Source organism: Bombyx mori, chromosome 1 (assembly GCF_030269925.1).
Source record: "Bombyx mori chromosome 1, ASM3026992v2".
NCBI lineage: Eukaryota > Metazoa > Arthropoda > Insecta > Lepidoptera > Bombycidae > Bombyx > Bombyx mori.
Genome location: NC_085107.1, coordinates 1,211,390 through 1,283,478, shown reverse-complemented (window position 1 = coordinate 1,283,478; position 72,089 = coordinate 1,211,390). Strand labels below are relative to the sequence as shown.

The window sequence follows — 72,089 nt, the reverse complement described above, 5'->3', positions numbered from 1 at the left end:
GATAAATAAGGGTAACCTTATTTATCTATTCCGTGCGCTACGGCTTGGGATAAATAATCTTTTTACCGAAGTGCAAATTAGGGCTCTTGTGATTAAAACTTTGATGTTTGATTAAACATCGCCCAAAACACGTCATTTCGGATATTCCTGATCCACTAACGGTTCTTTTAGGTACCCCAAGCACCTGTCATCGTTCTCGACGAACCCGTCGCTTGCACAGACACAGACCACTGAGTTTCTTGCCGAATCTTCTCAGTGGGCCGCGTTTCCGATCCAGTGGTTAATTTTGCGAAGCACTGGTCTTTGCTGGGTGACGCTGAAATGGCCTCTCAAGGCTATCAGCTTAGGCAGGAAAAAGAGATTAAGCTTACTTAATAATTATCACATCACCATTTATAATATCGGTCCTTGTTTCAGTAACGGATTATTTATTCATTATCTTTATGATACTTGTAGGCAGACTATCATACGGCCCATCTGATGCCGAGTGGTTACTGTTTGTCATGGACGTCAGAAATACTAGGGGAACAGACTATCCGTTGTCTATCGCAGAGTGGAAGAAAGTCTTTACAAGTCGGGATGCGAGTCTGTCAGACTAATCGAGAATATGCTATAGTCCTTAATACGAGTGCTGATAGTATCTTCCCCTCAAGTTGTTAAATACAATAAAATATATTTTACTGGGAGTAGGACCTCTTGTGAGTCCGCATGGGTAGGCACTACCACTCTGCTTATTTCTGCCGTGAAGCAGTAATGCGTTTCGATTTGAAGGACGGGACAGCCGTTGTAACTATCTCCTCCTCCTCGCGTCGTTTCCTCACTGCTGAGGGTCGTGACCATTATAATTCGACATGATTTTACTCCTTGTGATGTCCCGCCAGCGCCTCCGATGATTGGCCGCATGAAGGGCGTCGTGGAATGGGATCTCTAGTGTGGTGCGGATTTGGTCGAACCACCTTGTCAGACTGCGCCCGCGCGGTATCTTTCCCTCGATCTTCCCTGTCACGAATAGTCTTTCTAAGCTATCCGGTGTTTTCCGAGCAATATGACCGAAGTAGTCGAGTGCGCGGCGTAGGCAGAGTGTGGACAGTCTAGTCTGGTCTTGTAACTATACTGAGACCTTAAAACTCATATCTCAAGGTGGGTGGTGACATTTACGTTGTAGATGTCTATGGGCTCCAGTAACCGCTTTAATGACAGGTAGGCTGTGAGCTCGTCTACCCCCATCTATGTAATAAAATAAAATAAAAACTGCTGAAAAACGCCTTCTCAAAACAAATAAACGTAACAGTCTAAGGCATGATTTTGCTCCTTAATCTGTCTAGGCTAGCTTATTACAAAAAAACAATTAAGAAATAGAACATGAATACCAAACAGTTCTACTATTAAATGGCTACTCGACCTCTATCTCATAAAACCTGATTAAGTTTGAGTTCTTTGAACCAGAAACTTCCATTTAGCGATTGAAACTTTATTTCATTTTCACGAATTTCAGCTGTCACCACGCTCCATGAAACTATGCCGAAACGTCATTGCGTTTATATAAAATATATATGAATGTTTAAGTACCCTGGATTGTCTTGTAATATCTAAATTATAATAAATACATTAAGAACGAGTAATGTGTGTCCAGTACTTAATTACTTAAAAGGATTGAACGATATCAAAAATGCTTTTTCCTCCTTGACCCAAACAACTATAGCCGTATCCTGGTCGTACAAATTTTCTTAACTCAATGTTCAATTCATGACACAATAATTAAATTTTATTGTTTATTCGCATCATACAGTTTTTATGTACATTCATGTTAATTGCCGTCTTTATCGATTGCTACTATGTTGACTTTTTAGAGTCGAAGCCTACTAAAGAAGGAATGTTTCGGTTTGAAATACTTCTTCATTTTCTTCGTTGCCGCAGGTAAATATACTCGTCAGTAACTTCCGATCTTTAGTGGAATAGGCGCTACTTAATCATTCAACATAATTTTTGTTTTTTCCATGTTCATATTCAGAACAACTCGGATAGAAACTTTACTGAGGTAATTGAGCACTGTTGGAATTAATCTTGGACAATTTTATAGCTAAATTATTATGAATGAATAATCTGTAAATATGCTCGTCCAGATTAGTACAACGCATTATCTGAGCAGCGCCATCTAGAGGAGAATCAAGTATACCTTTCTATAGAAGTTCTAAGGTACCGAAGTTCAGCAAGTATTAAGAGCTGTCGATAAATACACCGCCGCTAATTTCTTTTTTGTAATTATTCTTGTCCACCCGATGGTTGTCTGGAAGAGATCGCTTTTAGCGATAAGACCACCCATTGTACTTTTGTGTTTAATGTTTGGAATTTATTTTTGTGTACAATAAAACATACTCTGCTATTATAACAACCAATTGATCAAGGGTTTACGTAGTAAAAAAAATATTTAAAAAAAAACGTGCATCATCATAGCTCTTCTGTGAACGTTTCACCTTACACTTACACAACGTAGTCATGATTTATAAAAATATCTTTTAGAACAGACTTTTTACTTGTCTATTTATTTGTTTTGTAAATCAACACATTGTTTTGTAATTACGGTTTCATTTTACAGCGAGGGCTTAGTATTGATGACCTATTGTGAATGACTTTGGTGATAATAAATACGAAAAATGGTTACCATATATTATCACATACATTAAAACATGATGCAGCAGTGAAATAATCTAACCCATGAATCAGCTCGCTGGGTTTCTCGCCGGATCTTTTCAGCGGGTCGCGATTCCGATCCGGTAGTAGATTCATTCGCGAAGCAGCTACTCTTGAGCTGTTAGGTCTCCTTCAGAGGCGCTCGGGTAGCTGTTAGCAAATCCCACCCTTCCTGGCTGAGCCTTTGCTCGCCCACCTGTCTTGTGAAACTGGAAAGGCCTCCGGGCCACCAGTAATCCTTCAATCATAAAAAAAAGTAGTGAAATGTTTTGAATTATGTAGTATAATGGCAGGACTTTATGTACCGACTGTGTACAAAGATGGTACATATAGTCATAAGATAAACGATTCTACCTTGAGCTTCTGCTAACATTACCTACCTCAGTATCTTTTCATACGAGAATTGTTATATTACTTATCTTATTCTTAGATAAGTCCTAATTCCTGAATTTGCTTCTCCACAATTTCCTATTTTAAAAACTGATTGTAGTAAAATTATGAATTATCAATTTTTATATTTAAAACCTTTTTTTTAAGTTTTTTTTTCGTACTTATGAAAATAACAAATTCTAGATAAAACTATAAAATTGATTTTAATTATTAATTTATTTTAATTGTTAATAGCGATTCTTACACACACACACACATAATGAAGTAGACTGACTCGGTGGTGTGATAGATAGCGGCCCTGACTGATGCGCCAAGGATCGCGGGTTCGATTCCCACGTCGGGCAAACATTCTGTCATGAATAGATTTGTTTGCTTTTTGTGTAGGCGTTTACTATCTATACATGTATATATTAAAACGTTTTGAAGTCGTCGTGGCCTAAAGGGTAAGACGTCCGGTGCATTCGTATCTAGCGATGTACCGGTGTTCGAATCCTAAGCGGTTGCCAATTTTTCTAATGAAATTCGTACTTAACAAATGCTCACGATTGACTTCCACGGTGAAGGAATAACATCGTGTAATAAAAATCAAACCCGCAAAATTATAATTTGCGTAATTACTGGTGGTAGAACCTCTTGTGAGTCCGCACGGGTTGGCACCACCGCCCTGCCTATTTCTGCTGTGAAGCAGTAATGAGTTTCGATTTGAAGGGTGGGGCATCTGTTGTAACTATACTTGAGACCTTAGTACTCATATCTCAAGGTGGGTGGCGGCATTTCCGTTGTAGATGTCTATGGGCTCCAGTAACCACTTAGCATCAGGTGGGCTGTGAGCTCGTCCACCCATCTAATAAAAAAAAATATAAGTATGTTTATCAGTCTCTGGTACCCATAAAACAGGGAATCCTAAATTGGGGCCAGATGACAGTGCGTGATTTGTTCCCGATTATAAAAGTTAAAAGTTATAAAACTATTAAATTTATATTTTAATAAACTCTACCTTTAAGATTATTTTACGATAGCAATGGCGTAGAAATATCAAGGAATATACGAGTATATGGGCGCAAACGCCACTATTGGCAATAATTAACATAATAATATATAGTTTAGTTTATTCTATGTTAATATTTATTTATTATTAGCAAGATGAAACTGTTATTCTACCATATTTAATAGTTAGCAGACACTGTTTTGATGTCAAAATGTTCAAAATATGTTTAATATTTATATTATTGTTTAAAAACACAAATGACTGTATAAATAATTAAATATGAATAAAGCATAAATATTGATAATATATTATAATTAACAGTAATAATTAAGTATTGTAATTGTTATGCAATGATGTTGTTCGCGCCATCTATTATTAGGCTGGATAATAACAATGTTAGTTAATATTACTTAAAAGTAATTCATGTAACATAAATTAAATGTCAGTCATGTAAAAATCACTAAAATATGTATTGTGAATATTTAAGCTATATATTTTTTGTGAATTGTTTCGCAGTAATTGCATTTGTTTGTATAAAAGAAGTTGTAGTTGCTATAACCATCAATCACAAAATGGCGAATTGTGTAAGAACCACTGAATAACTCAGGCGTGGTTTTTTGTTGTAAACAAGGAATGTTAAAGTTTTATAGAATTGTATTGTATTTTTATTGTAAAAGAACGTATGTGTGAAAACCCTGGCTTGACGCCGACAAGTACGATTCGGGGTGTTGTTAATCTTAGGGCGACAGTCAAGGTCGTAGCTATTTCGAAGGTTAAGCTAAGATGACTTTAAAAATATTGAGAGTTCTCAATAAGGCGGAGTAGTCACCGCTTAGTTCTGGTACGCCTGGATAAAAACCTTTGCTTTGTGAAGCACTGGTTTGGGTTCGAGTAAAATTTACTCCGACCTCTAGATTGAGCCTTCCAAGTGAGGGAGTCTGTATAGAGTCCCTTCTTTATTTCGCGGGAAAATCGTGTTTTTGGATCACTCGTAATTAACACCACAGTTGAAACAATAGGAGTTTTATTGTTGCAGCGGCTTACACAGTTCTATAAGTTATACACATATATTTTTTTCGTCTTATGTATTTTCGGCGGTAAAAAGTTCCCATGTCACAGACTATCTTCTTTTTTTCACCTTTCGTGCGTTCCGGCTTACGCATCATAAAAAGGTGCATTCTTAAACGCCACAACAGCTGATTCTATTTTATTCCATACAGGAGAGGACTTTTCGTATTGTCCGGAATTTAGTTCTCTCAATTTACAATCCACGAAGCATAGTTCATTTAAGCTACCAGGAGCTACGGTGCCTATCTATAGCTCATTATTTCCTGTTTTTGCATACCATCCGTCTGTGGAACTAATCTGCACGGTGTTTTAATCTTGTGCATTGTGTCCTGACTGTTACTACTTGTACTTGTTCAAGAAAAATTCTAAAAGGATTCCTCATCTCATGTTGATTAGGTTTCGAAGATTATTGGAAGGTTTATTCCTTTTCCATCACAACGGATATACATAAGGATTTTTTCGTTCTCTTTTGAAAATTTCTTAGTGTCTGATAACAATACAAGCTAAGGCTTCCTGTCACAGCTATTCACAGTAAAGAAGATTCTTGTCTATTGAAAGAAATAATTGTATACTTACTGTAGAAATCTGAGTTAATCTAAATACTCCGTATTTTCACTTCCCGATTTGTAATTCTCACTATTATCTTACCTCGTCAATGATTATTAAGAACAGATGTGTTTCTTGCTTCCATCCACTTCCATCCGTGAAAGTGTTTTCACTCTGGCCACCCCAGTCCATTTTTATACCTAGTCATAGCTTGTCATGTTTTTCCATCATCAAATAAAACATTTTTACTAATATATAAATCTACAGTGGTTTTTACGGGTGTTCCGTTATAACTACTGAACCATGCATCCGATAGACTTGAAACCTGGTATCCATGTATGAAATACATGTACTTAATGGATAGGCTAATATTTATATGAGCGTTGGACTCTCTGCACCAGTTGCGGGGGCGTTGATGATGGGAATCTTTGTGGGGGTGAGAAATAATAATGTTAATTTTAAATGCCCAGCGGACGGGTACAGCTAGTCAAAAATATAGTTACAATTAGTTGTCAACAATTAATTAGAGGGATTGTTTGTGTAGCATTGATTAATTATTACCATAGCTAAGTCAGGGTTTATTCTTAAATCACTATCAACACTTTTCATAGAGCTGAAAATCAATTTTATGAATGAAAATTTGTTAGGAGCCTGATAACAATTGAAAAAACAATATTGTTGACTTTTTCATCACATCTGCGTTAATATACTTACTCTATGCGTTATCGTGTGAATCTCACGTACTTGAACTTACGCGTTTGTTACGTAGCCTTGTGAAAGCATGGTTGGCTTAATGCAATGCTTCTTTTAAATCATTGCAGGTACGAATGCTCTTGACGCCCGTGAGTCCTAGTCGTCCTAGGGGTGGCACGGCGAGTCTGGTTGTAGTGTTGATTGCGGGAACCCCCCTTCTTTGACCGGGTTCTAATCCCGGCCGAAGATCGGATGTCGGTGGAGAGGGTGCAAGAAGAGTCTTTTGTGGGTAAGACGAATGCTCTCGCTGCTCGTCGGCCGGGCGTCCTAGGGGTGGCACGGCGTGTCTGGTTGTAGTGTTGATTGCGGGAACTTCCCTTCTTTGACCGGGTTCTGACCCCGGCCGAAGATCGGACGTCGGGTGAGAGAGTACAAGGAGAGTCGTTTGTGGGTAGAGCCTTAAAACATCCTTGGGCCGCGATCTGCTCCCAACATCTGCATACTGTCAATTCCGCATACCGTGCATGCTCCCTAGGCGCAGACATCTCGTATGAGGCTCGGTCATCAACAGTCTACATGTAATTTATCGTAATATATGAGTTTTCATTTAGAATCTTAAGAACTTCGTCATCTAGTTTTGTTAAGGAAATTTCTCCCAAAAAAATATTTCATTTCCACGGGAAATTTTTAGAAAAATTAAGTGACACTATAAAAATAAATTATCATTTTGTCGGAACACGTGAGTGAAGCCGTGAGTAATGCCTAGTAGGTTATAAAGATTATAACTGCATTCTCTTTATAGCTTTATGGTTTCACTCCGCGCTGTGTTTCAAGTGCATTGAATTAATTATTCGACTCAAGTTTTATGTGCAATTTGCTTCTAGAACAATTGAAAATAATTTTACGGCTTAATGTCAGGTTTATTATATTCATTATCACATCATTTCTGACCATTTTAACACTTTACAGTTTTCGTGGTCACGGACGACTAAAGTGTTATTCTTCAACATTTGAATGTTGTGAGACTGTTAACTGTAAATTAATTTTTATTTAGAAATTGCTTTTATAATATGAGATTTTATCGGAGAGATTCACCCTCAGACAGAGCCCATTGAGTTTCTCGCCGCCTCTTCTCAGTGTACAGTAACAATAAATCAATTAACATTAAGCAATTACACTACCTAATCTAATATTAACACGAGGGTTACTTATCTAGGGTACTTATCTATACTAAATACTACTAACTACACTAATACTAAAATAGACTGGTTTATTTTAAGAATAAGTGACTGTAATATTGGTTACGGCTCTTGGCGATTTAGGTCCATAAATATGCACGCAAATTTCGCACGGACGCGCGTACGCTTAGGAGAGCTCACGGGTTCGACCCGAGAGATATTGCGAACATTAGCCCTGGCATAGACAGTGCTTCGCAGAATCTACAACAAGATCGAAATCGCGACTTAGTGAGAAGACCCGGTGAGAAACTCAATGGGCTGTGTCTATGGGTTAGTTCGCTTGACTCGAACTCATCGACGAGTTCGGTGACGGGTGTTTGAAGATCCTGGTGATCCCCCAAGAGTGGAGCCGGGGATCTGACAAAACGTTTCGGGCGACGGCGGTTTTGCGTTAACCCGTCGCCTGGATCGGATATGAGTGGATTGGATTCACGTTCCAATATTTTTAGGATCCAGTGACGACCTTTAATAACAGGTGGGTCCGTCTATCTATAAGCACTAGTGGTCTCGCAGTAGTTGAAATTGGACTATAATTAATTGAAATTATAAGTTTGAACATTATTATACTTCTATAACCACAGATTTTGCCAAGACTACACTATAGACAAATTATATTACAGATAAACAATATTAGCATTCTCTATATTCTCTATAAGTGTGGGAAATTTCATATTCCTCCATCCGGGCAATTTTCGTAAAAAGGGCTACAAAGTTTTTGCTTCACGTATTAGTCTTTAATAAACATAATGTCTATTTTTGATCATTCGTAAACACGATCTTATTTCTGTTGATATTATCAGTACACTTCCTCCCTACCGGTTTTACACAACATTCATTGACAACGAACAGTAATAACAATAACTTGAATCGGATGCTGCGTAACGATAGATCAATTTGATTCAGTTCTGCTTATTAGAAAACCAGTGAGCCGGGGGCGAGTTGGCATTTGATCGGGTATCTGTTAGCGTGTGTCGTTGTGTAACCACTTTCGAGCGAAAGGTCGCCGGCTCGACGTTAGGACTTGCGTTTGTTTATTATTATTGAATTAGCTCTGGGTTTGAGAATCTTTTACGGCGCTGTTTTAACTACGTTCGTTTTTTTTCTGGAACGAAGTTCCTTATGAGACGATGCTGAGGGGTACACTAACCGGGAAAAAACGTCCGTAACGTAAGATTTTTATTATTTATGCACACAGTGTACGACTTAACGTTGTAATAACGTACAAATTAGTGATGCACACAGTGTACGACTTAACTTTGTAATAATAACGTACAAAAAATAACAATTTTTTATATTATTCATTGACCACGATCTCAGAGCGTTCGTTTGCGCAATACACTAACTCTTATGCAAACAACCGTGAATGAAGTGTACCACAATAAGTTCGCACATTACCGAATGATTGTTGCGAAACCTCCAGTTTTATTTTCTTTATACCTCAAATAGAACTTAAAATTAATATTTTTATAATAAGGACAGCCCACCGCACGAACATCTCGGTCCTACAACAGCTTATAATGGAGAACGCTCAACGCCTGTCTGCCACCTGTCTGCAACGCATAATGCGCTACTTTGGCCACGTTGCCTGCACGGCATAGACAACTTGGAACGTCTGATGGTCACTGGAAAAGTAGAAGGAAAACGTCCTAGAGGCCGGAGCCCCAAACTGGTCCAACCAGATCTACGAGCAAACCAGCGGACTACTTAGCGCTGCACTACACCAGGCAACTGACCGGAACCGATGGAGGCTGGCAGTCGACAAGCTGAAATGGAGTCACGATCTTCAGGAATGAGGGAGCGATGGAGAAAAAGAAGAATAAGGAACTTCGTTCCTATCCGGTGTCCCACGACACCGCACATATTTTTTTTATTGTTTAGGTGGATGGACGAGCTCACAGCCCACCTGGTGTTAAGTGGTTGCTGGAACCCATAGATATTTACAGCGTAAATGTGCCACCCACCTTGAGATATAAGTTCGAAACGCATTTCTGCTTCATGGTAGAAATACGCAGGGTGGTGGTACCTACCTACCCGTGCGGAGTCTCAACTTTTGCTAGATTATTCTAGAAAGGATGTTGTTTAAACGAAGTTTTGTTAACATGGACGGCACTTATTGGTCTTTTTAAAGAAAACGATTTACCTGGTGTCTAAAGTTATCGAAGCCCATAGAACCATTGGATAGCAGCCAATTAATTAATACAACGACTGTGGCATATCTAAAGTATTAACTTTCCGCCCTCAGCCTCGTTTCCGTAACCTATATCGCGTTCAGTAACGAGATGAAAGTTAACATAATATATTTACATACATCACAGGGTTCAAATTATTTTGTTCCGATCTACCTAGCAATCGGTTCAATGGCTTAGGCACAGAATAAAAAAACAGAGCTGCTTTCGGATTTATAATACATAAAGATTATCCGTATAACTCCTAAAAACAATAAAAGCACAAAAACCAATAAATAAATAAAACTTTAAATGAATGAAACAAAATCTACGTATCTTCTGTTTCAAATTAATTTTAGTCTAACCGAAAATATTTATTTTTATGCATTTATAATATGCTATGGTATATATTTTGACACTTGGTTAAGGATCAGGTGAATTACATCCTGATGAGAAAGCTTATATAAATACTACAGCGTTCAAAGCAGTCTATAAACCAAAATAAGCAAATCAAGGGGTGAAAGGTTATTTGGCTTTAGCGACATTTTTCAACTTTACAGGAAGGCCTTTTAAAGTTTAAATTTTGGAAAAAATGTCATACAAAAAAGATCCTTCTATGGAGTAAACCTAAAACATCGAACTGTTGATGCTAATACCAAATAAAACGCACCTTTGATTACATCGATAAATGTCGCGTATTAAGCTCAATGTCGCTTAAACTAAATAGTCTTTCACCCCTCGATTTAGTATTCTTTCTTTTTGCAGAGGTGTCTTGCCTTAGGTCTTGCGTACTAGGAATACTAGGATAGTAATTTATGGATGGCTTAAATTCGATATAGCTGTGACGACACATTTGGATGATGATTGATCCAGAGGCGTGTTTTGTAAGGGGTACTACCCAAAGCTCCCACCAAAAAGTCCCCCGCCATGACAAACTCAACTCCATGCGGCGTTACCCGACCTTAATTAAAATTACCATTTAGAAGAATACCAAACGTTCAATTGTTATCAAAATAACATAACAATTTACCAAATAATAGAAACATATCAAAGTATATTATGTGTCCCAAAATTTACATATTTTTATTATCTAAAACCTCAGGCCCCGGTATATATTTTATTTTGATGTCGACTCTTTGCCGATTTCTGCATGTTTTTATCGAGTTTTATAAAGTTGCATAACATGGACAACGATAATAACACATTTTGTGCCTACCTTGGACACATTTCTAAATGTTTCGTAATCTGAATGGAATATAATGCCAATTTCGCCTAAGGAGTCGACTGTAGTGGAATCGACCCAAACGTTTCTTATTTCGTTTTGGCATCTAAGTGACAGCGCTATATGTCAAGTTGACAGATAAATAACGAGATCTTATGACGTTTCATACCTATTATTTGTTTTTTAAATATTCGCAATGCTATGCACGGAACGTTTAAAATTGACATGACAGAATGACTGACAATTGACCTACATCAATGTATATTACGTAATCTCTCAACGTAATTTTTATCAATTTCAAGATGTCCAAGCTAACTTCGAAATCTGCAAACGTATCAAGCCACAATGAAATTACAAGAAACTTTTTTAGTAGGGGCTGATCTCATAATCCGAATACCGTATTTTTTATTTGTTTTAGTATTCAGTAACAACTTCGTGTCTAATCATAAAAAAAAAACTAGAAAGGAAAAAATCTTTCTCACCTCACCAGAAAAAAATATATAAAGAAGAGTAAATCTAATACATGAACTGTATTCAATTCTTGAGTTATTTGCGGTCCATTCTAGTTATTATAAGCTTCAATTAAATTAACATCACAGTCAACGCACTCTTCAAACTAAATAAACAAATACTTGTTTGATAATCACTGATCGTTAAATGGGACTCACGCGAAGCCGGCTTTTGGAATGGATTTTTCTCACTGTGGTGTTACGTGTGAGCCGAAGCACAGAGAACGATCTACATATCTATACTAATATTATAAAGAGGAAAGATTTGTTTGTTTGTTTGTATTAAATAGGCTCCGAAACTACTGAACCGATTTGAAAAATTCTTTCACTGTTGGAAAGCTACGCTATCCCTGGGTGAAATAGGCTATATTTATTATCTTTTAAAAAAAATTACGGATCCTTACTGAAACTCCAATAATGTAACCCAACGTGTACATAATTTTTTTTACATCGCGTGCGCTACTACCCACCCATGCGAAGCTGGGGCGGGCCGCTAGTTTTGTATATACCGACAATGCCCCTCACTAGTGCGTCAACTAGTCACCTCTAGTGGGCAGATATCTACCTAGTTATCAGCGACGAAAGCACGCGGGTCAGTGCAGGAATGTTACATAACCGTTGCGTTATATCCGCGCCGGTGCGGTGAACCACAAACCCGCCGTAATTACGTCTTACGCACGGTATTGTTTTCGTAAATACACTATGGTAGAGGTCTGCTCTGCGTATCCACTCGGGCCGCTTTTATTTTTTAAGTGAAACTTCTTTGGTATCTTTGTGATTTCAAAGTCGATGAAACGAAAAAATAGGTCCATAGAGATACAAACACATGTATAGGATTCAGCTGGCGACAGAATGAGATAGAACACATTAGACGTTCTCGGTCTCCTCTTTGTGCGACTCTTCGTAGCATTCCCACTATCGTCTACTAAACATTGTCCATATGTATGCTCCTGTGTAGTAGGATAGTCAGTATATCTATATCTTATTTATATATTTCACTTCTACCATGTGTGATTTGCACACACACACACTTTTTTGTTTTCGCCTTTGTTGATATACGAACCTCCCTAATGATGAGTGGTCACCGTCGCTCATGGCTCATATCATAACGTAATCTGATGTAATGTACGAGTTATCGCGGTTACGGTGTAAGTTTCTTTATGTATTTTACTTTTTGCTCGCTATGGCTTCTAAATTAAGCATTTACTGACTAAAACTAGATATTGAAAAGGTATTCAATGGTTTTTATTAGGGTTCGTTGGTTATTTTTAAACGGTTCTTTAGCCTACAAGGCAGACGAACCACAGACGAGCACAGCCAAGTCCTATGTCCTATCTAAGGCTGAGAGCATCCTTTAAAACTGTTTAAAAGAAGGACAGTGCCTAAAAATGTTGTGGGAAGAAGTGTATTGCAAAAAATATCTCTGGAAATGTTTGTGTATTAAGCACAGTGGTCCAGCGTAATAAAGGTATCCTATGTATGCTCTGCTGATTCATCTTGTACAAAATTTAAATGAACTAGTTTTTAAAAAGGACCTCTTATTTTCTAATTTTCACAAAAACGGCTTAAAAATTCATGCAACCTCTGATTGATCATTAAATTTCAAATTCAATGATCAGCTTTTCTTTTATTTATTCTTACTGCCAGCAGTCTATGGCTAGCGGCCGATCATATGATGATTGGATGTCGCCGCCCGTTGTCGCTGACAATGCCAGGTCCACAGATGGACGGTCACGTGTATGTCTTCTTATATTCGTTTGAAGCAGGATGAAAGAGCGCGAGATTAAACTATAAAGGTGTTTCTAATCAGTTCCAATCTCTGATGTCGATTGTCGGTTCGAAGTGTGTCGGAAACCTCTGAAGGTTGCCCGTCGGGTGGAACTCGGTAATTTCATACAATTTGCACTCGCGAACAATAGCTATAGTTAAACGCGACAGTGAGCATACGAGAAACTTGTAGGAGTTTTTTGTTTGTTTCACTAAGACAATGTTTAATATATATAGGCCTATGTGAAAGCAAAACAATCTTTGTCGATGTCAAATGTTTAGAAAAATTACATTAATAGTATGTACTTAAATATTAATTAAGATTGTTAGTAAATTCTTTCTTCTTTATATATATATTTATATGTACAGAAAAACCTTTATTATTTAAAGCTCTTTAGTTTTTAAAAAGGGTTTTTCTTCGGTGTCGTGGTATGAAGTCTGTCATTCAGTAAAAAGAGAGTTCAGTTTTGTATAGTTTATTAATACTGTTGAATTTTTAATGTTAATTTTAAAAGAGATTAAGGGCTTAAATGTTGTTTTCTTACGAGTATAACAGAAAACGCAATTAAGTCTTTTTTTGTTTATTCATTCTGAAATATTCCATATCATTATAAATATATAGGTATCGCTTTTGTAATATACCGGACGGCTCTGAATGAACCTGCCTACTCGGTGCTTTCTGACCGCTACGACATGTCCTTAGAGGTAAACATCTCTGCTACATCCATAGTATTTCCAAATGTAATTTAAGATCGTCTGGATCGTAAGCTTGCTACCCAACCATAGTTTTTCTTTTATCTATAATAAGTATATGTAGTTTTCGTCAATTCTAAAACATAACACGCATGTTTAAACGAGATTGATGGATAAATACAGTCGTTAGTAAAATTAATATGTTAAATTTAGAAAGATATTGACCAATTTCTGACCGACTCGGTGGCACAGTAGTCAGTATCCTGTACGGCTGAGCCTAGGATCGCGGGTTCGATTCCCACATCGGATAATCATTCCTATGATATACAAGTTTCTTTATTTGTTTATATAGTATCTATATATTAAGGAGTGAAAGAGTATTAAGCGACATTTGAGCAACTTTACACGAGAAATTAAAAAATTGGAAAAAATATCATAACAAAAAACTTTTTTGGCTATTTCAATGGAGTAAGCTTAATTGAAGTTTAATTAAAAACGTAAAACTGTTTGATGATGCTTAGACCAAATAAGATGAACCTAAGTTACAAAGATAAAAGTCGCATATTAAGCGAAATGCCGCTTGAACCAAAAATAGCCTTTCACCACTTGATATGCATTTGATTAAAGGTATATAAGTATGTATATAACATATTTTTTTTATGATTGAAAGACTACTGGTGGCCCGGAGGCCTTTCCAGTTTCACCAGGACAGGTGGGCGAGCAAAGGCTCAGCCAGGAGGGGTGGGATTTGCTAAGAACTGCCCGAGCGCCTCCGAAGGAGACCTAACAAGTCAAGAGCAATTGCTTCGCGAATGAATCTACTATCGGATCGGAATCGCGACCAACTGAGAGCTCTGGTTCCTACAAGTAATCCTAGTCTGGGGCTAAATGATCGTGTGTGATTTATTCCCGATTACTTGTTTATTATTAACTATTTTCCTCGATTATTTTTGCAATCCTTTATTATTTAAAAAAAAGGCTTTCAACGTTACTTTTTTTTGTAATAAATAGTAAAGAATTCGCCAGCCACGTCTAGCCGGTTTTGTTGTCTGTGTTATAAACAACACACATAATTATGTTAATTCGTGTAAATATGTACGTGTATCTACCTATAAGCACCTTATATTACGTGACGTTTTTGTTGATAAATTTAAATAAAACAAAATCCTGTTTCGATTATGAAAGACTGTTTCTTTTAAACTTTAGATAGTTGTAAAGGTTGGTAGCATTTACGTAATATTTGAGTTAAGAAAGAAATGCCACAGAAATGCCATAGGTAGCATCGAAGAGGGCTATTGATTCCAGTAGGTACTGGATGATGCATGGCAGAAATGATCTCTGAATACAATGGTCGCCGACAAAAAGCTCCATAGGACACTCTTTATAATACAAACGTAATAAAGACAGTTAGTACATCTATACCAATTATATGTATTATTATAAAAAATGAAAGTTTGTATGTCTGTTTGTTTGTTACTCGATCACAAAAAGAATTAATAAACGAATTTGAATAACATTTCGCGTATAGTTTATAAGAACATAGACTAACGCGTCGTGGCCTAAAGGATAAGATGTAGATGTCTAAGATTGTAGATGTCTATGGGCTCCAGTAACCACTTAACACCAGGCGTGCTGTGAAACCCATATAAGCAATAAAAAAAATACTTATTTATTTATTACACTGCATGTAAAATTTACATTGGCAGACTTTATGCCTAAGGCGGTCTCTACTAGCCAACCAAAGTTGTGCAAAGTAAATAATGGTAGGTGCAGTTTTATCATAGTTAAAGACATGACGGCCGGGTATATGTATGTATTTTATTTATCTGTTATCAATACATATAAATAAAATTGGAGTGTCTGTTTGTAATATTGAATTAACCGAATGTATATACGGTACAATACCAAAATAACCTTTTTTACAATTGTTGTCTGTCTGTCTGTTTGTTCCGGTTAAACTCTTTCTGGAACGGCTTGACCAATTTTGACGAGACACACTAATAGGTAGCTGATGACATAAGGAGTAACTTAGGCTACTTTTTTAGACTAACTTCGACCCGCGGCGTCACCCGCGGTACGACAATAACCGCGGGTAACATCGCGGGACTCAGCTATCAATAATATATTACAGTTTCCGAAGCGAAGCGAGGGCGGGTCGCTAGTAATAAATATGTATGATGGTGAGTGCGTTGATTCGCGATTTAACGTACAAACGGATTTAAAATAAATTGGTAGTTTATAGATCAGAACGTGACGACAGCAACTTTCTATACGGAGAAAATGAAATGATTCTTTTTGTCATTCATTCTTTTTGGGTTACAAGTTTAACGCCGATGCAATCGCGATGCATATCTAATGCATACACAAGTTTATCCACAAAAGAAAACATCTATACTCATTAAAATTTAATCTAATTATTTTTTTGTTATCAGGGTTTCACAGCTCCTTTTTGATATATCCGATCGACCTTTATAGCTTTGTAACTTTGTCAGCCATCAGCTAGAGACAACAATGTAAAAATTATAATATAATATAAAAATAAAAATAACTTCATTTAACTTGAAACACGATAAAAAACTTATCTACCTACTCATACATAAATTAACAATGCAACATAACAATTAACATATTTATATAATTAAATATACGGAAATCATAATATTTTTAATTTAAATAATAAACAAGACAATATGTAAAACAGAATTGTAGCCATTAACCTCAAAAAAGTTTCGTTTATCTGGCTATCTCGAAGAAATATTTCAAATTATTTGTAAACTATGGAAGCCCGCTCACATTTCGTTGCGACTGTCGCTAATTGTGTGAAAATATCGATTTCATGAAACTACTCGCACGCCATCTACCGTTCGTTGACGGAAACCTCCGGAATGCCAACAACAACAGTCGATGCCCGGGACACCAGTGCTACGAGGCCCCTATTGTTTGTGCTGTGCAATTGTGTGTGCCCAAGTGTGAGAGTGTTTCATCTGGAGTTGCTGTTTCGGAGTGGAAACGCCCCGAACAGTGAGACGAAGGACCCGGGAACAGGTAAGTGGATCGACACTTCTTTCCTTAAACGATTAGTTTAATACGGGTAGGTGTCGACCAGCCTGTGTAAGCTGCGTTACCGTTTTATTTGAATATAAAACCGGCGAACGTTAGCGCCACCGAGTCTGGCCTCCCTGTGTCATTCCCAGTCCTCTCCTACCCTTCGTGGCTAGGCGGGGCGGTCGTAAAACCCGATAAACTGGTCTACGTAGAAGGTTGTTGGCGTTTGAACCCCCTACCGTTAGTTAATTAAGTCTCGACAGTAAGATTATTTAATCCCTTATTTTTATAAATTAATTTCTTAGTACCATTTAATATAATAGCAGTAATTTTATTTTGTTATTTCATTAGTTTACCAATTAATTTAATCTACCCGCTTTTAACAAAAACAAGTGGCGCTGCCATAGAATATTAAAATTACGTTTGTCTTTTCTTTTGCATCTACCTACTTTTAATATCACATTTTGTTTAACATAGTTTAGTTTAAAATTTTTAATACATTGATTCTGGTGCACCGGCCGGCATTCATAAGTGGTCTATGCTCTATCCATCCATTGTTTATTTAGAGTTATCCTGATTTGTTTTATTAAGTTAGTGTTAGTATTTAGTGGGGTTCCCGTCTAATTATTCCTTCATTTGATTGAATTTAATTTAATTTATTATCTTGTTATTTTGTTGTTTTATTTCAGTTTCTTTATTGTTATTTTTACTTTATTTTAGTATAGGTTTTCAATAGTTGGGTGTTCAGTGACCCTTTTACTAGTGAAATTCGCTGGTAAAAGAGAGTTACTCAACAATCCGGTAAGTTTATTGTTTGTTAAGTACATTTGTATAATAGGTAGTCAAGTTGCGGGCCACGCGGAGTACGTTTTAAAAAATAGAAATTATATTTTATGAACGTTTATTCCGTACCAAATCTGACTTAAGACTAACTTATTACTAATCTTAATCTAACGGGAAGGGCATCGGACCACCGGTCCAGCGGATGCCGTCGTCTGCGAATTCCACAATTCAGCAGTTGAGTTCGCCGAAGATCTGCCTTTGCAGACATGCGTCAGCAGAGGTGCCCGACTTAACTCCTCCCTCCTTAAGAACGGAGTTCTCTGTTTCAGGAGAACTACGTACTGAAATTTTACAGAATTTCAGACGGTACTTATATACTAAGGCACATAACATGAAAGTTATTAAAATTACATAAATGCAAAGAGTCCAAACGCTAACACTTTTCACATGGATAATTGCCTTTTCACTGTTTTCACAACCACTAACACTTTTCTTCAGGGCGAATGAGAGCATCTTCAGGTCTGTAAGATCGACGTCTTCCAGGTGCACTGGTTCTGCAGTTTTTATTTTACTCGTTGAATCGAGTAGGGGTAAATTGAGCATCGGTGATTTTGTGTATTCTATATTTTCCACATTGGTTTGGCGTATTTTCAGAGTTATATTTCGGATCTTAATTTCACAGGGGTCATCAAGGGTAAGTATATAGGTGCCTTGGATTTTCTGTCGGGATATTTCTTCAGGACAGGTTTTGGTAAGTAATGTCTCATCTCTAGCGTATAAAATCCATTGGTTTTGTTGTAGAATCTGAATTTTGATGTCTTCTATAATTACTGGAATTTGAATGCATGATTTCACGTTTTCTACGTACATCATTAGATCAGTTATGCAGGGGTCTTGTATGAATTGCAGCATCTCATCGTTGATGCAGATGAAGCTGGCCTCGTCGATTTCCTGGCATGGCTGGGCAAGCAGTCTGATCTTCAACCCTTTCGCTAAGAGGTAGGGATATTTTGGAAGGATAATTACTGTGGGATTTTGAGATACGGGCAATGGTATTAGCTTATAATAGATATAGTTTTCCTTCTCGATCAAAGGTATTTCCAAAAGGTAGGTAATTAGGCTCTTCTTAAAATAAGCCTTAAGTGTTATCGTTTGCTCTATCTTAACTAAATTTTCTAAACTAGGGGTATAAACTAATTTATCTTTCTTATGAATATTTTCAAGTAAACTTAATAATTTGTTTGAATCAATAATGGATTGATGTAATATTCCTAATCTACTAAGTGCAAAACTAGTTTCTATTTCACTTAGCTTAACATGAATCGTCTGAAGGTTATGGTATATTTTATTGTATGCGGATATGATTTGAACTTCAAAGTGTTCAATACGTAAATTTTCAGTATAATTTTGCCACAATGTTGCAATTTCTTTATTCATTCTAATGAGGTTTCTATTTAAGGTAATGGTTGAATTAGATACAATTTGCACCATTTCAGAGATTAACGTTAATTTTTTATCATTAGCGTCTTGATCTGATTTTATTTCACTAATTAATTTATCGTATTTTATGGCATCATCGTGATCCAGATTTCCTGTAATGATTTTAATTAATGATCCAATTGGGTTAATCAGTCCGCGTTTAATTTTAAAGGTAGGAGTGATTTGTTCGAATTTGCTTACTGTTAGATTTTGCATATAGTCTACTTGTTCTCTTACATCTATAAAATTATAAGTAAAGTTCTTAATAAACTTAACACTAACTAAACTATTTAGTTCCCTGAAACATTGAATATTAATATCTAAGTCTTCTCTAATAGGTTTAAAGTCCAATACTCTTGCTATTATCCACTTGTCTTTGCTCAAAACAGCAGTGCCTTCCCTGACGGGTAAAACTCCGGGATTGTTATTTAATACCTGAAGTTGAAGGGCGTGGACTTGCGTCGTCATGATCGTCATCAGGAGGACGCGGAGGTGCCTGTGAAGGGCGTTTAATGTTTTTTAGTGGAACTTTTGTACTGCGTTCTTTTATTTGAACGGGAACTGTGTTTCTGACTATGTCATCTGTAACTATAGCTTTTTGGTAACGCGGCTTATCTTTGCTAATTCTTTTATTTGTGTTTTTGGAAAATATGGTGTCTCCTGGTTTAATATTAAATTCTGTTTCTCCTGCTCTTTTTTCGTTTCGTTTTTCCTTCATTTTTATTGTTTGTTCCGAAATATGTTTGTATAAAAATTTCGTTCTTTTTGCGTGTTCTTTTATTAATTGTTGTATATATTGCTTATTAAAGTCGACATCAAAAGTATTTCTAGAGTCTGTGTGACCTAGGAATATCTCGAATGGGGTGTAGCCAGTACTGGAGTGAATTGACTGATTATAGGCCATAATAGCATAGGTCATTATGGATGCTGCATCCGTGTATTTTTGTTCGTATTTAGCCAATCTATATATTTCTAGTATTGTGGAATGGAACCTTTCTATGAGTCCCATGGAGTTCGGGTTGTTAGATGTACTGATGTGTAAATCTATTTTGTAAAATGATAAGAGTTCTTTTAGAAGTGCATTATTAAATTCCGTACCGGGATCCGAGCTAATTTTTTGGGGTATCCCATAAAATGAAAAGTATTTTATTAGGGCTCGTACTACTTCCGGAGTAGATCGGTTTGTAATTTCTAGTGCTTGTCCCAGTTTGCTGAAGGCGTCAATAATAGTAAGATAGTAATGTCCCTCGATAGTAAATAGGTCGATAAAAAGTTCTTCTAAAGGTTTAGTCTGTGTCTGTGTTAATTGTAGTGTAGGTCTGAGGGGTTTCCTGTCATATTTCATACGTTTACATACTTCGCAAGAGTTTATGACACTTGAAACGGTTTGTTCCATTTTATGCCAAAAGTATGTGCGTTTAATGTGTGTAAGTGTTTCTCTTATACCTCGGTGACATGTTTTACCGGTATGATATTTTTCAACGATTTCTTTTTGTTCTAATTCATTTTCAATAAAAACTACTCTTTTAGTGCATTCGAAAAATTGTACCATTTCCTTTTTGAATAAAAAGATTACTGCTTCTGTAAATTGTCTCCTATGTTGGTCATCTTCGAAATAAATGAAGTATTTAGTATTGTTCTTTATGTATTCCTTAAGAAACTGTTTAACGAGGTCAGGTCGATTAACTGGTAGGTGGACTTCTAAAATTCTTTGTTTTTCTCTAGACAAATTTTTAACTGAGAGTTTGTCGATAAGCCATGTATAGACTAAAATTTGATTTGGTTTTGTGTCTATGGCTTCTTGTAAGATAGGAATACCTTTCGATTCTGTATCTTGTGCGGAATGAGCAGTTTCTGTGTTACTAGGTGAACCTTCGGATGCGGTCAGGGTGGAACTAGAGTATGGTATTGAGTAAGGTGAGCGACAATGGGCTGTTAAAGTTCTCTCAGAGTCTGTGTCGGAAATAGACATAGTTTCTAAATTTTCCTCGGGTTCTCTACGCAAATTTTCTATTTCTTTAATAATTTCTTTTACATGTTTATTTCTATTTCTATCTTTGTCAACGTTTACTTTCAATGAGCTATTATCTTTGTCTAAAGCATTTATTTTAATACGCGATAAGGCGTCTGCGTTATTATTCAGTTTTCCACTTTTATGAATAATGTTAAAGTCGTATTCTGATAGTCTAAGTCTCCAACGGGTCAGTCTACTGTTTGTCTCTTTAAGGGTATTAAGCCAAGTGAGGGGCTTATGATCAGTCACAATTGTAAATTTTCTACCATAAAGATAGGGTCGAAAATGTTTGACTGCCCAAACGATTGCAAGCAATTCTTTTTCAGTTACACTATACCGTGTTTCAGCATCATTTAAAGTTCGGCTGGCATACGCCACAGGTTTGTCATTTCCTACTGTTCCTTGTGATAATATTGCACCGAGAGCGAATTCTGAAGCGTCTGTTGTTAATATATATGGTTTTTCAGGGTCTGGATATTGTAAGATAGGGGCATTTACTAATAACTCTTTACATTTTTGGAAGGCGGCTATATATTTTTCGTCGTCTATTGGCATTGAACGTTTCTTTTTTAATCTGGCGGTCATAGGTTGTGTAATCTTTGCAAAGTCTTTTATGAAACGTCGATAATAACCAATTAGTCCTAAGAAACTTTTTATTTCGGTAGTAGTACGGGGTAGGGGGTAGTTTAAAACTGCTTTAATCTTATCATTATTAGGCTTAAGGCCATTGCTCGTGATTGTATGTCCTAAGTATAGAACTTCTTTCCTCAAAAATTCTGACTTGTCTAATTGTACCTTAAGGTTGGTTTTTCGAAGTCTGTCAAAAATGGTCCTTAATTTGTCTAAATGTTCTTGAAGGCTAGACGAATAGACGATAATATCATCTAAATATACTAGGCAGTGTATTCCTTGTAGTCCTCGCAGCACATTATCGATGGTTCTTTGAAAAGTAGCCGGAGCTGTCTTAAGTCCGAAGGGCATACGAGTAAACTCATAATGTCCTGCATTTGTGCTAAATGCGGTTTTTTGTCTGTCCTTTTCAGCGACTTCAATTTGATGGTAACCACTAGCTAAATCTAGGGTAGAGAAGTAACAGCTGCGTCCTAATTTGTCAAATAAGTCTGTAATATTTGGTAATGGGTATTTGTCATCGATGGTAATTTCATTAAGTTTACGGTAATCTATTACAAGTCTATATTTCTTTTCATTACTAGCGTCCATTTTTTTTGGTACTAGGTGCACGGGTGCACTCCAGGGTGAGTGAGAGTGAGTTACTATATTATTTTCTAACATTTTCTCAACCTGTCTATTTATTTCGTCGTTAATCACTTGGGGCTGTCTATATGGTCGTATAAAAATAGGGTCTTCGTTACGAGTGCGAATGTGGTGTTTAACATCGTTGGTAAAAGTCAAGGGTAGTTTTTCAGAATAAAATATATCTTTATATTCTGAGCAGAGTTTACGAATGTATGTTTTCTCCTCTTCATTCATGTGGTCTAATCGTAATTTATTATTTAAATTTTCGGTTAATATACTATCTACGTCTATGTTTGTCATGTCAATGTCAGTTATATTGTTAATTTCACATGTGTCACTATTGTATTCAGTTACGGTTACTGGTGTAAGGAAATTTAAAGTTACTTCGCGGTCTTTAATGTTTTGTATGACCGTCGTCGCGAAACCGTTTTCGCATCTTACTATTGCACTAGGCATTCTAACTCCATCACAAAATATTTTATAATTCATTATTGCTTGTCCGTTCCGTAGGTTTGTAGGTAACCTAACTCTTTGTTCACAACGCGGGGCTATTTTAATTGAACAACCGGGATTATATATTATAGGTATTTTAGTAGTATTTGTATGTAGTAGTAAATTTTTCATATCAATTTTTGTATCTAGCTGTTTTAGTAGATCACTTCCGATTAGTCCGTCGTAACGTCCGTCTACGTCATATATATAAAATTTATGCATCTCGTCACTATTAAAGGTTGGAAATAATGGTATATATATTACTTCGTCGTGCTTACTAGTTGCGTGTGTGCTAATTACTTCAAAGGGTTCATAGTACTTAAAATTTTCGAAATATTTAGTAACCAGCTTAGGGCTAATAAATGAGCGTGAACTTCCGGTATCTATCATAAATTTACCATTGATTTCGGGGATGTTAATATATGGTAATTTTAATGCGTTACAATTTAAGTTTATTATCTCGGGGGTTGGTTGTTGGTAATTATGTGAAAATTTTCTACTACGGGGTCGTATTCTTCGGTTTGGTCAGTTTCTAATGTTTCAAACTCTTCCATTACTTCTGTATTACTATAATCATCGTATGAAGGGTTCTGAATTTCAGAATTGTTATAATTATTATCGTCATCGTTTAAGTTGTATAATTCGTTCATGCGTATTCCTAGTGGCTTAGCGGTACGCATACTAACATCAGTCGGTCCGTTCCTAGGTTGTAACACCTGTGGGGGACGATATCCGAATTGTTGGGGTTTATAACCGAATTGGGGGTTATTCTGATTTAACTGGGGTCGGTAACCGAATTGAGGTTGATTTAAGTTTGGTTTGTAACCAAATTGATTTTGGTTCAAAGGTGGTCGATATCCAAAATGAGTTTGATTTTGAGGTCGATATCCGAAATGTTGCGTTTGTGGTAATTTTATTTGTTTGCTAGCGGGAATTCCAAATTTAAATTTATTTTGCTGTTGAGGTTGATTTGACATGGTTGCGACATTTTGTGGAATACCGAATTTATACTGAGGCTGTGTGTTACTAATGAAATGAGGTTTTATTACATTTTTATCTGAAAACTGAAAATTGTTGAACGGTTGAGGTCTAGGAGCCGTACACTGGGTATTTTGTTGTTTTAACATTTTATTGCGTGAACTATATTGGAACATAAAATTAACTTCTTCTAATACTATACTTAGTGCTTTTTCTAACGAATCACATCCTTTTAATCTAACTATACGAAGAAGGTCCTCCGGTAGATTATATAAGAACACATTCATAGACATGTTGTCATATATTATAACTTTACTTTTACGAAGGTTATCATCCTGTATTAAATTTACTTTTGCAATCAAAGTACTTTTAATATGCTGTATTCTATTACAGAAATCTAGATACGATTCTCCGTTATTAATTTTTAAAGTTTCTAATTCTATTGCAATACATTCTTCCGAACGTGGATCTCCGAAATGTTGTTCTAGGGCTGTTTTTAATGAGTCCCATGTATCTAAATCTTGTCTTTCACTAATAAGAGCTGCGGCTTTCCCACACAATCGGGATGTCACAACATGAAATATATAAGTCCTGTTCTCTACTATCATCTACACGACACAATCGAATTACATATTCACATTTTCTAATAAATAAATTTAATAACTTTTCGTCACCATCGAATTTGGGGATGACGTTAGCGATTTCACGTGGTATCTGAGATATGTTGTACATGTTAATTTATTTTATTAATTAATTTGTTTAAATAAAATTGAAATAATTTTAATAAGTATGTCGTATAAAATTTTGTAATTCTTATAACTTAAAGTAAATTTCAATATTCTTTTAATTTTATGTATTATATGTACTTTTATTAATTTTACACTTAATTTCTAGCTAAAAGAAAACTAAAAACACTTTTCAAATTTTGGAAATAGCGCTCTGTCTTCTAGAAAAACGTATAACTATTATACTGAGGAATGGAATGGAATGAAAATAGCGATTAGGGTCTACTCACAGACTGTCCATATCCTCGGGGTGAATCTCAAGCAGATGGTGGTGACTTCCGGAGCTGTTGTGGTCGTGGTGTCTTGACGAATTTATTTTGTTCGAATTTCCGTTAAACGCGTAAAAACGTACGTCGCGATTACTTCAAGATTGAGTTCGCGATCGCGGAAATCCTACCGGCTGCGCCAGTCAAGTTGCGGGCCACGCGGAGTACGTTTTAAAAAATAGAAATTATATTTTATGAACGTTTATTCCGTACCAAATCTGACTTAAGACTAACTTATTACTAATCTTAATCTAACGGGAAGGGCATCGGACCACCGGTCCAGCGGATGCCGTCGTCTGCGAATTCCACAATTCAGCAGTTGAGTTCGCCGAAGATCTGCCTTTGCAGACATGCGTCAGCAGAGGTGCCCGACTTAACTAGGTTGTTAATATATTATTATTAATTTGTTTATTTGAATTCTTTTGATTCATTAAAGACTAGTTTGTACCGGAACCGGGACTCACCGCTTGTCTAACACTGACCGAGTACAGATGCAAGTGTAGTTATATTATTTAGTTTAGTACATTCATTACTAATTAGCACTTATTAGTTATCGGTAGATTTTAATTTAATTTCGAGCAGTTAGTCTAGTTAGTCTCTTTTCTGTTATTTTATAGTTATAATTATATAATAGCAGTATCCCTTATTGCCGGTTAACTGGAGCCCAGTCTAACAAAGTAACATACCAACTGGCAACGCTCGGGAGTACCAATGACTCAACCATCGTAGGACCAGGGAAATCATGTCGTCGGGGAACTCACCCCCGTTAATCAGCACACCCGGCCCGTCCAATAAGGGACGTCAGGCGATTCACAAGCCAACACCCGCAACCCGTACAAGCTTGACGGGACTCGGGTTGGACAGCCAGCCCGGGCCTTCGGTCGCGGCCCAGGGGTCCCCGAGGATCGGACCGAGGGAAGGTAATCTTCCCTCGTTGACCGATCCCTCCGGGCCCTCTCGGCCGCGGAAGAAGGCCAGGTCTGAGTCTGACCGAGGCTCGTCAAGCGACAAGGATAAGCGTCCGCGACTGGGTCCTTCCTCCAGATCGGAGGGAGAGGAAAGTGCGACCACATCCACCGATCATTCCTCAACTGAATCCGTGACTCCTTCCACGTCTAGATCTTCGTCCCCCTCTGGGAGCCCAATCCCAGCCAATAAACCAATTCCGAAGCCTAGGGCCCCCGCCAGGACAGGGACAGCCCTTAGGCAACTACGATCCCCTCCACGTTCTCCCTCCCCAACGTTATCCCCAATCCCGGTGGACTCAACCCGAGGTGCCCCCGCCCTAAGCGGCACGGCGGGCAACCTGGATTCCACCAGGTATATGGACCTCGAGTCCACCAGACCCCAACATATTCCCTTACCGACAAACCCCAAGCCTTCTACCTCCTACGCTGCCATGGCAGCTAGGCCAGGTATTCCTACCACCCAGAGGACTTCCCAATCCCCAAAAGCCCCTCCCCCGAGGTCGAAGGGTCGTGCCCAGGAGGTATTACGTCGACACCCACCAATTATGGTGGAGGCCCTCCCAAATTGGCCTCGCCATTTGGCGGCCATTAGGGAGCGCTTAGGTCGAGCTCCCTCGGCGCGACCCTTCGGCGCCGGTTTTAGATTTCTGCCGACGTCGGTCGAGGAGTACAGGGCGGTCCAGGCCTACCTGTCGGAGGCCTCTGCCAGGGATGGTACCATTAAATGGTACTGTTATGCCCTGGCGGAGGAGATGCCTTCTAAGGTGGCGGTCCGGGGCATCCCTGCCGACACCGACGAGGCAGAAATAGTCAATGCCCTGAAGGAGCTGGGATTCCCGGCTCGATATGCCAGGTGCATCAGGTCCCAGAGAGGGCGACCGGGCTGCGTGTTTCACGTAGCCCTGGACCACCTCTCAAGGGACGACCTCGCCCGCTTGTACGCAGTCAACGAACTGTTGTACTTGCCGGGGGTGACAGTTGAGGGATGGCGTCCAACCCGAGGGCCCGCGCAGTGTCATCGCTGCCAGGCCTTCGGACACGCATCCTACAACTGCCATCGCGCGGTCCGCTGCGTAAGGTGTGCCGGAGAGCACATTGTAGCGGACTGCCCGAGGCCGAGGGACGGCCCATTCTCCTGCGCCAATTGTGGGAAGGACCACGTCGCCGTCGACAGACGGTGTGCGGTCTTCCGCAAACGGGCCAGGATGATGGGAGTCACCGTCCCTCCTCCTGCGCCACCGGTGCCTCGAGCCGGGGGTGCAGCTCCTCCGGCTGTACTTCCCATAGTAAGGGGGAAGGGGAAGGGGAAAGGGAAATCTTCCCTTCCCCCGGCCCCTCCCCCTCGAAACTCCATTCCGTCCGCCGTGGTAGTGGAGGCTGAGCCGTCAGCGACCACGTTGATGGCGCAGGCCAACCGGCCGCGGCGGACAAATAAACCCATTCCCGTTCCTCGTGGTCGCACTTCCGCTGGTGTCACACCTACACCTCGCCCGACCGGCGGTCCTGCACCCGGAAAAAATAGTAATAGGAACAAAAAGAAAAAACAAAAGAAAAAAGATAAAAAAAAAGAAGCACGAGAGAGAGAGGAAGCCATCAGAGCGACTGATGCTGCACCTCTCGAACAATCCCAAATGGTCGTTGAGACAATGGAGGTCAACGAGGCCTCCCCTACTGCCCAAACATCGAACTCCAATCCGCCATTGCCATCGGCCCATCTGGCCGAAGACAATTCTAATCTGAACAGCCAGCCCCCCCTTCCCCCCCGCCCTCAGCGCGAGCGCCGCAGCGGTCGACAGGCCTCTCAGCCTGCCGGCTTTGCTGCATGGCTGCTGGCACTCTGGGAGAACTTGGCCGAGGTGATCTCCGGAGTCATCCGCGAGATCGCCTCCGGCGCTAGCCCTATCGGGGCTATCCTGTCGGGGTTCTACCAGTTGATAGCGAGGCTCAATGGCTAGCCAGGAGCTTCGCATCATCTATTGGAACCCCGATGGGATAAGATCCCGAAAAAACGATCTCTTGGTTCTCGCCCAGGAGTACAACCCTGAGGTTCTGCTGCTGGGGGAGACCTTGTTAAAACCTCAGGATGTGTTCAGGATTCCCAACTATTTCATGTACCGACGTGACGAGCTTACCCCTGCCGGGCGGCCGTTCAGGGGCACTGCGGCCCTTGTCAGGCGGGACGTGGTGCATGATCAGTTGGATTTGCTGTCCTTCACATCGACAAGGTCAGTCGGTGTGAGGGTACACACCGCGGGGGGAGATATGCGGATTTATGCCGCGTATAGACCCCCGGGGCCTGAATTCCATCCTGAGGATATAAGACGGGCCCTGAATTACGACAGCCGCCCAGCTCTGCTGGTCGGGGACCTCAACGCGAAGCACGTCGCGTGGGGTTCCCAACTTAACACAGCAGTGGGCAGGCGGCTGTTAGAAGATGCCGATAGGGGCGACTACTCTGTGGTCGGCCCTGATGAACCCACGCACGTCCCGACCGCCGCGCGATACCAGCCCGATGTGCTGGACGTGTGTGTTCATAAGGGGCTACGGTGCCCCGTAACGATCGAGGCACTGTACGACCTGGGTACCCCACATCTCCCTGTCCTGGTGACACTGGGAATGGGGCTCACCCGGGTTGCGACTTCGCCCCTACGACCGAAGGTCGACTGGGAGCTCTTTAAGAGACGACTAGTCGACCTTCCCGTAATTCAGGACCCCAACACCCCTGAGGGGGTCGATGACGCGGCAGTCCGCCTTATCGACTCCATCAGGGGAGCGATTGACCAGGCGACGACTCTTGTGCCCAGCGGCGGGCCCAGAGGTAGACTCCCGGCCCATCTGAAGGCGATCATTCGCCGGAAGAGGGGCCTGAGGAGGCTCTGGGCGACAACTCGTTGTCCCAGGATCAAGCGCGAGCTTAATGAGTTGGAAGCGGAGTTGGCGGCGAAGATTAGCTCCTTTCGGGGCTATGCGTGGGAGGAACGGATTGAGGAGGCCCGTGAGGACCCCTCTTCCGTGTCCCTCCACCGACTTTGCCGCCAGCTCTCAAATCGGCCTGCCCCGACTTGTCCACTCGTGGACGAGAGGGGCAACCGATGCTTCTCGGCTCAGGCCCGCGCCGATGTCCTGGCCGCAATGCTGGAGCGGCAGTTCGTTCCGAATGACTCTGCACCCTCAGAGGCCGCATTCTACCAATCGGTGGAAGAGAGCGTAGCGAACCTACTCTCCTCCCCGGTGCCACCGTTGGGAGATGATGTTTTCATCACTCCCAGTGAATTGCGCCTCTCCATCAAGCGGATGAAGAGGCGCAAGGCGCCGGGTGAGGACGGTATTCCCTCCCTCGCATTCTTCCACTTCCCTGAAACGGTCGTGTCATACATGACACGGCTGTTCAATTCCATTCTGTCCACAGGACACTTCCCGGGAATTTGGAAATTGGGCAAGGTTATCGCCTTGCCCAAACCCGGCAAGGATAGGAGAAATCCCTCCAGTTACCGTCCGATCACCTTGCTGTCGCATGTGGGCAAGTTGTTCGAGAGGCTGCTGCTGAGAAGGGTGTCGCCGCACATCCTTCCCAGACCCGAGCAGTTCGGGTTTCGCAGCGGTCACTCGACAACGCTGCAATTGGTCCGCGTCATGCATCACTTGGCGGATCGGTCCAACGCGCGCCAGTACACGGCCGCAGTCTTTCTCGATATCGAGAAAGCCTTCGACCGTGTCTGGCATGCGGGACTGATCCACAAGCTGGTGCAGAACACGGACCTCCAGCACGCCTACGTGCGACTGCTGGGGTCGTACCTGGAGGGAAGATCCTTCTTTGTCGCGGTCGAGGGCGCCAAGTCGTCGGTGCGCCCAGTCACGGCCGGAGTTCCGCAGGGAAGCGTCCTGGCCCCACTCCTCTACGCTCTCTACACCAACGACATTCCCACGCTCGAGGGTAACCTCCAAGCGTGGGAAGTAGACGTGAAGTTGGCGCTGTTTGCCGACGACAGCGCCTACTTCTCGTCATCCAACGTCCCCTCTGCGGCCATTTTGAGGATGCAGAGGCTTTTGGACCTACTGCCCCAGTGGCTGGACCGATGGAGGGTCGCGGTCAACGTGGGGAAGACTGCGGCTATCCTCTTCGGTCCGGTCCGCACAACAGTCGTCCCGGGACAGCTCAGTCTCCGTGGCGCTAATGTCGAGTTTAGATCCAGCGTCCGGTACTTGGGGGTCGATATCGACCGGAGTTTGAGGATGACCGCCCACGCCAATAAGGCTTTGGCGGCCGCTCGCTGTGCGAGATTCCTCCTCCGGCCGGTGTTGGCCTCCAGGTTGCCGGTCAGGACTAAGCTCGGCATTTATAAGACGTATGTCCGTTCCCGTATCACGTACGCAGCTGAGGCCTGGTATCACCTCATCCCGCAGGGTATGCGGGCGAGGTTACAGGTCCAGCAAAATCTGGCTCTTCGCACGATAGTCGGAGCAGGGCGTTACGTCAGAAATGACGTAATCGCCCGGGATCTAGATGTGGAGTCGCTCGAGGAGTTCATCCGGAGGCTAGCTCGTAATCTTTACGAGCGGGCTGACGGTGGACCCCACGAGCACCTCCACAATATAGCTCCCTTGCACGCCAGACCACCTGATGGTCGGGCGCTACCAAGGGAGCTACTGGAACCCCCGGCTATGGTAAGATAGTCGGCTTAATCGGAGTGATATGGGAGTGCTCATAATGAGTGCCCCCATGGGACTGAGCTGTCCACACTCGTCATGTCCCCCCACATCGTTGGGGTGCCCCCTTATGGGGACCCATTTCCCACCCCCGTTGGGTGGACCACTCCCCCGTCTGGGGAGTGTTTAACATCGGTCCCTCCCCGCGATGGTCTTCCCCTTTTGGGGAGCCCAGAACGGGTGAGCGCCAAACTAGTGCCGCGGCTCCTCCTCTGGTTTGTAGAGGTGGGGCCGCGGCATGGGGCCGGTGGCGGGCCCCACGGTTGCTGACTGTTGTCCCTGTTGTATATAGTAGTTTAGTTAGTTTAGTTTAGTTAGTAGTTAGTTGTAGTTAGATAATAAGGAAAAAAAAAAAAAAAAAAAAAAAATCTAGCTGTAAGGAAGCAGAGGACAGCAGCCGGCGCCGGGGTGTCACCGCCGCGGGCATCGAGCCGTCACCAGACTGCCCATCGTATTATATATATGTATGTATTTTTGTCGATGTGAGTGTGCCGAAGCACGCTGCGAACAGCCCTCCCCCTAATCCAGTCTTGCATCTATTTCACCCCTGCCCTATGTGGCAGGGAGCGTCTGCCCGGGTAGTGGGGTTTACCCCGAGGCCCGCTCCGTGCCCCCGTAAGGGAGTACGACGACCCCGTAATAATAATAACAACAGTCTCATCTTTCCTCACACCTAATTTCTGGTAGTCAACGGGGCTATTCCAGCTACTCACGGATGATAGGTGAGCCCACGTTCTCAAGCTGAGTGAGTTTGCCAACACTGGCCCTAGCAAGAGCAGTGCTTCGCTTAATCTACCTCGGGATCAGAATCGCGACACGCCGAGAAGATCAGGCGAGAAACTCTGTGGGTTTTGTCTATGGGCTCTCTGGTTGTGTCTCATAACAACCAGATAAATGGCATAGGAACGCATAGAGGAAAAACCTTTATCAACATATTTATTTATATGGATTTAAGTTCAATCTTGTACGAAAGTTTGATGATTTCCTTTGACGAGCCTGTTGCTTGCGCTGCAAAAACTAACGCTGCAAAGACTAAAGTCATATTATTATGTTCTGAAATGCATTGTTCAATTTTCAAATCTGCGCTAATAAGCATATTATGATGAATAGAAGACAGATAACTAATTCACCGGTCTAGACTTTTGTTTTTTGTAACTTCTGTAATTATGTAAATTACAATAATGTTATCATTAATTTCCGCGATGCCGGACTCCTTCACTAATAATCATAAATCTTCTATTGGCGTTCTCTTTTTATGAAAAAACATTGGACGTGGTTTAAATCACAAAACGCCGGGTGTATTCGTATCAAGCGAAGCGCCAGGAAAAATTGACAGAGTAAAATATCTGGATGGTATTGATGTTGGGCCGTATTGTGACGACACGGGTAAGTTCCATTATCTTGTCTATATTTATCGTGAAGCAGGCATGCCTTCCTGTTCGAAGGATGAGACAGTTGTTGTAAAGCAAATGTAAGACTTTGACGTCAAGTCACCAGGTTTGTACTTAACGGTAGGCAGCGGCTTGACTCTGCCATTACTGATGTCCACGGGCAACGGTAACCACTTACCATCAGGTGGGCTGCATGCTCATCTGACTACAAGGGCAATAAAAACGTGTCGCGATTGGTGGTGGTTTTCCGTTAATATTTACAGATTTAATTAACACAAAGTAACGCGTCATTTACTCATATAGTGTAATAATTGAAAAAGCAAATTCTGCGTCGTATTTACGAAACCTGGCTCATCATCATCATCATCATCATCAGCCTTTATCTGCCCACTGCTGGACATAGGCCTTCCCCAATGCCTTCCACATAATGCGGTCCTCCGCTGGCTCATCCAGAAACGAAATTATTTCATCAATTATTACATAAGAAGATTTCTTATTAGACGTAAAGATCAAAACAAAGCTGGTTTGTGCAATTCCTCGTCATCTTGTTGTGAGTAACGTTTACGTAAAGGCCAATTTTTTGCGGAGCTCCTTACTGCGACTCGATATTGCTGATTGCATATTTAATTTATTCATGCACGTATCGATCGCTTAGCATACGCACGTGTCAATTCCAGGATTGCTTTTCTGTGTATTTCACAAGTGCTGTTTTGTGTTCGTTGATACTTTTTATACGTAGATATGTTACGGTAGGCAGCGGCTTCGCTCAGCTCCTGGCATTTCTGACGTCCATGGGCGACAGTAACCACTCACCATAAGGTGGGCGGTACGCTCATCTACTTACAAGGGCAATTAAAAAAAAAGATAGGTTATGAATTTCTTTTTTTCTACAAATGGACTCAAAGGCTCTTCGATATCGACAACCTCGGGCACAGCCAAGTCGCATCCCACGACCAATATCATTGTAGATATCTATGGACTCCAGTAACCACTTAACACCAGGTGGGCCGTGAGCTCGTCCACCCATCTAAGCAATAAAAAAAAAGTACCTAGTTTCTCGAACAACTATACAAATTTCGAGTCAATCGGATAAGAATGTCCTAACGACACACACAAACATTAATTTTAAATATTAATATCGACGCTTGAAAGGCAAAAGTGACTAAGCGACAATAACTGCTTTTTACATAAATGATAGGCAATAACCATATTCGATGCGCAAAAAAAATATATTTCTAGGTCTACTAAAATCATTTCAATCCTACAGCTACTAGCTAGATTCTACTACAGCTGGATTGGTTAAAATACATTTTGTTTTCAGGTATTTCAACTTTAAATTAGTCTACTGTAAAGTTCACGCATTGTCGCTTAGTCACGTTTGCCTTTCAAGCGTCGATATCAAAAAATTAAATAAATTATCGAATTATTTTAGAGGTAATAAAATGTTACTAATCAAATTATAAGCTTATTTTATTAATATGATTGGCACGGAAATAGCTCATAAATTAAAAGAAATAAATTTCAAATTTGTTTGTACGTAAAGGCTTATTAATTTTTTCATATGCATATTTTATGTAAATGCAATATTGTTTTCTGATTTCCATATTAAAATAAACATAATTAAGCAATGTCTGCCTTCGCTCGTGAAACTGTAGAAGCTGTGGAGGCTGTAGAATTCAGAGCCTATTTCACGTACGAAGGTTGGAAGATCAATTTAAAAGGCAAAAGCTAAATCAAGAATCATAGTCAAGACATCGATTTTGTTAATGTTTATAAATATAGCGTGGTCGTATTTTGTTATATTTGTTATAATAATAATATTTGATATTGAAACAATAATAATTGTCTAATTATAATTGCATAAGTTGATAAAAATGCTATGCAATAGCTTTACCGCGGCAATCCCCGAGTACCACACGTGTTTTTTAGATATCATGTGAATATTGTGTTCAAGTCGGCTTATCGAACGAAAAATTTCATTTCTGTAATCCGAACGTTAGGTGAGGGAATGAATAATTATCGAATACCTGGCAGTCTATGGTACAATAATTATTGTATGTGAAAATGACCGGACAAGCACTGTTGAACAATATGCGCAGTAAGCCAAATTAGCTCACATTTTTTTAGGGCACTCGCAGTTATAAAGGTCGTAAAATTATTAAACTATTCAGGCGGTGACAGCGGGTGGTCATTTATGAATATTAATGCACAATCCCCGATTACGCTTAATATCATCTTTTTTTTAATATCGACTATGAATATGAATAGGAAAAATAGTTGTAGCGTTCCACAATCTAAAAGTGAAGCCAACATTGAAGACATCTTGGGTCTTTTTGTTTTAATAGTGGACATTTGTAACAGTCCACATGGGCTGGTAGTATTCGACCTATTCATTTTTTGAGTGTAGCAAAAGATTAATTATTAACTTTAAGTAAATTTGTTGAAACTAAATTGTAACTGTCAGCTACAATTCTTGCGAATTAAATTAATGTTATTTATTGTTTTCTTAATTGGGTTTCGTATTTACATTTTATTTCCATTTCTTATCTCAACGTGCTAAAAAAAAATAGAGGCACAAAACGATCATGAATTTCAGTACATTAATTGTTCAATGAACTTTGGGTTAATTAAGAAATGTACACAAAATGTTGTTCCGAACACTCCGAGTGCCGTATTTACTCGTTATTTGAGAGATGATGCCATTAATTTTACGTAATAAGGCGCCAATAGCAGAGAGCGACTCATGACCGTTGACCTCTCGGAATGTGTATAATGTTAAATTTTTTCATAACATAATTAATTCGCCATCGACATTTGTAACAATGTTACGTGGTGATCAAATGAAGGGATGCTATGATTAATTAATGATCATTCTCAAATTCTTTCTTTCAGAAAGTGGAGTCGTCGCAAGATCTACGTTATAGTATAATTTTATAACAAAATATTGTGTGAAATGCGACGGGCTAGCGGCTAGCTTATCAACTAAAGATGTAAGATTTGAATGTGAGAGCGCGTCGGTACTTGAAACATTTTTTTTACTGGCCTTGTAAGTAAACGAGCATACGGCCCACCTGATGATGAGTGGTTACCGTCGCCCATGGACTTCAGTAATCTCAGGGACAGAACCAAGCCGCTGCCTACCGTTGAGTACTCTCCACAAGCCTCGTTTGAAAAAGAATATGTAATAGAGATCGAGAAACACCGTGGAGGGGAGCTCATTCCAAAGCCGTATGGTATGTGGCAAAAAAGATCTCCGGAAATGCACTGTCGATGAACGCAGTGGCTCCAGGTAGTATGGATGAATTTCCTCCGGCGCCGGGCGTTGCGATGGTAAAAACGAGGTGATGGAATCATCCCAAACAATTTCTCAGAGCACTCCCCTTGGAACATATGGTACAACATACAGAGAGAAGCAAAGTCCTTCCGCAAGCCCAGAGGTCCCAAACGATCCGTGAGAATGGGGTTATCAACAATCCGACCAGCCCTCTTCTGTATTTGTGCCCCGAAGCAATTATGCGGGTTGAGATAGCCGTTATTCCATACAATTGAGACTTAGAACTTATATCTCAGGGAGGGTGGCGGCATTAACACGGTGATGTGCATGGCTTCCGGTAACCACTGTTCGCGACGGACATAGATAGTTTTAAAAATAGATAGAAAACATAGTAAATATACGTTAAAATGGCTGTAAAATAATAGAAATGTCCGTAACAGATAAATGAATAGTATGTTAAAATAAGTTAAAGAATACATAGTTATAATAGGGAAATGTCCGTAAATAGTTAAATAGAGATATGTTCGCCAAGAACAGCGAAAATAAATAGACATCCAAATAAACGGATATGTTGTGAAATAATAAATGTGAATAGAGATAGTTAAAAATAGAAAAATAGATATAAGTAAATTTGTAAATATTTGTTTGAAAATAAAGATTGGTCCTCGTGGTCTTTAATTTGGCGTGGGAACGCAGGAGCGAGTCACAATACGGGCAACTAATAGAGCGACTAGGCAAACAATAGGCGAGCGAGGCGGCCGAGAGAACAATAGACGCCCACCGTGCTCGGACTCATAATAGCGCTGGCCGAGTGCGCGTGGGCGACCATAAATAGGGGGCCTACCTCGCTGCGAATTCAGTTCGAGACAGCGAGCCGACGAGTCAAGACCTCTCCAGAAGAAGAGGAGAGAGCCGTCGCACAAGAAAAGACTCGCTCCTACGCCCTGCGCCGGTCAAGCCACGAGGACCGTGTGAACGCCATACTTGAAGCCTTCGTTATTTTCCTCGAACCAATCCCAGCACCCGTTCCGCGACAGCCACTGCGGCAATACTCGAGCCACCACGTTTCAACGAGAGTAAGAAGTCTAAAAATCACACGTGGTGGCCGAAACCTGAGCGGTGGCCGTCCGGAATATTGGTCCTTCGAGCCGGATTTATTTGAGGAAGATCGAAGAAAATTGAAGATTGAAGATTGAAGAAATGGTGCTCACACGGTCCGAGAAGATGAGGTCGTCACGCCTTGACCGGCCCGGCAACGAAGCTGTCTCGGGCTCAACATCGCAAGACGCACAGCAACGAGCTGTGTCGGCCGCGCCGCGTTCGGGAGTGACGCAGGGACCGCCACCGATGGCGGCAACCTCCTCCCAGTCAACCGCGCCGCGTTCGGGAGTGACGCAGGGACCGCCACCGATGGCGGCACCCTCCTCCCAAGTGGAAAAGTGTCCGGGAGTGCCGCGGGGCTCACAAGCGATGCCCCCCTCCCGCCAAATATTGCCTACGCAATACTCGCCGGCGTCGCCAACGGGACCGAACAGCGGGGTCTGTCGTCGAGTGGTCAGACCTCCCAGCACCGCGACACCGGCAACAACTTCAGGCGACGCAGCAACGGAGAGCGTCGTATCCGCGAGCCAGAACAGAAAAGAGTCAGCGCTCACGGCCAATCCAATTGTACACGGGTCCCACACCACGGACGCCGCTGCCAAAATCTCGACGACAGAAGAAGGCTCCACACTCCGCGACGGGATGGCGCCACCAGTACGAGGATCTTCAAGAAAGTCGAGTCAACAGTCACAACGGCTGTTGCTTATGGCGCGCCTCAAGGAAGAGCATCTTCGCGCCAAGGAAGAACAAGCCCGACTCCAAGCAGAGCTCGCCGCCGCCCGCATCTCAACATTAGAAGCCGAAGCGCTCGTTGAAGAGGAGGAAGATGCGCGCACAACACTCACGGAGGACGAGAACGAGCAATCACAGCGCATCGACACATGGCTCAGTCAGCAACGATCGATCGCGCTACACGGAGTCGAAGAAAGAGTAATGCAGCCAACACACGGATCACCAGCCACCATCGAGCAACCGCAACTGGAACTTCCCGCACCAATAGAACAGCTGAAGCTACCGGCCCCTGCCGCGGCACCGATTGCCGCACCTGTCGCACCGAAGAGCGACATCGCCGAACTAGCAGCTGCCATCGCGACGGCCGCCCGCCAAGCCAGGCCCGGACCATCGCACCGGTACTACGGGGGGCTTCCAGTGTACAGTGGATCGCATCAAGAATGGCTCTCCTTCAAGGTCGCCTACGCCGAATCAGCGGACAGCTTCAGCGCCGCAGAGAACACTGCGAGACTTCGGCGTACGTTGAGAGGAAGAGCAAGAGAAGCGGTCGAAAACTTGTTGCTGCATTACACCGAGCCCGCCGAGATCATGCGGACTCTAGAATCGCGCTTCGGACGTCCAGAAGCAATCGCCGCAACGGAGCTGGAACGACTGCGCGCGCTGCCACGCTGCACGGACACACCGAGGGACATCTGCGTATTCGCGAATAAGGTGAACAACGTCGTCGCCGCTCTGAGGGCCCTCGACCGCGTACATTACATGTACAACCCGGAGCTCACCAACATCACATCAGAGAAGCTGCCGTCCACTCTACGCCACCGCTGGTTCGAATTCTCAGCGACTCAACCGGCGGGAGAACCGGACCTCGTCAAGCTGTCGCGCTTCCTGCAACGCGAGGCGGACCTGTGCAGCCCATACGCACAGCCGGAGCCAGAGACGAGAGTGGAGAACACCAGCGGTCGGCGGAAGATGGTGAATACGCCTCAGAGGACGCACACCACGCAAGCGAAGGAAGAGAGGAAATGCGCAGCATGTCAGAAGCCGGGGCACATCCCACAAGATTGTCCCGAATTCAAGAGAGCAGCCGTCAGCGAGCGCTGGGATACGGCGAAGCGCGAAAATTTGTGTTTCCGGTGCCTACGGTTCCGGTCCCGGGGACACGTGTGTAAAAAGAAGAGGTGCGGAGTCGACAGCTGTGAACGCACGCACCACGAGCTGTTGCATAAGAAGCCAGCATGGCAAAAGCCGAAGGAAAAAGAAGAGGCGGTCACCTCGACGTGGGCCGCAAGAAGTGCGACAGCCTACCTAAAGATGGCGCCAATTACCGTTATCGGACCGGCGGGAGAAGCAGATACATGGGCCCTGCTGGACGACGGGTCAACGATCTCGCTGATTGACGAAGACTTCGCGAGACGAGTGGGCGCCAAAGGACCGATCGAACCCCTCTTCATCACTGCCATCGGAGACAACAAGATAGACGCAACACGCTCACGACGCGTCCCGCTGAAGCTATGCGGACGCACGGGGGAACCACAAGAACTGAACCTACGGACAGTCAACGGCTTAAAATTAACACCACAGCGACTGAACATCGAAGTCCTCGCGTCGTGCCATCACCTCACCGACCTCCGCCATCACTTCAAAACGAGCTACGCCTCGCCGAAGATCCTGATCGGCCAAGACAACTGGCACCTGCTGGTGACGGAGGAGATGCGGACGGGACGACGCGATCAACCAGTGGCGTCTCGTACTCCACTCGGGTGGATCGTGCACGGAGCACACCCGGGAGGCAAGAGACAGCGCGTCAACTTCGTGGGACACGCGACGACGGTCGACACGAACATGGACGAAGCCCTCAAACAGTACTTCGCGATCGAGGGACCCACCGTCGCCGCCAAGACGCCGAAGAATGACCCAGACGAGCGCGCGCTGAAGATCCTGCGAGAGACCACTCAACAGCGACCCGGCGGCCGCTACGAGACCGCACTGCTGTGGCGTGAGGAGGGCCTGAAGATGCCCAACAATCTTGAAGCCGCAATGAATCGCCTGACGTCCGTAGAGAAGAAACTGGAGAAGGATCCAAATTTGAAAGAGCGCTACAAGCAACGAACAAACGCACTGGTAGCAAAAGGATACGCCGAAGTAACTCCGTCGACGGGTACGAAGAAGCGAACCCGGTACTTGCCACACTTCGACGTGACACACCCAATGAAGCAGGAGAAGCTTCGCATCGTGCACGACGCCGATGCGAAAAATAGAGGGAAGAAGCCCAAACGACTTCCTGCTCACCGACCCGGACCTGCTGCAGTCGCTGCCCGGAGCGATGATGCGCTTCAGGCAGCACGCCGTTGCCGTCTCCACGGACATCGCGGAGATGTTCATCCAGATAGGCGTCCGAAGCGAGGACCGCGACGCGCTCCGGTACTTGTGGAGGGAGAACCCTTCACGAGAACCTATAGAATACCGGATGAGGTCCATCGTCTTTGGCGCGACAAGCTCGCCTGCAACCACCATCTGCGTGAAGAACCGACTGCAGTACCCGGACGCCGCCGACCTCAAGCTCCACACGTACGTGGACACGAGCAAGTACGCCCACGACGCCGCGTTGTACTGGCGCGTGGAGACGCCCGACGGGGAGATGAGGACCTCCCTCGCCAAAGCCCGAGTCGCACCCATGAAGCCAACATCGATACTGCGTCTCGAGCTACAAGCCGACGTGATGGGAAGCCGCATAGCCGCGGCCGTCACGGAAAAACACAATAGGAAGCCAGACACAAGTGTTCTGGACCGACAGCGCCACCATAGAAGAGAACAGCACTGTGGAGGAATGGCGCTGGGTCCCCACGAAGGAAAATGTCGCCGACGACGCCACTAGAGAGCTACCCGTCGGCTTTGAAAGAAACCACCGCTGGTTCATAGGCCCGGAATACCTAAGACGGCATCCGGATGATTGGCCCGTACAACGGACTGCAAAAAGGGCAGAAGAGACGGGTGAAGAGAAGTGCGCAACGCTCGCCGTGAGCAGAGAGAGCCTCGGCGAAGCGATCCCGGACCCAAGACGCTTCTCCAAGTGGGAGAAGTACCTGCGTGCAACGGGGCGAATACTGCAATTCGTTGACCTATGCCGCAGAAGTCGCGAGCGCACTCATTACAAGAGGACCAAACGGAACCCGCGTTCGGACCCGACGTGGGAGAAGAATAGAAAGAAGACGACTTCGAAGACCCCGCTGTACACACCGCGGACGCCAGAGCAAGCAGTCATTCAATGGAAGACTTTAGACGCCGACACGCTTCGACGCGCCGAGACGCTCATTTGGCAACAGAGCCAGCGGGCAGCCTTCGAGGAAGAGATTTTGACGCTCCAGCGAGGGAAACAGATATCCCCAGCGAGCCGACTGCGAAACTTGTCCGTAACCTACGCGGACGGGATATTGAGAATAAACGGACGCATCGGCAACATAGAGGGAGCTGACGTCATCACCTCGCCTCTCGTGCTAGACGGATCCCGACGCGAAACGAGACTGATGATAGACTTCATCCATAGAAAGATGCACCACGCCGGAACCGAAGCCACGATCGCCGAGTGCCGACAGTCATACTGGGTCTTACGCCTACGCCCAGTGACACGGAGCGTAATCCACAACTGTCTTCCGTGTCGTATCCGCAAGGACACTCCACCGCGTCCAGCCACAGGCGATCACCCACCGAGCAGACTGGCACACCATCGGCGACCATTTACATACGTGGGCCTCGATTACTTCGGGCCCTATCAAGTGACCACCGGCAGAAGCACCCAGAAGCACTACGTGGCCATCTTCACATGTCTCACTACGCGTGCGGTACATTTAGAACCGGCAGCGAGCCTCAGCACGGACTCAGCAGTGATGGCACTCCGGCGCATGATCGCGCGCCGGGGAGCTCCGACGGAGATATGGAGCGACAACGGCACCAATTTACGGGGTGCCGACAAGGAGCTGCGCCAAGCTTTGGACAAGGCGACTGAGCATGAAGCGAGCTTAAAACTTATCCAATGGCGCTTCATCCCACCGGGCGCGCCTTTCATGGGCGGCGCCTGGGAGAGAATGGTGCGGGCGGTAAAGGCCGCGCTCTCGGCCACGGAACAGCCGAGGCGCCCGACGCCCGAAATATTTCATACTCTGCTAGCAGAGGCAGAGTTCACAGTGAACAGCCGACCTCTCACCCACGTATCGGTGAGCGCCGACGATCCCGACCCTCTGACACCGAACCACTTCCTGCTGGGAGGCCCGGCGCGAGTCCCCGTGCCGGGCAAGTTTGACGACGCCGACCTCATAGGGCGCGCACACTGGCGCGCAGCTCAACGTCTGGCAGATGTGTTCTGGAGTCGCTGGCTCCGGGAGTACCTGCCCGACCTGCAGAACCGGCGGGAGCCCCACAGCCGCGGGCCCGCCCTGAAGATAGGCGACGTCGTGATAATAGCAGACGGAACGCTCCCACGGAACACCTGGCCACGTGGGATCATCCAGGAGGTTTACCCGGGGGCCGACGGCATCACTCGAGTGGTCGACGTACGCACCGCCGGCGGTATATTGCGACGCCCGGCAAAGAAGATCATCGTGCTGCCCACGATGACCGCCGCTCACCAAGGAGGATGCAGCGACGTGAACGACGCTGCACGGCGGGAGGATGTTCGCGACGGACATAGATAGTTTTAAAAATAGATAGAAAACATAGTAAATATACGTTAAAATGGCTGTAAAATAATAGAAATGTCCGTAACAGATAAATGAATAGTATGTTAAAATAAGTTAAAGAATACATAGTTATAATAGGGAAATGTCCGTAAATAGTTAAATAGAGATATGTTCGCCAAGAACAGCGAAAATAAATAGACATCCAAATAAACGGATATGTTGTGAAATAATAAATGTGAATAGAGATAGTTAAAAATAGAAAAATAGATATAAGTAAATTTGTAAATATTTGTTTGAAAATAAAGATTGGTCCTCGTGGTCTTTAATTTGGCGTGGGAACGCAGGAGCGAGTCACAATACGGGCAACTAATAGAGCGACTAGGCAAACAATAGGCGAGCGAGGCGGCCGAGAGAACAATAGACGCCCACCGTGCTCGGACTCATAATAGCGCTGGCCGAGTGCGCGTGGGCGACCATAAATAGGGGGCCTACCTCGCTGCGAATTCAGTTCGAGACAGCGAGCCGACGAGTCAAGACCTCTCCAGAAGAAGAGGAGAGAGCCGTCGCACAAGAAAAGACTCGCTCCTACGCCCTGCGCCGGTCAAGCCACGAGGACCGTGTGAACGCCATACTTGAAGCCTTCGTTATTTTCCTCGAACCAATCCCAGCACCCGTTCCGCGACAGCCACTGCGGCAATACTCGAGCCACCACGTTTCAACGAGAGTAAGAAGTCTAAAAATCACACGTGGTGGCCGAAACCTGAGCGGTGGCCGTCCGGAATAACCACCATTAAATGCAATAAAAAATAAAAATTGAAAAAATGAAATTTGTGAAAAAAATAAACATTTGTCAATAGTTAACGAATGACACAGTAAGATTACTTGAAGAAATACATACATATCGCTTGTGTCACACATATAACTTCGATGAAATTTCTCTAATCAGATAAAATACTTCATTCCGTTCTCTTCGTAAACAATTCAAATACAGTGAGAAAGTGAGCATTAGTAAACACGCCTCTCCAAAATATTTCTCTCATCTGGTGGTAGGACCTCTTCTGAGTCCCCACAGGTAGCTACCGCCACCCCGCCTATTTCAGCCGTGAATCAGTAATGCCTTTCGGTGAAGGGTGGGGCAGCCGTTGTAACTATACTGAAACCTTAGAACTTATATCTTAAGATGGGTGGCAGCATTTAAGTTGTAGAGGTCCATGGGCTCCGGTAACCACTTAACACCAGGTGGTACGTGAGCTCGTCCACCTACCTAAGCAATAATCATTCGACATTAATGTACATATTTAAACCACATCTATACTAATATTATAAAGAGGAAAGATTTGTTTGTTTGTTTGTTTCGAATAGGCTTCGAAACTACTGACCGATTTGAAAAATTCTTTTTCCATTAGAAGCCGACATTGTCCCTGATGAACATAGGCTACTTTTTTTATTTTTTTTTTAATTTTATTTTTTTGGTTTCATGTGTGTTTTAATGTTTCCGAAGCGAAGCGAGGGCGGGTCGCTAGTTACAAATATAGTAAAATTTCAAATGCGGTTTTTAACCGTCAAAACATAAGTACACTCACTTTACCAACAGTAGCTCATTTCAAATATTAACTTAGCAAACATTTGAATAGTCGTCCAGCAATTAGCCGTGAATGGTGACCGTTTGCCACCACCCAAAACATCTGAGGAAGAAGAATTTTTTCGATAAATATTTTGCTTGCGTTTAGATGGCCATGACACCTTTTCACTTGTCAAAGAACATTACGTAGACTGGCCATTGTGAAGTTGTCGTAATATTTATTATTGGGTATTATAAATTTCGAGTATTACCATTTACCCTCTCTCGGCTGAAGTCCCGCAAGGCTCCATCCTATTTTCGCTCCTATTTAATATATTTATCAAGGACATTCGCCGGTCGCGGCTGACCAAGTTAGCCTTATTCGCCAACGGCACGACCGTTTACTACTCGAGTAGAAACTAGTCTCTAATTGCGAGTAAACTCTAGAGCGCAGCCGTAGCCCTCGGACAGCGGTTCCGAAAATGGCGCATAGACGTCAACCCAGCGAAAAACGCAGCGGTGCTATTTCAAAGCGAAACTAAACGCGTATTTCCTCCGCATTAAGAGGAGCAATATGACACCCCCTCACCCACCATTACCCTCTTCAGTCAAAAAAGAAGGTCAAGTACCTGCCTGGGAGTCACTCTGAATGCACATAAAATCAGTCCGTGACCGTGCCGCGTTTATTCTGGGCAAACTATATCCTGTGATCTGTAAGCGGAGTAAAATGTCGTGCTCGTTAACGCGGCCCGTACACAATGCTTGCAATCCCGCTTTTGCCGGTTAGCCATAGGAAATTCGTGGTTCGTCAAGAACCTCGATCTACACGACGACCTGGGTTTCGAATTGATCCGAAAATACATGAACTCAGCGTCAGAACGGTACTTCGATAAGACTACGCGTTACGATAATCGACTTATCGTTGCCTACGCCGACTGCATCTCCGAAATAGTGAGATTCTTTACAATCGTATAACGAAATATATTATATAGGAAAAATAAATAAAACAACAGGCAAAAACTTTTTTCACAGTAGTTGTGCTCTGTCTCCAAGACTTAATCTATGATGTTTTGACCGTGAATCTAAGTTTGTTTTGCGCGTTGTTTTAAGAATTCGTAAGTACCACGAAAGGCGTCGGAGTGCGAAATGTGTGTTTTACATTACTCTAATACGCAATGAGCAATTTATTATAAGATGTTAATGACATGGCTGAAAACGCTTCTTGTATTTATTAAGTGTAATCATCGTGTTAATATTTTAGATTTACTTAGACAAAGATTTATGTCGTGGATTCTATAAGCGATGATAAACAGCAATAGATTCATGGACCATAGAATTTTTATATCACTCACGCAAAAAGATATCAGTCAAAAACGTGCTCTCATAAAAATTAGACCTGTAATTTTTGCGTCTTACATTCATGATTTTTTAGCAATTAAAGTTCGATTCTACTAATATTAAAAAAAAAGTTTCTTAGTACGATAACAGCCCAACAGCCGTTGGACCCTGAACAAATTGCAGAAACAATAAGATCTGAAGTCGCGCGCTATTCGTAAAAATTAGCGCCGTATTTACTGTGCCCACTTCGCGGGTACAAGCTAAACTCTCAGTCAACATTCGCTTTGAACAGCACACAGACTTGTTTGTTAGTCCTCTTTATATATACATAGAGCACCAGTCCCATAGTTATGTGTAAATATTCCACCGGCCATCGGATATCGCGGCCCACAGCACACGGCTTAAAGAGCCCGTAGTCATCACTACTTAAAGACCTCCGTCGAACTTGTGACATTAAATCGAAGCCAATTGTATAATAGCTATCCGATCGTTAGGTACACGTTACTGCCTACTGGCAGGAATACCTGAAGAGGAACAGATCCGGTCTGCATACAATAGGTATCGGTTCGAAAAGAGCAGAACACCAGACATTTAAATACCAATGGCCAATTAGATACATTTCATATCAGTTCATAGAAATCGTCTTATGTAATCGAAATAAAGAAATATTTTGTAATTACTCTAACCGAGATAATCACATGGTGTGCACGACGTGTTACATAACACCATACGTATGCACAGTAATAAATTGTGTTTCGAAATTTTGTTTGTATATTTTTAATGTAATAGTGATAATCGTGTTATTACAACAATATCCTACTTTATACGCATGTTGTCAGGGCATTCACCCCGTCGACGAGTTGCTGAATACAGAGTAAAATACCTAGGTTTTTTTATTGCCCTAGTAGACAGAAGAGCGTACGGCCCGGCCCACCTGAGGGTGAGTCTGAGAGTGGGGTGAGTGATTACTGTCGCCCATGGACATCAGCAATGCCAGGGTAATAGCGTGTGGCAAGAGTGCAATTGTCTCCAGACTGAAAAACTGAAAGTATTGTCTGACCACATAAGATGCTCATAATTCGTTAGAATTTGTACAGCTACTCTACTAAACAAAATTTTCAGCGACGTTTTATCCGATTTGGTCTCACCAGAGCTCAGAAAAACTTTTCACATGAGCACTGAAAGTATCATCATCGATATTATAAGCTCATGGAGTCGTGACGCCATTAAATAGGAATGCGTTATCCATATAAAAAGTCCTTTGGTTAATAATAGTAGAGGTCAAAGTTTCGCCCAACTAAACGTAAATTGTGAAAGCATTTCCGATCACATTTACAAGCTATACGATAAAAAACAAACTATGTTTTTACTTATTTTATACTTTATTTACTTATGTTATATACTATATCATCATCATCATAGTCGGTTACACTTGGCAGAGCAGTCGTGGTCTTTTGGAATCCTTGTTTATTAAAGCCTTGACAGCTATTCTTGTTCTGACTATATCTACTACTAGTTATACCCGTCCGCTTCGCTGGGCATTATATAATTAAAATTAACATTATTATTTCACCCCTACAAAGATTCTCATAATTAACGCCCCCGCAACTGGTGTAGGGAGTCCAACACTCATATAAATATTAGCCTATACATTAAGTACATGTATTTTCTACATGGATACCAAGTTTCAAGTCAATCGGATGCATGGTTCAGTAGTTATAACGGAACATCCGTAAAAACCAATGTAGATTTATATATTAGTATAGATATAGATATATCTTCATGCTTTACATATGGGTTAAGGATATCGCAATCCTTTTTGATATTAAGTAGCTACTTTAACCTGTTGACCTCAAAATGCCAATCCATTAGAATTCTCATTTGATATGCTTAGCCGCTGTCGCAACCGGGGTGGTCTCAAAAACCAGACGTGTTGTGAGTCTAAGTGCTGTATCACTACCACATATATACAATTATATTAATAATTAATACGTGAAGCAAAAACTTTGTATCCCTTTTTACGAAAATTGCGCGGACGGAGGAGTATGAAATTTTCCACACTTATAGAGAATATAGAGAAGAAGTGCACAATGCTAATATTTTTTCAAAATAATGCATTAAATATACATTAAATCAATAAAGAAAACATTACACACACTACATACCATGTATTTGACGCACACACGCATGCATACTATTTATTGTCAAACTTTTATTCTTGACGTCTGTGGTCAAATTGAGAATAGATTAAATATTGTTTGTTTTTATGAATAATTTTTTATAGAGTAGCTTTGGCGAAATTTGTGATTATAGAAGTATAAAATACAATCATAATAGTATACAAATTTACAATTCCAATTAATTATAGTCGAATTTCGACTACTGCGGGACCACTAGTTAATAATAATAGGTTGGAGAAAAGTTTTCTTCGAATTTTTTAAGAAAATTCACATCATTTTTTATATATATAGTTTATTTATATTTTATATAGTTTATTTACGTTTATCTAAAGTATGTCAGTACCATTTTGTTCGATAACTTTTTGCCATCTTTTAGGTAGGGACATGATCCCATTGCTATAGAAATTTTGGGGCTTCTGATCAAAATACCGCGACAATTGCCTCGTCAATTCCTCTCGTGATGTTAACCTTACACTGCCTAAAGAATTCTGAAGAGACCGAAACAGGTGGAAATCTGAAGGTGCAAGATCAGAACTATACGGCAGATACATTAACACCTCCCAGCCATAACTCTCTTAATTTTTGCTGAGTGGCTAAAGATGTGTGAGGTCTAGCGTTATCATGATGAAAAACCACACCCCTTCTGTTGATTAATTCTGGCTGCTTTCTCCCAACTTCTTGCTTTAATCCCACTAGTTGTTCGCAGTAGAGTTCAGAATCGATGGTCCTGCCTGGTGGTAGCATCCATGGTGGTATCCATTTTATCCGTAATAGGGCGACCAGAGCGACATGCATCTTTGACATCAAAATTTCCGGATTTTTTTCGCGGCTTACGTTGCATTTTTACCCCTTTTGTAGTAAAATTTTATAATGTATCAAATTTCTTCATTAGATTCACTCATCTTGACAGTGCGACAAATAAATAAAAATTACACATTTTCTTAATTTAAATTTGAAATTATCTTCTTTAAAATTTAAACTTTTAATGATATCAAAACCAGTCCGATACAAATAGCAAAGCCAAAGAGATTTTATTACAAGTTCATACATACTACTATAATGCGAAAATACTTTTTCCCCAACCTATTATTTCCTAAATACATTAAAATCGTTTTCGAACACCCTATTTTTACTTTTTATATGTACTGCAGATAGCACGCGGGCGAAAGTTTAAATTTAATAAAATAATTTGTTATTCTGGTACATTACTTTACCTCTGACCTGATTAAATCGTAATGGAGTTTGTACGTGTAATTGTATTGGAAATCACCAAGCTATTATTAAGTTTTGGTAACAACACTTACAAGTATAAGTTAGCAATGATTATTGTTCATTAAAATCATACCCGTGAAAATATATTATTGTATTTTTATTTTTTATAGCTTAGACGATTTGACAAGCTCACCGCCCAATTGATGTTAAGTGATTACTGGAGCCCATAGACATCTACAGCGTAAATGCCGTCACCCACTTTGAGATATGAGTTCCAAGGTCTCACTATAGTACAACGGCTCCCTCACCCTTCAAACCGAAACGGATTACTGCTTCATGGCAGTAATGGGCAGAGTGGTTGTACCTACTCGTGCGGACTTACAAGACGTCCTACCACAAGTAAATGTTAAAAAATATTAAATTATGTAAAAAATATTATTTTTATTCAAATTATTTTTTTAATTTGACATATTAATTAAATTGTAAACATCGTAATAGCTTACCAAAGGAATTCATTTTCCTCTTTTAAACATAGACAAAGACAAAACATTAGATATTTCTTTTTCATTAAAAAAAAATTAGGTATGCCTGTCTACACTTCAACTGGACGCCACTGCGCCGTGAGCATACAATCACCAAATACTATTGTATAACATTGTATGTGATCTCATTGTTACTCCATCCCACGTTTTTTTGTAAACAAAACAATTATTCTTACGATTTCTTCAAGAGAATTTGACTTTTAATTTCCTCTCGACTTTAATGATGTGTTCGATGTGTTTGTTGAAACCAATTAGTAGCTTTATGTAGAAATTACATATTGTGGTTTTTATAGTGTTTGTGTTAATAGTAGATAATATGTCATGATGAGAAGGAGTAAATCTAGCTAGTCGTTTAAAAATGTAAATAATAATGTTACGCGTGGACTCTGTTGATGAACCACGGTGCATTTATTGCGTGGTCATTCAATATAATCGAGATAGAGCGAGAATAAGGCTTCTGTGACCTGGATTGTGTAAAGGGTAATCACCACTGAGCTCTTCTAATGTTAAACAGAAGGCGGAAATGGAATTGAAAATATAATGAATGAAAAATATATTTTTTTTTTCTTTTCCGTACCTATTAATCTCGAGGGGTTATTCTAGATTCACCGACCTAGTAGGTGAGCTTGCGGAGCTCAAACCTGACGATGTTGCTAACACGAATCCTAACAAGAGCCGTGGTTTGCAGAAAATATCATAATATTCTTGTTAATTAATAGTTAGCATTCGTTTTTGGACTACATAGTCCACGGCCAATCTAAGTCTCTAATTTAAGTAGTAAGTGATTATACTATCGAATTCATGTGATTACTGTTACTCACTTTGGGATAGAAGAGCGAAGTTTTAATCTATTATGTAGCGACTGTGCTACTCTTGTAATAGGAACGCATCTGCAGCAGAGATCGGTAGGTGAGTCTGTCTACGTACACAGGTAGTAATCACGGCTCGAAATTTGTGGACTCTTAACCACTGGGCTGTTTCACCTCTTATCTCAGCCGTCCACTGCTGAATAGGCCTCTCCAATGGATCTCCAGTGGGGCGGGTGCGTTGTCACCTACATTTAACGTAATCCAGAGATTATCACTAGGTCGTCGCGTCGGTCCGTCTGGTATGTGGCAGTCTTACACGTGGTCTCTACTCAAGAATATTTCTTCCTCATCCACCGTCCGATCTTCGCGTAATATGGGCTGCGCAATGCATCGGCTTGTCTCACCTAATCAAATAAAAAACTGCTAACTCATTCTTTAATCTAATTTTTTGGGCTTTTGCGAGTCGTAGATTTAATTAAAGTTGTATTTAATAAGTGGTACCTCGCGAGTCACCTCGATTTTACGGTTGTTAAAACACGAGAAATTAACATACAAACATTTGCAATAAGCCGTCAGAATCTCAATCGTGGAATGCGTTGGGTCACGAGTGCAAGTGTTACTTCAACCAAGAGTCGTTGTACTAGAAATTATATTGCGAAAATCATTGAAGATACACACGTATGAAACGTTCCCGGCCTAACTGAATAGTGGCACAAGACAAGAAATACGTAGGCGATCACAGCTTTAACATTGTGTAGCTTTATAAAATTTAATATCCATATTATGAACTTTACAACGAAAATCATAAAGACCAATTTTATGTACTTGACAATAAAAACTTTATGTGCGAAATTTGAAATGTCTTCTTTTTATCTTATGTCCTTATTGAATTTAGCTGATTCACGAACGCACGTAATGATTTTCGATTATAATGGCGACATGGTCTAGGTTATACAAACAGGCTGGATTCGTTCTGAATCAAATCGCTTTAGGCATTCAATTGTTGATGTTAGGACATCGTCTCGGGTGATTCTTGTTTTGATTGCAATCAATGGCCGAGGTGAATTATTTTAGATAGAGTTGAAGGCAGTGTATACGAGCTACGACGAAGAAATATTAAAATTTATGCATTCCAATCTAGATTCCAGTCTTTTAACTGTAGTTACACGCCTTTCATAATAACAATTAGGCTAATTACCAGAGCATTTAGATGATAAATTAGTTTCATGTAGTAAGTTTCATGGATCTTTATTACGTTTGAATATTAAGTGTTAAATTATGTGTGTACAGTTGTGAAGTATTTTTAAAGGTCATTTTTATTGCATTACATTAGATCGGCCAGTGGAGTCTAGGGACATCGGTATGTGAATGCCGATATGAGGTGGAAAATTCGAAATTGCTATCCTTCAGCACGAATGATCCGTGGCAGGAAGAACTATAATGAAAGTTTCGTGCGAGCTTTTCATATGCTCAACTCCCACTATAATTAGAGTCGCACGGTAGGTTTAAGCTTGGGGAGGACAAAGTAAGAAGATTGTTTTTCGTAATATATTAATACTAGCTTTTGCCCGCGATTACGTCCGCGTGGAATAGTTACTTTGGCATAACGCTAAATTTTACTCGCCTCTTCATTTACGCAGAAAGTGATAGTGATGTTATAGCGACGTTATAGTGAGCTAACCTTAACATATAGACATAAGCAGTCGCGAACTTTTTTTTAAAACTTTTAAAGGGGAACAATTTTGTCATACATTATTTTAGCGAAACTTTAACCGTTTCCTTACTTAATCTATAGCCTTCCTCGATAAATGAGCTATCTGACATGACAATGAGCATTCAAACACACAAACAAACTCTTCAGCTTTATAATATTAATATAGATTCATTTTTTTTTTATACATTTAAAGTTAATCACTAGATAAATAGCGAATGAATACGTTTGGAATTCGTGTATGCGACAAGCTCTATGATCACATGTGCGAAATTTAGAAGTTTCATAAGTATTTATTAGCCGTAGCCGTATATTACGCCAGCACGCCAACGAGGTGTACCGATGACCTGGTCAAAGAGATTGGTAGGGGTTGGATGGAATAGACAAGAGACCGAAGAGAATGGGATGCATTCGAAAAGACCTACACTCAGCATTGGGGAGACTCGGGTTGAAGAAGATAGATCCTTTTTGGTGGTAGGACGTGTTGTGAGTCCGCGCGGGTAGGTACCACCACCCCGCCTATTTCTGCCGTGAAGCAGTAATGCGTTTCTATTTGAAGGGCGGGGCAGCCGTTGTAACTATACTTGAGACCTTAGAACCTTATCTCAAGGTGGGTGGCGCATTTAGGTTGTAGATGTCTATGGGCTCCAGTAACCACTTAACATCAGGTGGGCTGTGAGCTCGTTCACCCATCTAAGCAATAAAAAATAAAGATAGACGCCCCGCACGAGTAGATCGAGCACTTCATCGAGTCACCCTGCTACCCTGAAATTTTGCGTTATTCGGCAACTATCGCCGTTAATACAATAATATTGTACTCATATTCCACATGTTCGGATCAATGGCCTCTGGTAATCAGTTACATAATTCTACGGGTTCAGCAGTCGTCAAGTGGAAGAAAAAAAATCGTTCAATATGTACATAAACACTTTATGTGTTTGAGAATTGTACCAACCTACCTTTTTTCGTGGGAGTCATAAAATACGACTGAGCGACTCACCGGGAAGGTGGTAGAGCATATAGTAGGAGTAAGCGAACGTTTGGATTTGGAATGAGATCTCTTCCACGGTGTTTCTCGAGCGCTATGACACGACCTTCTTCGAAAGAGAACAGTGGATCGAGTCATTATGAAAGTTTTGGAAATTAGATCTTGATTGTCCAAGCCGGTTATTTTTAAGTGTAACCAAAGATTGTTATACTATCGCGTATCAGATCAATAATATGTAGATCAATAGTATGTATAAAAACGAATGTTAGTGTATATTTTTGGAACGAAGCTCCTTATGGGACGATGCGGAGAGGTAACCTAACCGGGAAAAAACGTCCGTAACGTAAGATTTTTATTTTAATAATAAACGCAACAGTATTACGCTTTAGGTTAATTTCATATTGATTTTATGTGTACGCTAAATCTATATCTATCTACCTAAATAGGGTTCGTGATTTTATTTTTGCTTATGATTTTAAATTCCAATTGAGTTATTACTCTAAGCAATTGTTGTTAAAAGTTTAGGGAACATTTCTTCATAGTTATCCTTATCATTAGATACAGGTTTTTTTTATATATTTCGTTATTTTTTTACGATTCCCGTGGTCGTACGGGATCGTGTTTAATTAGTATCGAATCGTAGACACGGATTCCTATTCGGTGACTTACGTAACGAACCTTCATACAGTGTAATTGCAGACGTCCGCACTGGCGTTATCTGATTTGACACGTGACGGTGCCGCGTTGTGAAACAAGAAACGATCGTTTTATGCAGATGCACATTCAATAAGCCATTCCGAATGGGCATTTAGTTGACGTAAACAATGAACTAACGCGGACAGCATTCGTCCTTAGACCGTTGGGTAACAGAGATATGCGTTTCATTCAAACGATCTCCTTTTGGAATCACGCCGCGATCATTATTCGAATTTATGTACGTAAATGGTAAATTGGAGAAACTCGATTCTTTTGTATCCGATTTTTTTATTTCGAATCATGCAACTAATATGTAATACTAAAAAAAATTTTGTGTGTACCTACTGTATTTATTTTTATTTATTTTGTTATCACCTAAATGACAGCACATAAATATAGTTATGCAGACGATATGGTATTGCTGAGCCCATCTATGAGTGCACTCTGGAAACTTTTAAAAATTTGTGAGAACTATGCTGAGTCCCACGGGCTGAGGTACAATGCCAAGAAGAGTGAACTGCTAGTGTTCAAAGCGCAGAACAAAACTTACGAGAACGTACCTCCAATCTGGCTAGCGGGCGCAACGCTTACACAAGTCAAGCGCTTCAAGTACCTCGGTCACTGGGTAACAGAGGATGGTACGGATGATTGTGATATAGATAGGGAGCGTAGGGCATTGATAGTAAGATGCAATATGCTGGCCCGCAGATTTACTGGTTGCGATAGCTATGTCAAACTTACAATTTTTAAAGCTTATTGCCAGAATTTTTACGCCAGTAGTCTGTGGACCACATACACGCGGAGAGCTTACAATGCCCTACGTGTCCAATATAATAATGCGTTTAGGATGATGTTGTCACTGCCGCGCTTTTGTAGTGCATCCACAATGTTTGCGATATCTCACACCGATGACTTCTTTGCAATAATGCGGAAGAGAAGTGCATCGTTATTGCGTCGAGTTCGTGACAGTGGCAACAGTCTTTTGAGAATCATATCGAGCAAGATCGAGGGACTGCTGATCAATAGCCTTTGCAGTAGGCACTTGGAAGGAGAAAAAAAAATGTAATGGTATAAAATGTATATAATGATAGTTATGTGTTAGATTTTTTAAGTTACTAACATAGATTATAAGTAATTATTACTATCAAAATGTTATGGTGTTAAAAAAAAACTGAAATAAAGTATTAATAATAATAGGTTTTTTTGTGAAAAGAGAGCTAGCACTGGAAGAAAAAAAATTATTAGGATTAGCGGCTCTACGAAACGATGCTAATAATTCGTCGTATAAGTCATTTGTAATTCGTGTTAGATGTCTATCCTTTGAGGAGGAGTCGCAATGTTCGATACTTGTATCCCAGGTGTGTTATCTTTTAGGCTTTGCTCGCTTCACATTCTACTATACCAATATATCTATCTTTTAGCCAACACACGTCCACTGCTGGACATAGGTCTTCCCCAAGGCACGCCACAACGACCGGTCCTACGCTGCCTGCATCCAGCAGATCCCCGCGAACCTCAATAGGTCATCGGTCCACCTTGTAGAAGAACTTCTCATTCTACGTCTTCGGATACGCGGTCACCACTCCAGAACTTTTCAGCCCAGTAGTTATCTGTTCTACGAATATGCTCTGACCACTGCCACTTTAACGTCGCAATATTTTGGGCTATGTCGGTTACCATAGTTTTCCCGCGAATCTCCTCATTTCTGATTTGATAGTGAAACCTTGTACCTTCTAATAAGGTCCATTGTGGGCGATCACGTCTCAGTGCCATATGCCGTCACTGGCCAACATACACTGGTCAAAGACTTTCGTCTTGAGACACTATGGTATTTGTTGAATCTACTTATATAGCTCAGTTTGCCTCAGGTAAATATACTTGTAAACAACTTCAGGCATAGAGCTTCCGATCTTTACTAGAGAGGGCGTTCAACATATTTTTTGTATTTTCTATGTCCATATTCAAGCTCACTCGGATAAAATCTCTACTGAAGTCGTTGAGCATTGTATTGAGGTCCTCCAAGGTATCGGTCATAGCGTCAATGTTGAACCATTCATGAATAGAAGCAACAATCCGGGCTTAAACTACAAAGTGTCAATAGCCTTCAACTAGAATGGCCAAAATAAAAAGAGGAATGTACATGTAAATAAATAACAAATATGATATTTGTATTTAATTCTAACCAGTAGCCGTACTCCTAACCAAACTTACTTCTTAATTTGAAAATGAATTTGAATCTCTTAAGCGTGAAATTTTCAAAAACCCTTCCTCAGTAATTAAGCCCATATAGCAGAAACTGCTGAAATTCTAAGGTTGTACCAACACGAATTATTTTTACAGGATCAATCTGTCCCGAAGCAAACTAAAGTTTTGACCCGGTTCAGATAGGACAGTTGTCAAACAATACAATCCTCTGCCTTTTTTATTGCTTCGGTTTTTGGACGAGCTCACGGCCCACCTGGTGTTAAGTGGTTACCGGAGCCCATAGATATCTACAACGTAAATGCCGCCACTCACCTCGAGACACGAGTTGTAAGGTCGCAGTTTTAACAGTACAACGACTGCCTCGCTGCTTCACGGCAGAAACAAGCAGGGTGGTGGTACCTACTCACAAGAGGTCCTACCACCAGTAATACATGTATGTCTTCGTAAATATGTACATGTCTTCGAAAACTAGAATCACTTGATTGTGATTCAAGATTACATTTTAGTCACTGAAGGTTTTTTTATATTTGAGACTGATAAGTCTTACATGAATTTACCGTCAAAGTTAGGGCTAACGTTTAGGTTTAGCAAGTTAGGGTTTTCCAGGGTACATTATTATGTAATGATACTAGCGACCCGCCCTCGTTTCGCTTCGGAAACTGTAATTTATTATTGATTTCTCCACTATTTAATGGATATTATTATACGCAACGGATTTTTATGCGGTTTTTTTTAATAGATAGAGTGATTGAAGAGGAACATATAAACCTTTCTCTTCAATCACTCTATCTATTAAAAAAAAACCGCTTCAAAATACGTTGCGTAGTTTTAAAGATTTAAGCATATATAGGGACAGACAGATATAGGGACAGAGAAAGCGACTTTGTTTTATACTATGTAGTGATGAGCAAAAACAAGCCACGTCCGACTCTATCATACTTGTCGCAATAAACGACGTTAAGGATTTAGCAACATGGCGTGATGTAGTCCATCGGAAAATACTCCCTAGAGGTTACGACCTTCAGCATCAGGCACATACGAAACAAAGAAAAGGAAAAAATGAAGGATACGCTTAAAAAAAAACATTAGTGGCAAAAGTTACGTATTAACTATTTATTAATCTGTGGCAAAAGGCAAATTTATTTCTCCTTCGATGCGCTAAATAGCCTTTTCATGATTGTTCTGATTAAAAACTACTTTTAAAAATGCAAAAAAAGGTGCAAAGGTGGAAGCAAATTGATTTTACTATTTTTGCTGTCCACCGCAAAGTATATCATAAATTAGAACTGTAATTTATAATTAAGATCTACAGAATGCTTAATAATCGTGAACATAAATTTCGTCCGACCTAAATTTTTAGAGCACTTTCCTAAAACTATAAAAAATGTTTTAAAGTTGGTTTTAATTGACCCGACAAGTATGCTTAAGTTTATGAATATAGTGTGTTATAAATCTCAAAGGCTTGTATATAAGTACATATAAGTATGAACATAATATAATAATAACATAAAATAACACAAAGCTCAGTAACTGTTCTACTAAATAATAATAATAATAAAATAATTTTATTATATTATTATTATTATAGCACTGGTTTTCATTTATCGCTCTAAAACAACAAGACGAGCTCTCAGTCCTCCGAGTCTTAAGTCGTTACTGGAGTTCATAGACATCAAAAAACGCCGCAATCCAACCCGAGGTATAAGGTGCAAAATGACATTTGTAATCTGTAATGACTGTGCCCTCTTTCAAACCGATACGCACGCTTGCTTCGCGATAAAAATAGCCACAACGGTGGTACTCACCCGTTTGGACTCACAATATATCCTACCCTCAATAAAATCTATCACGAAATTTCTAATATAATTTTAAAATGTCTTGTAGATAACAGACATGTCTTTGTTTGTCAGTGAGGGCCAAAAAAAATTTTTTTCCCTACTTTGGTACTCACCCGTGTGGACTCACAATGCGTCCTGCCCTCAATAAAAAAAACCTATCACGAAATTTCTAATACCAGAGGTCCCGTAGAAGTCGAAATTCGACTATAATTAATTGGAATTGTAAGTTTGTACACTATTATGATTGTATTTTATACTTCTATAATCACTAATTTCGCTAAGACAAACAATATTTATCAATTTGACAACAGACGTCAAGAACAAAAGTTTGACAATAAATAGTATGAGTGTGTGCGTCAAATACATGGTATGTAGTGTGTGTAATGTTTTCTTTATTGATTTAATGTATCTTTTATGCATTATTTTAAAAAAATATTAGCATTGTGCACTTCTTCTCTATATTCTCTATAAGTGTGGAAAATTTCATACTCCTCCGTCCGCGCAATTTTCGTAAAAAGGGATACAAAGTTTTTGCCACACTTATAGAGAATATAGAGAAGAAGTGCATAATGATAATATTTTTTTAAATAATGCAAAAAAGATACATTAAATCAATAAAGAAAACATTACACACACTACATACCATGTATTTGACGCACACACGCATGCATACTATTTATTGTCAAACTTTTGTTCTTGACGTCTGTTGTCAAATTGAGATTAAATATTGTTTGTCTTTGTTAATATTTTTTATAGTGTAGTCTTGGCGAAATTAAAATTTGTGATTATAGAAGTATAAAATACAATCGTAATAGTGTACAAACTTACAATTCCAATTAATTATAGTCGAATTTCGACTACTGCGGGACCACTAGTATAGGTAATTTTAAAATGTTTCGTAGACAACAGACAAGACTTTATCACAGTGAGGGCCACAAAAAAAAAAAAACAAAACCATTAGTATGCAAATTGAACAAACTACGACCATTAGATAATAGTTTCCGACTATCATTTCTATTTAATTCTATCTCCGTAATTTGCGCGATTCGTAACGTAAACTTATTCTGTGAACGCGTACAATGCTTTACGTAATACGCAAATGTCAAACCACTCTGAATGAGAAATAGGTAGATGTTCGTGTTATATTTTTGTACTGTCAGTGGATGTTAAATCGTTGGCTCAGTGTTGTGAGTCTGTTATGTTTTCTTCCGCAGAACAATCATTAGTCAATTCCGGTTTTACTGAATGCTCACGCATCTGCTATGCTAAGGATGTCGATGCTTGGAATTATTGTATTGGTATTTTATTATTGGTGTTATTGTGTAAATTTTCGCCACCAATAAAACTATAGAGCTGTGTGTGACGCAAGAAACGTGTGAGTTTGATTCAGGACATTGTTCCCGGACCCCACTATCCTAAATAACTGTACCATTGCTGAATCAAAAATACAGACGCCAACTTATTTTTAAAAAATACGCATCTTTTAATTCCACTGAAATCTCAAGTCCGGAAATATTAATAGCAATTTTTTTTATTTTTTTTTTATTGTTTAGTATGGTGGACGAGCTCACAGCCCACCTGGTGTCAAGTGGTTACTGCAGCCCATAGACATCTCGCCGGGAAAGCTGCGCGTGGGTTGGGTAATAGCCCACGTGCAGCTGCAGGAGGCACGTCCATGGCGATGCCTCCGGTGCTTTGGCACCGGGCACGGCCTCGCCAGGTGCCCGTCGTCTGTGGATCGCAGCGGACTTTGCTTTCGCTGCGGTCAGCCCGGACACAAGGCAGCCTCCTGCACCGCTGCCGCACCGCACTGCGTGTTGTGCGACGCAGTGAAGCGGCGGGCCGATCATCGGGCCGGGGGTCCGGCCTGTCTTTCCGCACCCTCCTCCACTAAGAGGAGGCGTGGCGGAAAAAAGAAAAAGAAGATAGAGGAAGAGCCGGCTGCGTGTGAAACAGCCGGCCGGTCAGTTCCCGCCGCGGCCCTCGGGCCGCAAGGCGGGACGGAAGACGAGGGAGCGATGGACGTGACACCTCAATAATGGATCACGTCCATCGCTTCCTTCAAGCGAACGTGAACCACTCCGCCAGGGCGCAGGATCTCCTCGTCCACACAATGGCGGAGTGGTTCATCGACATCGCGATCGTCGCGGAGCCATACTTCGTACCTCCCGACCGGGAGGATTCCTGGGCCGGAGATGTTGATGGATCCGTGGCGATCGTGATGCGACAGTCAGCGGCATTGCCCCCCCTTGGAATGGTGGCCAGGGGATCCGGGTATGTCGTAGTTAGGGTTGACGAAACCGTCGTGATCGGGGTGTACTTCTCTCCGAACAGGAGTCTCGCCGAGTTCGAGCGGTTCCTGGGTGGGCTCGAGGCGTTGGTTCATCGCTTCGAGTCTCGCCCGGTGATACTAGCGGGGGACCTCAATGCTAAATGCACAGCGTGGGGCTCCCCCCGCACGGACTCGCGTGGCGAGTTCCTGTCGGAGTGGGCCTTCGCGACCGGCCTCTGTCTTCTAAACAGAGGTTCGGTCGCGACCTGCGTGCGGTGGAACGGGGAATCACACGTGGACGTGTCGTTCGCGTCTCCGTCCGCCGCGCGCCGTGTCCGTGGCTGGCGTGTCCTCGAGGGGGCGGAGACGCTCTCGGACCATCGGTTTGTCCGATTCGAGCTCTCCGTTTCCACCTCGTTGAACGCGCCGGCCGAAGACGCCCGCGGCGAGGAGGAGCTCCCGCGTAGTACCCCCCGATTATTCCCGCGATGGGCACTGAAGCGCCTGAATAAGGTGCTCGCGGTGGAGGCGGCCACTGTGGCCGCGTGGGCGCCGATGCCCGCGCGTCTAGTGGACGTGGAGTTGGAGGCCGACTGGTTCCGGGGTACGATGCGTCGCGTCTGCGATGCTGCGATGCCCCGGGTCAGCGGTCGCGCTTCACGTGGCGGTGCGTATTGGTGGACGCCCGCGATCGCACTCCTCAGAGAGGAGTGCGTGCGGGCACGCCGCCGAAGCGCCCGCCACCGCCGTCGCCGTCTTCGCGATACAGATTTCGCGGAGGTGGCGGCCCGCCTGCATGCCGACTGCCGTGAGAAGCAGGAGGCTCTGCGGCGGGCCATCGGCGAGGCCAAGTCTCAGAGCATGAAGACGCTCCTGGAGACGCTCGATCAGGATCCCTGGGGGCGCCCATACCAGACGGTACGCAAGAAGTTGCGACCGTGGGCGCTCCCGGTGACGGAGCGTCTCCAGCCTCAGCAGCTGCGGGATATTGTCTCCGGGCTGTTCCCGCGGATGGAGAGGGACTTCGAGCCCCCTTCATGGGCGTGCCGCCACGCAATGACGTGAGCGGTGATGCCCCTGCTGAGGTGGTCCCTCCGAGCATCTCGGAGGAGGAGATTCGTGCGGCCGTGTCGAGGATGCGGAGGAAAGACGCGGCCCCCGGCCCTGACGGTGTTCACGGTCGGGTTTGGGATTTGGCCTTCGGTGCCCTTGGGGACCGGCTCGTGCGGCTCTTTGAAGCCTGCCTCGAGTCGGGACGGTTTCCAAAGCAGTGGAAGACGGGCAGACTTGTTCTGCTGAGGAAGGAGGGACGCCCTGCGGACTCACCTGCGGGGTATCGTCCCATCGTGTTGCTGGACGAGGCGGGAAAACTGCTCGAGCGGGTGGTGGCCGCCCGCATCGTCCACCATCTGACGGGGGTGGGTCCCGATCTGTCAGCGGAGCAGTTTGGATTCAGGGAGGGCCGCTCGACCATCGACGCGGTGATGCGCGTGCGTGCCCTCTCTGATGAGGCTGTCGGCCGGGGCGGGGATGCACTGGCGGTGTCTCTTGACATCGCCAACGCGTTCAACACCTTGCCCTGGTCGGTGATCGCAGGGGCGCTGGAGTATCACGGCGTCCCTGCGTATCTCCGTCGGCTGATCGGGTCCTACCTCGAGGACAGGTCGGTCGTGTGCACCGGGCACGGTGGGGCGGTGCTCCGCTTCCCCGTCCAGCGCGGTGTTCCACAGGGGTCGGTCCTTGGCCCTCTCTTGTGGAACATCGGCTACGACTGGGTCTTGCGTGGCGCCCTAAGCACTCCTCTCCCGGGTCTGAGCGTAGTTTGCTACGCGGACGACACTTTGGTCGTGGCCCGGGGGAGGGACTTGCGAGAGTCTGCCCGTCTTTCCTGCGCGGGGGTGGCCTTCGTCATCGGCAGGATCCGAAGGCTGGGTCTGGAGGTGGCGCTCGATAAATCCCAGGCCCTGTTGTTCCACGGGGCCCGGAGAGCGCCGCCTCAGGGGGCCCACCTCGTGATCGGAGGCGTTCGCGTCGAGATCGAGGCGACCGGGTTGCGGTACCTCGGTCTCGTACTGGACGGTCGTTGGAGCTTCCGCGCTCACTTTGAGAGATTAGGTCCCCGACTGATGGCGGCCGCCGGCTCGCTGAGTCGGCTGTTGCCGAACGTCGGGGGGCCTGACGTGGTGGTGCGCCGCCTCTACACGGGGGTGGTGCGGTCGATGGCACTGTACGGGGCTCCCGTGTGGTGTCACGCCCTGACCCGCGACAACGTTGCGGCGTTGCGACGTCCGCAGCGCGCGATTGCGGTCAGGGCGGTTCGTGGATACCGCACCGTCTCGTTCGAGGCGGCGTGCGTGCTAGCTGGGACGCCTCCCTGGGACCTGGAAGCGGAGGCGCTCGCTGCGGATTACGCGTGGCGATGCGATCTCCGCTCCAGGGGGGAGCCGCGTCCTGGCGCGGCGGAAGTTCGAGCGCGGAAGCTTCAATCTCGGCGTTCCGTGCTCGAGGCGTGGTCTCGCCGCCTGGCGGACCCCGCCTACGGGCGACGGACCGTCGAGGCGATCCGCCCGGTCCTCTCGGACTGGGTGAATCGCGACCGAGGACGTCTCACCTTCCGAGCGACGCAGGTGCTCACGGGACACGGCTGTTTCGGTCGCTACCTGCACCTCGTCGCCCGGAGGGAGCCGACTCCGAAGTGCCACCACTGCAGTGGCTGCAACGAGGACACGGCGGAGCACACGCTCGCGTACTGCCCCGCTTTCGCGGAGCAGCGCCGCGTCCTCGTTGCAAAAATAGGACCGGACTTGTCGCTTCCGACCGTCGTGGCTACGATGCTCGGCAGCGACGAGTCCTGGCAGGCGATGCTCGACTTCTGCGAGTCCACCATCTCGCAGAAGGAGGCGGCGGAACGGGAGAGGGAGAGCTCTTCTTCCCTCTCGGCGCCGTGCCGCCGCCGTCGGGCCGGGGGCCGGAGGAGGGCGTTTGTCCAGCTCCAGCCCCTATGAGGAGGCAGTCTCCTCCCGGTGATGGTCACGGGGCGACCTAAGGGGGTTGAGGCTGCGCCGCACGCTACCGTCACTCTAGCGCGCTGGCACCAGGAGGACGGGACGGCGCGTCGGCGACTGCGGACTGCGATGCGGTCCGCATTTTCGTCGTCGCTGTCGTCGCCGAACATACTGTTGAAGAGCAACCCGGTCGGCGGTGTATCGCGTTCCGACCCGGCAGGCTGGTTCTGGCCCAGCGGGGTATCCCGGAACACCAGCGGCACCGCCCGGGCGGCCTGGTAGGGCCGCCGTACCGCGGAGACTGACGTCGTTGGTCGTCGACTATCGCCTCGACGACCCGTCAGTCGGGCGTCCTCGGGGTGGCGCCGCGTGTCTGGTTGTAGTGTTGACCGCGGGAACCCCCCTACTCTGAACGGGTTCTGACCCCGGACGGAGATCGGACGTCGGGTGTAAGAGTGCAGGGGAGTCGTTTAGTGGGTGGGCCCTAAAATCCTTGGGCCCGCGATCTGCTCTCAACACCTGCAGATCGTTGAGTCTCACATACCCCGCGCGCCCCCTAGGCGCGGGGACCTCGTAGGAGGTTCGGCCCCCGGCCCGAAAAAAAAAAAAAAAAAAAAGCCCATAGACATCTACAACGTAAATGCGCCACGCACCTTGAGATATAAGTTCTAAGGTCTCAAGTATATTCAGATTCTCAAGAGGTAAAAAAGTGTGTTCAAGCGTGGAAAATCTATTGCCGCTACACTGACTGAATAGCCGGTTTGTTGAACCAATCAAGTCCATCACCTCAACCAGAAATGGTTCATAAAGTAGAATAACATTCATAAGACACTCACGAACAGAATTACAATGTTTGATAATCGATTCAAAACGAGCAATTAAAAATTACACATTAATTTAAGCCGTCCAAAAAAAACCCATAGTTACATAAGAACATAAACCTTCCGATGAACAGTGACCGAAGAAACAATACGATCGTCGTATGAGTTTATTTTTAGAGTGCGGAAGTAATTTATTAGCATTACAAGTATGAATGGAAGTTATTGAAAGAGGCTAGACGTTGTACCCATATCGTAGTGTGACGTAAAATTAATTTACTGTAAAAAATGATGATAATATTAACTGGGAACAAATCACGCACGGTCATTCGGTCCCAATTTAGTAAAATTCTGGATTACGGTTATAACGGGAAACGTGTGAATTAATACGTGAAGCAAAAACTTGTACCCTTTTTATGAATATTGCGCGAAAGGAGTAGTATGAAACTTCCCATACTTATAGAAAATATAGAGAATGAGTTCAGAATGTTAATATTTATTTATTAATACATAATACATTAAATAAATAAATAAAAACATTACACACACTACCACGCATTTGACACGCACACGCATGCATACTATTTGTTTATTGTTTATTGTCCAACTTTTCATATTGCTTATAGTCTGTGGTCAAATTGAGAATAGATTAAATATTTTTTGTATTTATATTTGTCTGAAGTGTAGTTTTTGCGAAATCTGTGATAGTAGAAGTATAACACAACAATAGAATCATAATAGTGTACAAACTTATAATTTCAATTAATTATAGTCGAATGTCGACTTCCAGGGGATTTCTAGTATGTTTAAAAGAAAGAAAGATCCTCGAGTGGAGACTACGTATTGGCAAGCGCAGTTTGGGATGGCCACCTATCAGATGGACTGACGACCTGGTGAAAATCTCTTGGTCACGTTGGAAGCAGGTGGCAATGGATCGGCTGCAGTGGACATCAGTTGGAGATACCTAGAGATAGAGATGAATTATAGAGAGAGATGAGAGAAAGAGAGAGTAAGAGATTTTTACTGGTAGTAGGACCTCTTGTGAGTCCGCGCGGGTAGGTACCACCACCCCGCCTATTTCTGCCGTGAAGCAGTAATGCGTTTCGGTTTGAAGGGTGGGGCAGCCGTTGTAACTATACTGAGACCTTACAACTTATATCTCAAGGTGGGTGGCGCATTTACGTTGTAGATGTCTATAGGCTCCAGTAACCACTTAACACCAGGTGGGCTGTGAGATCGTCCACCTATCGAAGCAATAAATAAAAAAAGAATATGTTTAAATATGTATAAGAGCAAACAAACCTATTCATAGCACAATTATTGCCCGATGTGGGAATCAAACTCGCGAAACTCGGCGCAACAGACACCGCCACTAACTACTATATCACCGAGTCAGTCCAATTGATTAAAGATGGTAAATTCACTCTGGTTTCATCACCAGGACAGTTACGTTCACATCCTTTTATGCGGCTTGATTTGTTCTTTATATTACAGAACACATGAAAGACTAAAACATTCGCGTTCCTAAAAGATGCGGTTTTGCGAAATAACTTTTTGCCTACGATACAGAGAACTATGCATCTATATGCTATTGGAAGAATCATTATTGAACATTTTTTGTTTAGTTTCATAATCCATTATTTCTGGCTACTATCAAAATATTTAAATGTTAACATTGCTGAGAATATCGATTGGTATTAAGAAGCGTGCGTGAATTCGACAAATGTAAAGGATTCGAAGCAACGGAAATAGTAAAATGAAAATAATAAAGGCAATGTTAAACAGTAAAAGCTGTTTTAATCAATGAAGGTTAATCACTGGCTCCATTATGCTACGTTCAGCCACGATGATGAGAATTTCAAAAGTAACAATTGGAATTCAACTAGTACATTCGCCCTTGGCATACCATTCGTCTATTTATTTCCTCATTAAGACCAAATTTTATTCGGCTCATATCCTCAGAGCCATAACATAGAGAGCACGTGCCTTATAGGCCAAGTTCAAATAAATCTGGACGTCCACCAATACTTTATGATGCAGACGATTGTATTGAATTTGATGGCGAAGTGAGATATTTTATGTATATAGTTAAATAAGTAAAATTAACACCCTTGTCACAATGTATTACATATTTTGTGTAGAAGCACTAGATTTAAATATTTTGAATAGGATTTATCTTCTAGTAGCAGTGATGTAAATGACTTCTATCCAATCTATAATCAATTAAATTACCAGCAGTATGTGACAACAACGATTTCCAATAAAGGGACCTACCTCTTCTTAAATTGTCTTCTTCTCTTAATAAAAAATCAGAGCCTTCTAGACCTTAATTTAATTACATGAGATAAATGAAAAGGTTCGTAACTTCGAATCACCTCACCAAATCATTAGGTAGCAGCTAGCTTGGTGTACGCTGGTTTTAACACGCCTCATGTAACGAAATATTTTGCAACCCCGTGCGGCGAGTTCACAGAACAATACTGTTATCTGAATAATTTATATAAATACATTTCTATTGCAATCGACCTTGAGTTCTAGGCGTAGACGTGATTTTTCAATGTCATTCATGTCGAAGCAGCTTAGGAGAAAGCGCGTTAATTTAAAAGTGAGAATGAAATAGGGAGTTTTTTTTATTGCCGTACAAGCGGACGAGCATACGGCCCACCTAATGGTAAGCGGCTACCGTCGCTCATGGACGTCAGCAATGTTTTAAAAGACCTTTTTTAAATTCATTTCTTTCAGAGCTGAAGTTTTTAAACGTTATTAAGGTTTCCAAAAAGAGTTACTACAGTTCTGAGAATCAAAATAGTCAGGAAAAGGTCTGTTCACACTCAGTCTATGTATTCTAAATTAAAGTGTCACTACACACAATAGTTAAAAATGAATATCGTGTAAGTGTTTCTCGTTTTTACCATCGCACCTCCCGCCACCTGAGTATGGTTTCTCCATACTATTTGTAGCCACTGCGTTCATTCACGGTGCATTTCCAGAGATCTTTTTTTCCACGCACCATCCGGCTTGGGAATGAGCTCCCCTCCACTGTGTTTCCCGAGCGCTATGAAATATCCTGCTTTAAACGAGACTTGTGGACAGTACTTAAAGGTAGATAGCGGGTTGGCTCTGTCCCTGGCATTGCTGAAGTCCATGGGCGACGGTAACCAATCACCATAAGGTGGGCCATATGCTCGTCTGCCTCCAAAGGCAATAATAATAAAATGACGTTACTATCAAATCAGTTACCAAAGAACAATCCGGTTGATGATTTTTTTTCATGTATTTATTACGACGGACGAACTGCGACCTCTGACCCGCCACGAGGCAATGCAATCCATCTTTCGATAAGTTTACGTAACTATTTAACATATTAGATTGTTTTTTATAATATTTTTACAAATAATAATAATGCGTCGATGATTCCGTACTTAAATATAGTGAAAACGATTATTTTTTTATTTCCCGAACAAATAGTAGGTATGTACATTTTGCGATTGTAGTATGTTAATATGGCAATCAGAGAACCACAAACTTCCACTTTACCAATAAATGGGCGAAAGATGCCGTTTTGGAAAGAAAAGAAAGATGACACTGAACTATGATATAGGAAATTTATATTACAGATCAATAATTACGTATTTTTACTTGAAATACCGACGCAATGAGAGATTTAGGTTGGTCACGTTTATCTCAAAATAATCTGTAGATAGTAGGATAACTCTTTAGGATAGCTCTAGTATTCAAGAGACGTTTCAACTCTCAAATCTATTCGCCCAATATACTGAAGAGGAACCCTAAATGCTTATGCAAAGAATATTTTAATTGTCATAGCGCAATCATTTTTTTATTTATAATTAATAGCTGATTCGGCAGGATGCGTCATTAATGCAAAATTTTGTTTATTACACCATTTTAATTACATATAAACTGGCAATCGATAGATTATATTTCGCAAATATATTCGTTCCTGGCGCATCAAGTTATGCATAATAAATCGTAAGATATACTATGTACATAATATATACAATTATAGTTTGTATTTCTTTCATCACGTTCGACCGATGGATGACAGTCTGCGGCGCACAAAAATATAGCACACATTTCGATATATAATGTATGCTATAGATGTATAAATAAATATATAAAGTATGAATTTTTTTATGTATTTGATAATAAATTTATAAATATACGTACCTGCTGTTAAGAGCGGTGTTAACCCTGCTTGTTATACCGTTTTTAAACAAAAAAAAATTATGTGTGTCAATCTTGAATTGCGATTGGAGTTTACTTGTTAGTGCGATTCTTTTTGATGCACAATAATATATTTATATATTTGTGGCATAGTATTCAAGTGGTGGGTCAGAGGAGGACTACCCAAAATAATGACTGGGGACTGTGTTGGATTCACGGTTAAGCCAGACTTATAACTTTTTTATTGCCTGATTTATTAGATTGTCTCTTTTTTGTGACTTTTTTGTTGTAGATGTGTAAATTGTTTTATGTATTTTTTTATTGAAAACTATTAAATATATTTGGAATTTCAACGTTTATTTTTATTTTTTATTGCTTAGAGGGGTGGACGAGCTCACGGCCCACCTGGTGTTGAGTGATTGCCAGAGCCCATAGACATCTACAACGGAAATGCCGCCACCCACCTCGAGACATGAGTTGTAAGTCTCAGATTTTTACAGAAAACGGCTGTCCTACCCTTCAAACCGAAAGGCATCACTGCCTTACGACAGAAATAGGCATTGTGGTGGTATCCAAGCACAAGACGTCCTAATACCCGAAAAGCTTAGCTTCGCATGGCATTATCAGCGTCCACGGGCTTAACTATAAAACGGACCAACCCTTTTTTTAAATTTTAACCTAACTCGCCATTGAATTAATGAATGAATGAATGATGAATGAATGATTTACATATTATATTTCAGACAACAATAAGTCCATATGTGTACATAGTATCATTGAAACATACTCAAAATTAACAAAACCAATCAAATAAAAAAGATACATTTATTAAATTAATTATCAGTTGAATACATTTCAAATATTCCATTCAACTGATACTTACTTCGAACCAACCATTATTATTATTATTATTATAAGTTAGTCCGCAAGTGAACCATGGTACAATGGTTTAAGTACTGACAGTCATTACGGTCTGTTAATGCCTTCAGGATGCTATTAAAAAAAGTGGAGATATTTTCATCAGAAACAAATAACAATAATATGTTTATGATTATATATAGGTACGTATAAAAAACATCGAAATTTTATTGAGGTCGTACTCACTTTTGATAAATATAATAATTTTATTGCGAGTTCAACTTAGCGAGATTGATCGAAGGTCACGTCATAAAGTCACCAGTAATTACGCAAATTATAATTTTGAATTTTATTACACGATGTTATTCCTTCACCGTGGAAGTCAATCGTGATGATTTGTTAAGTACGTATTTCATTAGGAAAATTGGTACCCGCTTGCGGGATTCGAACACCGGTACTATCGCATCGCTGGATACCGGGCGTCTGATCGGTTAGGCCACGGCGATTTCAAAATATATTATTATGCTAAGACTGTATAAAAATTAACAATAATTACCATCGGGGACATGTATATTGATATTATGATTATGATCTGTTAGTTAGAAACAGATCTGCATTATTAAGCGCTGGCCAAGAATGTGATCAGCATTGTCTACGTCTTGTTACGTGAAACACGGTTTTATGATCAACTAACCACATCAACAAAACAACTTCCACCTAATATACAGTGCAGTGCACCCGAAGTTGTAAGTGACTATAGTACAATTACACGCGAGCTACATAACACATGTGATGGAAAATGGAAAGTTAATAAGCCTATTGGAGCTTTGTATCTATATTACACACTTTTAAAGCAAGACATAAGCGTGTACGTGGTAAAAGGTGTGGTATTTTCCCACATTCGGTAGGCCGTGGCTTGGCCCTGCTCCTGGCATTGCTGAAGTCCATGGGCGACGGTAACCAATCAACATCAGGCGGGCCGTAGACCGGCCGGACCAGTGACTTATACGGCAGTCAAAGGGTTAAGCTAGGAGAACATGTCAAGGCTATGGGTGGAGGACTTTTTTTTTATCGTCTTTGTAGGCAGACGATCATACGGCCCACCTGATTGTAAGTGGTCACCGTCGCTCATGGACCTCAGCAAAGCCAGGGGCAGAGCCAAGCCGCTGCCTACCATTAAGTACTCTCCGCAAGCCTCGCTTGAAGAAGGACATGTCATAGCGCTCGGAAACACGAGAGATGCCATGAGATTTTTATGTAAACCTCCGTAGATCTAGAGCTTTCGTGAATTAAAGTTAGGTTTATTCCTGTTCAACTTAATTAGAGTCCTCCTCAGCTTGTGTGACAACAAAATTCAATTAAGAAACAGTAAAATTTCTTAACAAAAAGACATAATCGGATTGATACTAATTTAATAACATAATTTTGTTATTGTTACCAAATTGAACATAAATTTTAACATCGATTTTCATTTTAATGTTCTCATGTGCGTGGGCATGACGGAGGCGTCCAAAGAAAAGGTGTTTGATAAAATTGTTTCAAAATGATATTAGGTAATTATGAAGGTCACTTGTTATTTAGTTGTTATGTAATATCAGAGCATTAGAACATTAACCCAAATGTACATATGTATTTTGTTTAGCTGCTGACGTGTCAATGGACACGAGGCCTTCCCGCTATTAACTGATAATCAGTCCATGGACATCTGAATTTGCTGTACAAAGGCTATTGAATTTTACCGGTATGTTGCATGCTCAAAATACGTCAGTATGATTAGAGTAGCAGGAAGGAGTTGCGAAGGAAAAGAAAGCTGGATAGAAGAAGCGGCTTTTGTTAATGAGTGACTTAGCATATCGTTAGACTTATAGCTATTTAAGCTAGAGCTTTCAAGTTATATTGCGCTCTTAAATCAATTAAATAAGCTCGATTTTCTGCTATTACAATATAACTGATTCTTTGATCACGCCATATGAGAGACATTTTATTTATCATTTGAGAAACTGACAGTACAATTATTATAATGTTATGTATTATCCATATTTTATAGTTTAGTAAAAAAAAGTAAAAAAAAAACAAACAAAATTCCACCATTAATACAACGCGTGAGTGGATAGTAAATAAAAATAAATAAAATTCTTAAAAAAATTATTACAAACCGGTAAATTTACAAATATAATCTAATAATAACTACACACGACTACAGTTACTCTTTATTTTTGCAAATAATCCGCCGATGACTGCTTAGACAGGAGATGCGAATTTTGATCAGATAACAAGGTGGCATAGTTGTTAATTAGATATCGATCTCAAATAACTATGCACCCGTCGTGGAATATGTGTGTAATGAGAATATGTGCTTTACATAGTTAATACAGTTGGCAAAGTGCATTGTGATTTGACGCGGTAGGTACCATGATTTTGCACGTTTCTACCGCAGAGCATAGATATCTTTGGACGGTAGGGCAGCCCATTATTCCGGAAGGTATTCCCTACCCGTGTAGGGCAGTGCACGTGTTTAGTCATCTATCCAAAAAAACAATAAACACAATATTAAATGTGAGATCAAACTTAAAACCGTTTTTCTCTTATCTTTTTTTTTGTTGCTTAGATGCGTAGACGAGTTCACAGCCCACCTGGTGTTAAATGGTTACTGGAGCCCATAGACGTCTACAACGTAAACGCGCCACCCACCTTGAGATATGAGTTCTAAGGTCTCAGTATAGTTACAACGGCTGTCCCGCCCTTCAAACCGAAACGCATTGCTGCTTCACGGCAGAAATAGGCGGGGTGATGGTACCTACCCGTGCGGACTCACAAGAGGTCCTACCACCAGTAAAAATATCTACATTGATCACGTCTAATAACTATCGTTAATGGTGACCGAAAACGCCGTAACGGTTATTCAATAACCAGCGAAACTGGATAATATGGAAGTTAAGAAACCAACGAATTTCTCGTGTAATGTACCTACGAGTTACGATAATTATAAACAATTTTGTAACGTTTTACACTGATATAGCTATAAATTTATTTGTAACTTTCTATATTTGTGTTTTTAATTTCGATTTTTACGTGGTAGCCTTAGTTAGTGCTGAGCCCGCGACTTCACACGCGCAAGTCGAATTTTATTAACATTTACTGGTGGTAGGACCTCTTGTGAGTCCGCACGGGTAGGTACCACCGCCCTGCCTATTTCTGCCGTGAAGCAGTAATGCGTTTCGGTGTGAAGGGTGGGGCAGCCGTTGTAACTATACTGAGATCTTAGAACTTATATCTCAAGGTGGGTGGCGCATTTAGGTTGTAGATGTCTATGGGCTCCAGTAATCACTTAACACCAGGTGGGCTGTGAGATCGTCCACACATCTAAGCAATAAAAAAAAAAAAAATTCTAAGTAATTTAAGAATCGGAGCAGAGTTTATCCGTATTACCTGGAGCCACTACGGTCATCCACGGTGCGTTTCCAGAGGTCTTTTTTGCCACGTACTATCCGGCTATGGAATGAGCTCCCCTCAACGGTGTTTCGCGAGCGCTATGACATCTCCTTCTTCAAAAGAGGCTTGTGGAGAGTAGTAAGCGGTAGGCAGCGGCTTGGCTCTACCCCTGGCATTGCTGAAGTGCATGAGCGACGGTAACCACTTACCGTCAGGTGGGCCGTAAGCTCGCCTACCTACAAGGGCAATACAAAAAAAAAACGGCAACTTGAGTTCCTAATTACGTCGTCAAAATTATATCCGTGTTCCCTCTTCATCCATTGTGGAGTTTAATTACTGCATGTGCACTAAAAACATCTACTATGAAGGAATAATGTCGTGTGACAAACTAATCAAATCGACAAAAGCATTAAAATTGCATAAATATTCGCAGTGTATTGTGCACTAGCACTAGTAAATATCCTCCTCCCGATCCACTAACGGTGCTTCTAGATACTTCAAGCACCGGTCACCGTTCTCGTCGA

At 42.1% G+C, this 72,089-nt stretch overlaps 2 protein-coding genes across 2 annotated transcripts; one reads left to right on the top strand and one right to left on the bottom strand.

Moving 5' to 3' along the window:
- Positions 1–17,899: 17,899 nt before the first annotated feature.
- On the bottom strand, positions 17,900–25,447 carry LOC134199822 (uncharacterized). The gene is made up of 2 exons (XM_062671394.1): positions 25,034–25,447; positions 17,900–19,773 (listed from the first exon to the last, which is right to left on the bottom strand). The coding sequence occupies exons 1-2, from the start codon at positions 25,042–25,044 to the stop codon at positions 18,027–18,029; spliced, it is 1,758 nt and encodes a 585-aa protein (XP_062527378.1). The 5' UTR covers positions 25,045–25,447; the 3' UTR covers positions 17,900–18,026.
- Positions 25,448–25,811: 364 nt separating this feature from the next.
- Positions 25,812–27,992, top strand: LOC119628895 (serine/arginine repetitive matrix protein 1-like). The gene is made up of 3 exons (XM_062671108.1): positions 25,812–26,673; positions 27,016–27,746; positions 27,882–27,992. Exons 1-3 carry the CDS (start codon positions 25,812–25,814, stop codon positions 27,990–27,992), a joined length of 1,704 nt encoding a protein of 567 aa, XP_062527092.1.
- Positions 27,993–72,089: the final 44,097 nt, after the last annotated feature.

Excerpts from the sequence above, each read along its gene's own strand:
- LOC119628895 (XM_062671108.1), top strand. The coding sequence starts at position 25,812 with ATGTCGTCGGGGAACTCACCCCCGTTAATCAGCACACCCGGCCCGTCC. Across the intron at positions 26,674-27,015 it reads GGCGCGACCCTTCGGCGCCG|TTGAGGGATGGCGTCCAACC; the intron begins GTTTTAGATTTC and ends CGGGGGTGACAG. Across the intron at positions 27,747-27,881 it reads CCAATCCGCCATTGCCATCG|AACTTGGCCGAGGTGATCTC; the intron begins GCCCATCTGGCC and ends GCACTCTGGGAG.